Below are 60,948 nucleotides of genomic sequence, written 5' to 3' on the forward strand. Positions count from 1 at the left end.
GACTATTTGTGCTCTATTGGGAGGGATCTTTCTAGAAAAAAACTCTTGGCATGGATACTGCTGCTGCAATAATTCTCCCGCAGAAAATGTCCTTGGATTTGTGGATGTGCCCTGTATCCCAGCCATCTGGGTGGAAAGGGTGAGACAAGTGCAGCCCACAGCCTTGGATTCAAGGCTTTATGGCACATCCCATGGCTCCCCCATTCAGAGCGGGGAATGGACTCTGTTTTGTCTGCAGAAATCTTGTCTTCAACCGGTTCTATAAAATGAAGACTTTAAGTGCTCCTCGTTGGTTAGCTCATGGCAATTCTTTAAGTTTTTGAATAATTTCTCAGGTGGAAGTTGTTTCTTTGAAATCCTTATAAAACTGTGAATAAAATTCAATTCAATTCTTGTCCTTGGACTTGGTAATTCTCCAAGCTCTGGTGGAAATATTACACTAGGTCTGAGTGACTTTATGCATTCGTGTATTAGCTGAGAGTTTCCAATGTCTTCATCCTCAGAGTAGGGCTAGTGATTCTGACAAGCAGAGTGCATTTACCTGAGAGATTATATAGAGAGTGTGGCCAGATCTCCCATTACGTACGTTAATATGCAGAACTCCTCGGCCAGCTGGCAGAGCGGGGTAGAGATGAAGAACCAGGACTGATAGTCAGGACATACTTTTGCTCATATCCTGACTCCACCACTTTTTTGCTCTATAACAGTTAAAAAGTTTGTTTAACCCATCTGAGATCATGACTTACACAGTGAGGGAGCTAATGCCTACCAATAGTTAGGCATTATTATGGTTTATTAACGACAAAGGATAAAAACTACAGATATGGTACAGAGAACAGGGAATATTGTCATGTGTATAGAATAGAGAGTGGCTGAAGAGCAGAATCTCACAGTAAAGAGTAATTTCATGCAACTTTCATAAACCTCAGAGCATTAAACGTATAAAATGGTCTGACAGGACCATAGGAGCACAGAAATTTCACTAGTTCACCAGAGGGAAGACTATTAACACCACCAAGGAATAAATTTTAATTTTTTTTCAGAAACTTGTAAGGGAGTATTACTGACGTTCACAACTATCTGTGATTCTAAAGTGAAGAAGGCATTCCTGCTAACCCTCTTTTCCTAAAAACAGATTAAAAATCGTTGTAAGTCCCCTCATTTCTCTGACCCCATCCCTCTCTGAATCTGAACAGATTCTTTTGAGAACTTCACTGATTCATCTCAGGCTTGCAAGAAGGTTTGTTCCCCCTCATGTGGGCAATGTTCACCTCACCATTTTCTGCTGTGATAAATATTTTAGCAAGCCTCAGTGTCCAAGCACAGGGCCATTTTTTCATAGTTGTCATCAAAGCCAGGTCAGCTCTGAGTTAGGAGGTCTTCTTTGTTTACCCCTGATAGGCAGCAGAGGCCACGTCAGGAGCCACCTTGCCATACATGTGTCCATAGAATCATTGATTCTGTAGCTAGTGACTTCTCAATTCCAATCTCATGACAGAAATCAGAGATCCAGGGAGCCACTCACAGATACTATTTTATTCTGCCTCAGGGTTGAGCAACTGTATATTCATTAACATGCGGAGGGTCCTTCTTCCCTGTGAAGAGGGTGTTTCCACACAAGTCACATCTCAAGGAGAGTGGATTCTCCATCCTTCAGGCCTGTGAAAGGAATTTTCAGTGGAGATTGTCCAACACGTCCGAGTTGCTAAGTAACTATTTTAATGTCTTTCATTTTTCTTCAGGTCCACAATCTGTAAATGACTTATGGAGCAAACAGGATTTCCAAGCAGTGTTTTCTTCCTTCCCAGGTAAGGGTGTTTTTAAAAACGAGAGTTCTTTGAATTCCTTCTTCCTGGATATTATTGCCATCGACTGAGCCCAGGGTGAGGAAACAATGGGTAGTTCTCATGAATTGATTGCAAACTTTTTTCTCTTCTTCAGCAATTCTGCTTCAGCAGAATCTGCTCCCCCAGCTTCATTATCCATTTTATACTAACAAATTCTGAATATGTGTATCAAATCTTATTTATTCACCTAAGTGCCAAATTGGACTATAAAAGTGCCTACTGAATATTAACTCATATCTCTGAGACAATTTTATCTAAACATTCCCAGAGCTGAAATTGCCCTTTTTCCCCACCCTGATTCTCTTCCAGTTCCCACTGTCTTTGGTTAATGGTGCCAATATCACCAGTTAGTTGTTTGAGCTGAACACCTGAAACTCATTTTGCCCCTTTTTCCTCCCTCCCCTCCAACACTCAGGTGGTGGCTCAGTTGTATGGACTCCTGGTGAAATCCAGATCTGTCTCTCCATTGCTACTTCTGCTACTATATTTCAGAGCCCCTGTTCTTAAAGTGCCCTGCAGTTCTCTAGTCATAATCCTCAGTACATTTTTCTTATAATTTTAAGGAATAAATTGATGCTTTCCTTTTCTTAAGCTTTATGACAGGCCGTGCCTGGTGATTCACACCTGTAATCCGAGCACTCGGGAGGCCGAGGCAGGTGGATTGCCTGAGCTCACAGGTTGGAGGTCAGCCTGAGCCAGCCTGAGACCTTGTCTCTAAAAGTAGCCGGGTGTTGTGGCAGGTGTTTGTAGTCCCAGCTACTCCGGAGGCTGACAGAAGAGAATTGCTTGAGCCCAGAAGTTTGAGGTTGCTGTGAGCTGTGATGCCACAGCTCTCTACACAGGGCAACAGAGTGAGACTCTGTCTCAAAAAAAAAAAAAAAAAAAAAGGAAACAAAGAAAAGAAAAAGAAAAAAGCTTTATGACAACAACAAACGTGTCTAACTTATTCATAGGCACTCTCAAATCTCAGGGTGGTGAATCATAGTTTGCATACAGCAAATATTTATTAAAAGAACATTTCACTGAATAATTTCATCACAAATACTTTTTTGTACTAAGCCATTAAGAAAATATCAATCATATGGCAACTGTGTTGCATTCCCTGTTTTATGGACTTAGGGAATACCCAGCCAGACTGGCAATGCTCCTGCCTTCCTCGAGCTCACAAAATGCTGGAGTCAGGAAGGATTAGGCATTTAAGAATCTCTGCCGTCAAACTAAACCAATTCTGAAATTTACAGATAGAAAAGACCCAGTGCCCACCTGTACGGGTAAAGGTGACATGGGAGCTTCAACAAAGTCAGACGCTTCTGATGGCTCTGCTGTGAGAGAAACTTACTCATCGTCCGTGAAAATCCTACAGTAGCCGCACATCATCCATGGACAGCGCAGGTCCAGGGGCTGACCCAGACCCCTGGACCTCCTCTATTCTGACTCTGACGCTGCAGTAGCCATTACCACAACTGCCAGTCAATGGCGTTGGCAAGATCCGCGTCTGGGTCCTCCGTGTCGGGCCTTTCTGGGCTCGGCCGGGCTATGCCGGCTCCTGCTGCGCTTCCACCTGGGTTAGCTGCACCAGCCCGGGTGCTGCTGGACCGCGGGGGCGGCGTGGGGAGGGCAGGTCGGTGTAAACACTGAGGGTGTCACGCTGGTCTCTGCCGCAAAAATTTAAACACATTTTTTTTTTCATTTCATACAATATTAGAGGGAGTGCTCTTAAAAATATTCCAATGCTCTATCTTGAAAATTGTGATCTCTGCTTTACTGAATCCAGACAGAGTCAACATGCACCGGGACTTTTGTTAGCAAATTGTGTGAGTTCTGACTGTTGCTTATGAAATAATCGGTGTTTTATTTGTCCCAGAACAGTATTTCAGCCATAATTTAGAATAATTTTATCCAAAGTTACCCTTACCTCTTAAAATAAAAGGAATGTATATTTCAAAGAAATATAGAGGCCATGATAGCCAATATTTGGGCAGTCAGAATACTGTGCTCAATCTACGATGTGGCTATCCATGAAGGTTTTCCGAGCTATTTCATGGGATGGGATGCTCATTATATAACCAGATATTCTATTCTTTATGGAGAAAAATTAGCTCATATACAATGCCAATACTTTGCTATTTTCATTGTTCTCGAGAATCCTTTAAAAACAAACCCAGCATTTCTTCCATCTAATGATTATTTCCACAATTTTCTTCAAACTATTCATTCCAATTAACTGTCATCTTCTCTGTGGTCTACACACTTCATGCTGCCTTATTTTACTTAAGTAACGATACAACAATTTCTAAAATTATTTTTAAAAATAAAATATTATTACTTTTTAAAATTTTCACAATTTAATTTCTAAAATATACACTCATCCAAGCACTAATCAGGTCCAATGCTGCTTTGCTTTTGAGATCAGATGTGATTGGATCCATTCAGGGTGTTTTGGCAGATATCTAGAAAACTTATGTCTGTTTTGAAAGAGACAAAGGTTACATTAATTTCTTTAGCAAGTACATCACACTGTAGGATAGTGTCAACCTTGAGATCAAAAGAAAGCCTCAGGGATCTTCTCACATACAGTGCTATGAAAACTCCTCCTCAGATATGTCTGCCGACTTGCTTAGTGCTGTAAATCCATCTAGGATGCACCTTAATTCTGACGTGTATCATTCTAGTTCATACTCACTGTAGCTCGTATATTCAAAATTCTTCCTCCTCCTCCCCATTTATGTATATACTAGAAAGAGACCTAGAAGGAAGGCCAAAGGCATACTGAAAAAAAAGTATTCCTAATGCTGTTGTGATTCTGCAAACAAATATATACACATGCCCGTATCTTTAAAAAACATGCAATTATCGAGGGAGGGTGAATGGTGGGATCACACCTATGGTGCATAATGCAAGGGTACATGTCGGATCTATTAGTATAGAGTATAAATGTCTTAACACAATAATTAAGTAAATGAGATGAGGTATATTAACCAGTGTGATGTAAGCGTTCCTAATTCTATATGAAATCAGCACACTGTACCCTATAAATGCATTAATGTACACATGATCTATGCGTTTATGATCTAATAAAAAAAACCATTTAATTAGAGTTAATAGAGAATTCATCCCATTAAACTTCTTCCTACCTAGGCTTTGAATCATTTGAAATAAACTTATGACTTACCCATTTCATCTTACACATTCATTGTTTTCTGACTTGTTGTCATTCATGGCCTTGAAAAGCTCCCCTATCATACTTTTACCAGAATACTCATAAAAGTGTTGATTCTAATATATGACTGTGGATCCCTGTGTTTCACCACTGGAAATTTCCTCTGGCTTGGAGTGTGTTCAGTTAGGAGCGAACTCCCTGAACAGACGACTAGATCAGGATGGTCCTCCTGGGAAAGCATTTCCTCCCTTGGGACCTCACACGTAGACAGTGCGCGAGGAGCACAGAGCGGGACCGCACACGGGCCATTGTGCACGGTGCTGGCCTCTTGCAGCTCCTCAGGACAACCCAGCTGTGTTCCCATCCTCAGGCCCAGGAGGGAGGCTCAAGCTTTGCCTATTCTTGTAGCAAGACTAAATCCCCTTATTTGTCTTCAATGTATAGTTGTGGGATTTTATTGATGGCTGAGACTAAGGAAAGAAGAGCAGTCGTAAACCCACAAGTTGTGAGCATTTCATAAGGTAGAACAAGGCTGTTGGTTTCATCTGCATTTCCTGCAGATTTATCCAATAATGGACCTGCACATGTTTTGCTCTTATTATCTGATGTTGATATCAGAGATATGGAGAAGTTGCTAGAGATGGGGAGTACAGTGTGGGTGTGAGAGAAAATCTCCCTGCCTCCGTAAGGACTGTTGTACTGAGGCAATGCTCAGGCCCTTCATATTCCTCAGTCATCCTACACAGCTTGTTTGTAGCACTATGAAACATGATCTCTTGATAGCCTAAAATATAAACTTGGGAGGATGCATATTCCATTTGAACGTGAGAGTCTTTTAGCAAGAACATGGGGTAACTTTTAATTGGAAAGTGTTCTAGTAACTCAATAATCCCTTCATCCCTCTACTACAATGTGGAACTCCATGGATGATTCCCTATAACACTTTCACCTTTCTCCAACTTAAGTTTTTATTTTCATGAAATACCTTAAGAAATTATATAAATATTTTGTTATTGGATTTCCAAGGTGTCATGACAGTGAATCATATAGTCCAAAATTAGTGGTCTTATATTTTTCAAGACCTGACTGCAGAGCTAAAGCATCTGCAGACTGGAGCTCTGACAGCACTTTCCTGGGGATTGTGTCTCATGGTATTCAAGAGCTGTGTCGTGATAATACTCAGATGTGTCAGGAGTCAATAACACCTTGAATGGACAGTTTGGAGGACAAACCTGAGCGGGTCATCCTGCAGGCCTGCTGATGTGGCCAGTGCAAGACACTCAGGTCCTGACCTCATCATCTCTGGGCATCCAGCATTTTCCAGCTTTTTACTTGTTTGTTCCCTGTCACTAGTCAAGACTGTGGCTTCTCTGAATTATATGGATAGTTGGTAGATATTTGTTCCATGTTCAAGCTTGAGACTTTGATGGTTCATAAGATGTTAGAATTTATTTGAGGGTTAAGAGAGATAAAAATTGTTGAAAAGAAAGTTTCTTAGATGTAAGTGTGTAAGTGCATAGAAATTAAAGAAAAAGACAAATAAATTAATAAACATGATTGAACACAGCTTTAGTGGAGAAAGTAGATATCTTAGAAGCTGGTATAATAAGACACCAAATCTTGTCATTCTGGAGAACCATGGAGTGGTGTGGTTAAAAGATTCAGTAGAAGCCTCTGTAAACTTAACCTTATTGACTCCAGATGATTCTGAGGATGATACTGTTAGGAAAGCCCACAAGGAGAAGGATTTATTACTTTTTGCTCTTTAACACCTGTCTCTGCACAGGATATCTTTGTGGGGTTTATCAATACAGGAACCCACACCCACCCTTTAGAGCTGCAGTCCCCAACCCTTGGGCCGAGGAACGCAGCAGTTTCTGACCTGGTAGAAACCAGGCCCCACAGCAGGAGGTGAGGAGCAGGTGAGCCAGTGGATGCCCATCTGCAATCACAGCATCCCCATCATTCGCATCACCCCTGAGACCCACATCCAGTCAGATCAGCTATAGCGTTAGATTGTCATAGGAGCTGAGCTCTTCGGTAAGCTGTGCACTTGAGGCTTCTAGGCTGGGTCCTCTTCATGATAATCTAATGCCTGACTACATAGTAGAGCTGAGGACATAAGCCACACACTGAAGGTGCCACTGTCTCCATCACCCCCAGAAGGAGGAAAACAGGCTCAGGGCTGCCACTGATTCTCCACTACAATGAGTTATATAATTATTTCCATTATATACATAGTATGCTACAACATAATAATAACGAAGAGCACAGCAAATGCAATGAGCTTGAGTAATTCCCAAACCACTCCCCACTGCTGGGTTCTTGGAAAAATTGTCTTTAATTAAACTGGTCCCTGGTGACAAAAAGGTTGGGGACTTCTGCTTTAGAACATAGATACTTGTGTTTAACTTCCAGTAAGATTTTTGAAGACCAAGTCAAGCTTTCCTTCCAGCTTTATGTTCAATTCCCTTCATGTTAGAGACCAAATTTAGATATGTTTTCACTGAATTAGGAGTGAGTGAACTCTACAAGTATGCTACAAAATATTCCCCTGGTCCTGTGAGGGTGAAGAGCATTAAAAGGAAGACCATGAACCAAAGTGCAATAGAATCTGACTCTGCATGGAAAGCAGGCCAATTTGCAAAGGCATCGAGGATTTATAGGCCAATACTGGGGCAGGGCACAGAAGCGTAAGAGCAAGCCAGGCATGGTGGGCCCAGTTACAGTGGGTGTTAACTAGAGATGTGGCGTGTGTGGGACAGAATACACCTGAACGGTTCTGAATGTTAGCCCTGGAGTAGGAATCTTGCTGTTATAGCCTCACCCCACCATTGCTATTTAGGACTTTGTAAACTGGTTCCAGTTATTTAGCGTCTCCGGGCTTTTCTGAATTCTTCACAAATGCAGTGAATATAAATATCATTGTTCTAAATATTAAATGTGATGCTGCGTGTGAAACATTTAACGCGACTGAGTAAAGCACACACGGAATGAATTCTATTACTAAAAATGTTTCCATTTTGTAACCTAACTCAATTACATTCTTTACTGAAGTTTAAGTGAAAATCATCAGCATCTTTTCATTCAGTAGGTTTTGCAAATTCCCGGGGACTCACATTCTATCGGTCACCTCTGGCCTAAGAGCCCTGCCTCTGCTCCAACAATTTTCCTTACTGATTTCCTACAGTGAGATGCCCTCCTGGAGTCATAGCCTGGTTCTACATTGTTTTGACTATGTCCTGACTTTTCCCAATAATCTAAAACAATATTTTCCTACACACACAAAAAAACTATGCTTTTTTACATTTAGCAGACCTTAATATTGTATATCACTGTTCTTTAAAACCCTTTGGTCCCAGCCTTCCACTTGACATCCACCTCTGTGGGTGTAGTCCTTGTAGGTCCTCCAGCTCCTCAACATTAGTCCTGCTGGTTTCTATCCCTTTCCTCACCCCTCCTTTCCAGATGACTCTCAGAAACTCCAGTTTAGTTATCTTCAACTCCCACGGCCAGCCCTGACTCCACGTTCTCTGTGTGAATCCCAGTGACATTACAGTGTCCTCCTGAAGACAAATGACCATCTACTCCCTTCGTTTCACAAAGCATTTGAGAAACACCTGCCGTCCCCCACCCTCACCTTTTACCCACATCCTTTAACTGGAGCCAGTGTCACAAGACAGCTGTGGCTGCAATTGATTACCAATATACATTTTATTATCTTATGATGGGATGACAGGTCTGGTTAGAGATGTGCCCATGGTTACATACATAGCTATCACTTTCGCTTTCCTCTTACACATTTTTGTATAATTTCCCATGTCTTCTTTACTTCTGTCAACTATGTAATAAATTAATCTCATTCTTCTTCAATATATGTCTTCTCCATAAGACAGTTTTGTCCTCTTATAGGATGTGATGGTTCCTTCCTCAACTCTTCCTAGATTTGTGCTTTTATTAGGTTGGTACCATTTTTACATTTAGTTAATATTTTCCTTGTGTAATATCTTATGGTCAATATTATTTAACTTAAAATGATTCTTGAAGTTGATAAATTGAAAAGTTATTACATAATGTTTATATATTTGCCCTGTATATACTGAATGTTACATACCCTATATTATCTTAGCACTTACTGGTGGTAACTTCCGTCTATCTCTTATGGCAAAAATTATTGCTCTCTCCTTTATGGTTGAAGCCATTGCATTTCACAATGCATAATTAACTTGAATCACAGTTGATAAGTAGCACCCTTGGGATGCAATCGTAGATAGTTCTTCCTTAAGACACAATCACTCACTTTTGCCCCATTTTGACTTTCTCTTTACTCTCTACTAAATTTAGAGCTTTCTAAAATTAGGAAATATGCCACCCTAATATCTGCAACCATGCAAGACCCTTGTTGAGTACTGGTAAAAAAAATACCTTCATAAACTATGAAAATACTTAGAAACAACACACAGTGTATAGAAAATGGGGTTAAGTCAATAACTTGCTTTAGCTGGTGTGGAAACACTAGGGCTTCTTTCTCTGTGTCCAAGCAAGAATTTATCTTGAGATTTGAAATGTGCTTTATGTACATATATTTCTTGGCAGCATCCCACATAGGGTCTTATTTCTGTTATGAAAGTCATCAAAAATTTGCAAGAATGTGTCTGGTCCTGTGACCTAGAGAAAATTTTCTCCAAGGCAGGGCTCTAGCTGCTTCTTTTCTCCTCCCTGGGTATTCCAGTTGGATATTTAGAAAGCATATTTGGACCATTTATCTTCCAACAATACCCTTCCCTGTGAAGGGGTTTTGAGGTTCTTTGGAGAGTCCACAAAGCTGAAGCCAAACCTAGTCTGTAATGACCGCACGGCCTAGAAAACGATCGTTTACTCTCACACTTCCCCAAAGAACAGACAGATGAGTGGGGTCTGATCTGCCACACACAGCCATCTCGGCTGTCAGAGGCAGCAGCATACTTGAAAAGGAAGGTCATTCAATGTTAAGATTTTTAATTGCTGCACCTTTCACAGATGCAAGTACTTTTTGTTTTTATTATTTATTGTACAATATTTGTTTCGGTATTTCTAGCTTACGTCAACGTCCTCCACTCAGATAAAATGTCTACGGTTCTTTTGAACTGCCAGATGGCAAGGCACAGATGCCCACCACTGACAGGCTTACTTAGACAAGACATTTCTACCTCTTACCAGGATATTAAGTAAGTAAGTAAGTTGTATGAATGTATTGGGCAGGTTTGGGGGAGGTGGGGGAGAGGGTGGGGAGAGAGCCTGACACTCCATCCCAGCCAAGGTCTCCAGGCGTGGTGCACGTTGAACATCCCTAATCTAAAATTTCAAAATCAGAAATGTCCCCAAATCCAAAACTTTTTGAGCACCAACACAATGCTCAAAAGAAATATTAGCTGAAAGGAGGGGAGAGACAAGATGGCGGACTGAAGCCAGCTCTACACAGAGGCTACCGTCCAGAAGGAGAGTTAAGGGACAGGAATTTAGTAAGTATCCTGGTGGATTTGAGCCGCACCAAGAGAGAAGGTTGAAGAACGCACATCAACACCGCTGAGCAAGCTGTGATCACAAGGACACAAACGAAAGCAAACCGGCTCACTTCTGGATATTCTGAAGCCACACCCCCTGTCTCCCTGGGCAACCAGAGGAGGCCACCAGTGAGCAAAGGATTTGCCTGATGCTGCTCACAAACCCGGGAAGCTTCCAGGGCAGGGACGACTCAGAGAGGTAATCAGACACAAACCTCCAGCAGCAAAGACGTTTGAACTCAGAACAGCCCGTCTTCTGTAGGCGATTTTAGCAGAAACAGAGACAGAATCCCACAAAGTTGTCTGTTCTGTTCTGTTAGCAACATCAATCAGGGACGGGGCTAAGCCCGAGTGAACACCTCCCCCCCACCACCTGCATCAAGCACTCAAAGATGTCAGGCCCCACCTCCTCCTACTAGATAGCAGCAGACTACAGGGGCCTGGCAGATTTCCTTGCAATTCAGGCAGGTGCAAACCCCTGGAGTATCTGTTCACTACAGGCAACTGGGTTAGCCATCTGCAGAGATACCAGTGACTGGGTCCGACGGAAGAACAAAGTGGGGAAGGAGACATCAACCTTCCCAGACTGATCTATTTGCTAGGTGGCTCCTCCAGACTCCACGCAGCACTGGAGTAAGCCATATCAGAGTAGTCACCAGACCCCTGTGATCCAGTTCCCAGAGACCTCTTGAACTCTCCCACTCGAGACAGGTGCCGATTGAGACAATCGATTTGGACCTTTTGAACTGAACTAATAGACTGAGAACTTTTCAGGTGGTGCCCTGGGTATGCGGTTGTAGGAAGGTTTGATTTTCCTTTTCAAATTGGTGCCAGAGATGGGCGGGCAGGGTGACTTAACTGCTGGTTTTTTCACACAGCTGAGACTTCAAGCCAGAGTAAATGTTACAGTAGGATTGAACAGAAACCAGCTGAAAACAAGACAAACCCACTTCGCCCCACCACACAAGACAGGGCCCCAGTTTCTCAGGCCACAACACTGTATGGGCCTTCGATAAAGCCGCAGGGGAAAAATCAAAGGGAGTAAAATAACCATGGGGCAGAATCAGTGGAAAAACTCTGGTAACATGAATAACCAGAATAGATCAACCGCCCCAAGAAAAGATACGGCAGATGTAATTAAAGAGCCCATTCATAAACAACTGGCTGAGATGTCAGAAATCGAATTCAGAATTTGGATTGCAGACAAGATTAATAAAATGGAATTAGGAATTCGAGGAGAAATTCAAAAGTTGTCTCAAGAATTTAAGGAATTTAAAGACAAAACCACAAAAGACTTAAACACACTGAAGCAAGAATTTACAGACCTCAAAGATATGAAAAATACAGTAGAATCCCTCAGCAACAGAATGGAGCAAGTAGAAGAAAGGATTTCTAACATTGAAGATAAAGTCTTTGAACGCTCCCAATCTCTCAAAGAGGAAGAGAAATGGAGAGCAAAAACAGATCATTCACTCAGAGAACTCTGGAATAATTTGAAGAAAAGCAATATACGAATAATTGGAATTTCTGAGAATGATGAAGTGGCCTCGAGGGGAACAGAGGCCCTTCTGCATGAAATTATGAAAGAAAATTTTCCAGACATGCCTAGAGAATCTGAAATTCAGATAGCAGACAGCTTCAGAACCCCAGCACGAGTCAACCCCAATAAGTCATACCCCAGGCATATCATAATTAACTTCACTAAAGTTAATATGAAAAAGAAGATTCTCAAAGCAGCCCGGTGAAAGAAAACCATTACATACAAAGGAAAGAATATTAGAATAACTGCAGATCTCTCTGCTGAAACTTTTCAAGCCAGAAGAGGGTGGTCATCGACTTTTAATCTCCTAAAGCAAAATAACTTTCAACCTAGGATCTTGTATCCAGCTAAACTGAGTTTCATCTATGATGGAGAAATTAAATACTTCAATGACATTCATATGTTGAAAAAATTTGCCAGAAGTAAACCAGCTCCTCAGGATATTCTCAGACCTATCCTCCACAATGACCAGCCCAATCCTATACCACAAAAGTAAACTCACTCAGAAACTTCGGATCAAACTCCAACTTCCACAATGGCGAAAGGATTAAAAATGTCCACTGGACCTTTGAAAAACTCGATACCCAAAATTCCACCACACTTATCAATACTCTCCATTAATGTGAATGGCTAAACCAGTCCTCCAAAGAGGTATAGGTTAGCTGACTGGATACAAAAACTCAAGCCAGATATTTGCTGCATACAAGAGTCACATCTTAACTTAAAAGACAAATACAGACTCAGGATGAAAGGATGGTCTTCCATATTTCAGGCAAATGGTAATCAGAAAAAAGCAGGTGTTGCAATTTTATTTGCAGATACAGTAGTCTTTAAACCAACAAAAGTAAGGAAGGACAAGAATGGTCACTTCATATTTGTTAAGGGTAATACTCAATATAATGAGATCTCAATTATTAATATCTATGCACCCAACCAGAATGCACCTCAATATATAAGAGAAATCTAACAGACATGAGTAACTTGATTTTCTTCAGCTCCATAATCGTTAGAGATTTCACACTCCTTTGGCAGTGTTGGATCGATCCTCCAGCAAGAAGCTGAGCAAAGAAATCTTAGATTTAAACCTAACCATCCAATATTTAGATTGAGCAGACATCTACAGAACATTTCATCCCAACAAAACTGAATACGCATACTTTTCATCAGCCCACGGAACTTGCTCCAAAATTGACCACATTTTAGGTCACAAGTCTAAATTCAGTAAATTTAAAGGAATAGAAATTATTCCTTGCATCTTCTTGGACCATTATGGAATAAAACTTGAACTGAGTAACAACAGGAATCTGCATACTCATACAAAAACATGGAAGTTAAATAACCTTATGCTGAATGATAGCTGGGTCAGAGATGAGATTAAGAAGGAAACTGCTAATTTTTTGGAACAAAACTACAATGAAGACACAAACTATCAGAACCTCTGGGACACCGCAACGGCAGTTCTAAGAGGGAAATTGATAGCACTGCAAGCCTTCCTCAAGAGAACGGAAAGAGAGGAAGTTAACAACTTAATGGGACATCTCAAGAGACTGGAAAAGGAAGAACATTCCAACCCCAAACCCAGTAGAAGAAAAGAAATAACCAAAATTAGAGCAGAATTAAATGAAATTGAAAACAAAAGAATAATACAACAGATCAATAAATCAAAAAGCTGGTTTTTTGAAAAGGTCAATGAAATAGACAAACCTTTGGCCAACCTAATCAGAAAAAAAGAGTAAAATCTCTAATATCATCAATCAGAAACAACAAAGACGAAATAACAACAGACTCCTAAGAAATCCAAAAAATCCTTAATGAATATTATAAGAAACTTTATTCTCAGAAATATGAAAATCTGAAGGAAATTGACTGATACCTGGAAGCAGGTCACCTTCCAATTCTCAGCCAGAATCAAGTGGAAATACTGAACAGGCCCATATCAAGCTCAGAAATAGCATCAACTATACAAAACCTCCCTAAAAAGAAAAGCCCGGGACCAGATGGTTTCACGTCAGAATTCCACCAAACCTTTAAAGAGGAATTAGTACCTATATTACTCAACCTGTTCCAAAAGGTAGAAAAAGAAGGAAGACTACCCAACACATTCTATGAAGCAAACATCACCCTGATCCCCAAACCAGGAAAAGACCCAACCAGAAAAGAAAATTATAGACCAATATCACTAATGAATATAGATGCAAAAATATTCAACAAGATCCTAACAAACAGAATCCAGCAACACATCAAACAAATTATACATCATGACCAAGTTGTTTTTTTTTTTTTTTTTTTTGTAGAGACAGAGTCTCACTTTATCACCCTCTGTAGAGTGCCATGGCATCACACAGGTCACAACAACCTCCAACTCCTAGGCTGAAGCGATTCTCTTGCCTCAGCCTCCGGAGCAGCTGGGACTACAGGCGCCCGCCACAACGCCCAGCTATTTTTTGGTTTGCAGTTCAGCCAGGGCCGGGTTTGAACCCACCACCCTTGGTATATGGGGCCGGCGCCTTACCGACTGAGCCACAGGTGCCGCCCGAACCAGTTGGTTTTATCCCAGGGTCTCAAGGATGGTTCAATATATGTAAATCTATAAATGTAATTAAGCATATAAACAAATTAAAAAACAAAGACCATATGATTCTCTCAATACATGCAGAAAAAGCTTTTGGTAATATACAGCATCCCTTCATGATCAGAACACTCAAGAAAATTGGTCTAGAAGGGACTTTTCTTAAACTGATAGAGGTCATCTACAGCAAACCCACAGCCAATATCATATTGAATGGAGTTAAATTGGAATCATTTCCACTGAGATCAGGAACCAGACAAGGCTGCCCATTGTCTCCATTGCTTTTTAACATTGTAATGGAAGTCTTAGCCACCACAATTAGGGAAGAAAAGATGATCAGGGGTATCCATATAGGGTCAGAAGAGATCAAAGTTTCGCTCTTCGCAGATGATATGATTGTGTATCTGGAAAACACTAGGGACTCTACTACAAAACTCCTAGAAGTGATCAAGGAATACAGCAGCATCTCAGGTTACAAAATCAACATCCATAAATCAGTAGCCTTTATTACACCAACAACAGTCAAGTTGAAAAAGCAGTTAAGGACTCTATCCCATTCACAGTAGTGCCAAAGAAGACGAAATATTTGGTAATTTACCTAACAAAAGACGTGAAAGATCTCTATAAAGAGAACTATGAAACTCTAAGAAAAGAAATAGCTGAAAATGTTAACAAATGCAAAAACATACCATGCTCATGGCTGGGAAGAATCAACATTATTAAAATGTCTATACTACCCAAAGCAATATATAATTTCAACGCACTCCCTATTAAAGCTCCGCTGTCATACTTTAAAGATCTTGAAAAAACAATACTTCGTTTTATATGGAATCAGAAAAAACCTTGAATAGCCAAGACATTACTCAGAAATAAAAACAAAACAGGAGGAATCACACTACCAGACCTCAGACTTTACTACAAATCGATAGTGATCAAAACAGCATGGTATTGGCACAAAAACAGAGAAGTAGATATCTGGAACAGAATAGAGAACCAAGAGATGAATCCAGCTACTTACCATTATTTGATCTTTGACAAGCCAATTAAAAACATTCAGTGCGGAAAAGATTCCCTATTTAACAAATGGTGCTGGGTAAACTGGCTGGCAATCTGTAGAAGACTGAAACTGCACCCACACCTTTCACCATTAACTAAGATAGGCTCTCACTGGATCAAAGATTTAAACTTAAGACATGAAACTATAAAAATACTAGAGGAGAGTGCACGGAAAACCCTTGAAGAAATTGGTCTAGGCAAGTATTTTATGAGGAGGACCCCCAGGCAATTGAAGCAGCTTCAATTATACACTACCGGGACTTGATCAAACTAAAAAGCTTCTGCACAGCCAAGAACACAGTAAGTAAAGCAAGCAAACAGCCCTCAAAATGGGAGAAGATATTTGCAGGTTATATCTCTGACAAAGGTTTAATAACCAGAACCCACAGAGAACTTAAACACATCAGCAAGAAAAAAACAAGGGATCCCATCGCAGGCTGGGCAAGGGATTTGAAGAGAAACTTCTCTGAAGAAGACAGGCGCACGGCCTTCAGACATATGAAAAAATGCTCATCATCTTTAATTATCAGAGAAATGCAAATCAAATCTACATTGAGATTTCATCTAACTCCAGTGAGACTAGCCTATATCACAAAATCTCAAGACCAGAGATGTTGGCGTGGATGTCGAGTAAAGGGAACACTTCTGCACTGCTGGTGGGATTGCAAATTAATACATTCCTTTCGGAAAGATATATGGAGAACCCTCAGAGATCTAAAAATAGATCTGCCATTCAATCCTGTAATCCCTCTGCTGGGCATATACCCAGAAGACCAAAAATCACACCATAACAAAGATATTTGTACCAGAATGTTTATTGCAGCCCAATTCATAATTGCTAAGTCATGGAAAAAGCCCAAGTGCCCATCGATCCATGAATGGATCAATAAATTGTGGTATATGTACACCATGGAATATTATGCAGTCTTAAAGAAAGATGGAGACTTTACCTCTTTCATGTTTACATGGATGGAGCTGGAACATATTCTTCTTAGTAAAGTATCTCAAGAATGGAAGAAAAAGTATCCAATGTACTCAGCCCTACTATGAAACTAATTTGGGGCTTTGGCATGAAAGCTATAACCCACTTACAACCTAACAATAGGGGGAAGTGGGAAAGGGAGGGGAGGGAGGGGGGTGGGGCGGTAGAGGGAGGGGGATTGGTGGGATTATATTGTGGTGCATCTTACAGGGGTATTTGCAAAACTTGGTAAATGTAGAATGTAAATGTCTTGGCATAGTAACTGAGATAATGCCAGGAAGGCTATGTTAACCATTGTGATGAAAATGTGTCAAATGGTCTATGAAGCGAGTGTATGATGCCCCATGATCATATCAATGTACACAGTTATGATTTAATAAAAAAAAAGAAAAAAAAGAAATATTAGCTGAAACATTTTGGAATTTAGAATTTTAAATTAGCAATGCTTAACCAGTTTCCAAAAACTGAAAAATTCTGAAGTGCAAAACACTCCTGGTCCCAAGCGTTTCAGACAAGGGAGAGTCCCCTGCAGTGTGACCTTTCTTCTGGCCACAGACACAGCGCTCTTCTCTCAAAGCTCTGCGGTTAGATGGCCCTCTTGGAGGGTCAGCTGGGACTGATGGCGAGGTGGCCACTGGATTATGAAAGCTCACTTCGGGGTATATCTCCCCTTCGCTTTAGGAGGGCGATATTCACACGTAGCAGGGGCCCTTTCCTCTCATGAGTGTGTGTGTGTGTGTGTGTGTTCACGGGGAATGTGACTTTGTAACGTGCACATGTTTTAGCAGAACTTTTTTAAATGTTTTTCATTTCTTTTTCCCATAGTGTGGAGTACTGTCCTTCTGTTCCTGTTTTGAGGATCAGACATGTTGGAAACAGACTTTTAAGAAAACATTTTAGGGCGGCGCCTGTGGCTCAAAGGGATAGGGTGCCAGTCCCTTATGCTGGAGGTGGTGGGTTCAAACCCAGCCTGGGCTAAAAACCACACACAAAAAAAATGAAAACATTTTAATAAATCTGACAAAAAGGAAAAGGTTGTCCTGGATTTTTTCGTTTTTTATTTTTTCTTTTAAAGAGGCAGTCTCACTTTATCGCACTCAGTAGGGTGCTGTGACATCACAGCTCACAGAAACCTCCAGCTCCTGGATTAGGTGATTCTTTTGCCTCAGCCTCCTGAGTACCTGGGACTACAGGCGCCCCCCACAACGCCAGGCTGTTTTTTTTTTTGTTGTTGTTTTTTTTAAATTGTTGTTGTTGCAGTCTTGGCCTCCCTGCCCTCTTACTGTTGTTCTGGGCATAATTCTTTTATACAGTAATGCATTTAATCTAATACAAAATTACACTGCTTCCATAATCATCTTGTTCAGAGGATATCAAAAAGCAGAGACAGTTACTCTCAGTAAATATCAGATGTTAAGAATGCTAAGGGAATCTTCAGAGAGGAGCATTTGTCAGAACTATGTCTAAACAAAATTAAAATGACAGGGGCTGGGTGGGGGGAGACACTGTTATGGTCGATCACAGGAAAAGCAAAATATTTACCGAATTGTCATCTAGAATGAGAGTATATTAGTCAGATTTAACTCTTTCAAGACTGGAGTTTTTAGATGAGCAGAGGTGGAAATACTGAGAGGTCAGAAGCCGAGAAGGGTGGTTAGAAGAAGGTCTGGGGGAGGAGGAGAGAGAACAGGAAAGGGAGGAACCCAGCCTGAGGCGCTAATGCACAAAACAACCTTTGTTTTTTCCGCTTTTCCTCTGAGCAGGGAGGGAAACTGGAGCTCAGGCGGGTAAAGAGGAAGTCCTGATCACAGGGGATCACAGGGGACTTACCTACAGTGAGCAAGAAGTTCCCAGCAGCAGTTTCACAAGCAGTGGTTACGTGTCCCGCCCAGGCAATAGCAATAGGAATCCTCTGTTACTTTCAGTTTTGAGTCTGAGCTTTTTTTTTTCCCCTTTGTTAGTTTCAGTTTTGAGTCTGAGCTTTTTTTCCTGCAGTTTCTTTCAGTTTTGAGTGTGAGGCTTTTTTGGCGCTATAGGAAGGGACTGAGGCTGTTACCCATGGCTGGTGAGTATGCGTCCTTTTCTCACTAAATGCAAGGGATTTGGGTCTTAGAAAACACTTTATTATTTATTGTTGTGGGACAGGCAGAAAATTTCAGTATGCCAGCTGAATCCTTTCTCTTGTTGGTTGGAGACACTGAAGGGGGGTGCGGTCACCAGATGTCTTCAAGTGAAATGGGAGGTAATTAATTCCTTTTTTCAGCTGCTGGTAATCAAAGGGGAGGGTAAGGACAAACAGTGAGTTATTTGTGTGAAGAACACACTCTGAAATCTTACCTGCTTCCTCTTGATTCCAAAGTAAGTAATCGTTCAGGTCCAAAGCTTTCTCCCAGAATCAGATCTGAGAGCCTTTGAGTTCTGGCTGTTTATCCATTTTCTTTATTTAATTGCAGTCTTCATCTGCTCAAAGTGATTACATTTTTTCCCTTCCTTTTTTTTTTAAGAGGAAGAAGGCTTTTACTCAGTTGGTACAGTGAAGGGCAAAGAAGAATTCAAAATGGCCACACTCCCCGACTGGCTGGGTCTTTCCCTTTTAATCTCCAGCCATAAAGTTCCAATCCATGGGTTCCTTTATCGCTGGTCAATTTGAACCAAGCTGGAGAAGAACTCCTCAGAACTATAAGATTTTACAGAAGCGGAAATTTCCAGGTCCCAGGGAAGTTAAGTCCACAAATTCCCAAGAGCTGAGTCACCATGGGGAGGACCACGCAGGTGCATCCCAGGGCCTCCTCAGAAGACCCCTGCTCTCCCAGACCCCACCCATCCATGGCATCCCCTGTCATTTCCCCCACCCACTCCATATACATTCCAACTTGGAATCTCAATATCAGGCCTCATCTGCAGGAGGTGGTATTGTTTCATATGACTTCACTTGGTTATTAATTTGCAAACTAGCTTCATGCATGGAGTAATTACTCCAAGACTACCTCATGGAGTAATCTGTCTTCACTATTTTTTGTAGAGACAGAGTCTCACTTTACTGGCCTCAATAGAGTGCCATGGCGTCACAGTTCACAGCAACCTCCAATGCCTGGGCTCAGGCGATTCTCTTGCCTCAGCCTCCCAAGTAGCTGGGACTACAGGCACCTGCCACAGCGCCCAACTGTTTTTTTGTTGCAGTTTGGCCGGGCCAGGTTTGAACCCGCCACCCTTGGTATATGGGGCTGGCGCCCTACCCACTGAGCCACAGGCACAGCCCGTTCACTACTTCTTTCAAACCCATTCCTTTTGCTGCAGTTCTCACAGTCCCGGGTGGTCTCTATCATACATTTCCACCTTTCACATTAGACCCCACACCACCCCTCTACAAAATCTAAGGCACGGAGGTATCTCCAATCGCCCTATAGTCTCCTCCCCAGCTCCCTCCGCTGCAGCACCCTTGCAGCGCTCTGCAGGCACCAAAGCAGAGTCACTCAGCTGGCCCTCCCATCCCCTGGCCAGTACCCAGATCCCAGGGACCGCGACTCCCCTCGGTTTCCCCACCCAGGCCTCATTTTCCCCCTTTCACTGTATTCCCAGAACTGACTTCTCTAACACAGGATGTGTTGGGTTGCTATTACACAATTCTAACTGGCCTCCCGCTTTCTAACTCTCCAATACACCTGCACACTGCTTTGACCTTTGAGGTCACCCCTTATCAACACAGTAGCTTAACAAGCATGAGGAGCTGGGTTAGCTCCTCAGGCAGCTAGTATTCCAACATATCACATTCCTTCATTGGATTCATTTTCATTGAAAAAGAAGTGGGACTAGATCAGAGCTTTCTAAACCTTATTACATATCTGAATAATCTGTAGTCGCATTTAAAAAATCAGATTTCTGTCCTCTCCTGACCCTGAATAGCTCAATCCTACATAAACTACAGGCATGTATAATCACTTAATGATCTGGAAATTATTTTTATGTAGCTGCTCTGGATGAGTCTGTCTGCAGATTAGAATTAATAGGAAAGATCAATTAGTTCACTCTTCTCACATTTTAGGTATTTTTACTGAAAATTTTTCACACAGGATACTTTTCTTCTTTCTTTGGATTCTTCCTGTAGGATGATTCTTTCTAGGGTTTATGTCTCACCTCACAACACTGAACTTAAACTCCTAAAATGTGGGGATTGATTTTTTTTTTTCTTTGTCTTCTTCATGATAATGGTAAGACTTTTGGCTGGGGACCAGTAAGTCAAAGGTATACACATGATTTCTCTTCGGCCAGGCAGGCCAATTTTACTGGTCATTGGATTAGTATCAGGGAATTACTAGATAACAGAAGGGAGAAATAGAAAGGCACTAGATAAAAACTAGTAAACTGGTACAATAATTATGAATAATCAAATGTAGCCAGTCGTTGTTACTAATGCTCCTAAGATATAGTATCCAATTAGAATAGTAGATCAATTTGCCTGGGATCAAAACTATGGTCTTAAGGAATTTTGTCCTCTAAATTATTTCCTCCATTGTATTATTACTACATCTTCAATTCAGCAATTATTACAATAACAGCAAATAACTTCTAAAACTTTTGTTCTATATATGTACCATATGACAGCTATTTCATATGCTCTCTCTGATTCGATCTTTAAGTGTGTTATTATTGCTATTTTATTGTTGAAGAAGATAGCCAGAGAAGGATTACATAATTTTCCTTGGGTCAAATGTCAACTGGGAGGAGTGATCCCGGGTTGGCCTGACTCTTAAACTCAAGACCATGCTGCTATTCCAGTTTTCAAATATCTGCCCTATCTCTGATCACTCCCACCTCAGTTCAGACAGTAGTATTCTGCGTACAGTAGTCTTTACAAACCCCAAAGCTCCTTGCTTCCTGTTTACATCAGACACCCCCAAGGCTTTGTGCTCCTGCCCACCCTGCTCCCTGGCAGGAAACTGAGCCCCACTTCTCCCAGAAGGCCCAGACCCGTCCTTCAGGCTTCCAAGCCCTGCCTGCCCTGGGCGGGGTCCTCCTCCTGAGGCTTCCTCATGCTTCCCTTGTGCATACGCCCAATGTTTAAATTACTGCAGTTCATGTATTTTAAATATTTACATACATCTCTTTCCATTTGACTGGGAGCTTTAACTTCCAGGAATATCTTTCCAAAGTGATACATCCTCCAACACTAGCAGAGTATCTTTCACAAACACATGTTCATTTAATATTACTGAATCAATTGAGAACAAACATACCTACCTTCTGCTTGAGAACTCCCAATGTGCATTTATGGTATGTTAATTAAAATAAAATAAAATAAAAGCTCTTAAGTATTGTTTAAGAGTTGGGCCACACCAAAATTTTATTTATTTGTTCTTATGATCAATTAACTAATGATTTGTTAGATTATTATTGAATACTCCCTGAATGCCAGAAGTAGTGGTGACCTAGTTCATGGCCCTTGGCTTCACAGAGCATAGAATCTAATGGTGGATACTGGTAAGTAGGCGGAGAATCATAATTGCATTGGAAAAGAAATGCTAGCAACTTCAATTCAGTGCGGGGAGAAACAGGGTCCCCAAGGAGCACATAGAGAGCTTCAGGGGGAATTCTCTTATGAAAGTGCCATCTAACATGACACTTGGAGATAAATAGAGAACAGTGGGAAGACGGGAGGGAATGAGGGTAGGCAGACTGAAAACACAGAGATCCTTAAGTAGAGGTTTCCTGAAACTCTGAACAAAGACTGTCATAACTAAAACAAAATGTAATGAGCAAGGTGGGGATAGCATGTGACAGTGAGGCTGAATGAGGAGGCCTAGGTCAGATGAAGCTGGGGATGAATCTTGACCACTCTGAGTTTTGTTGCAATGAAAATGGACATGCAGGTATCTCTTTGACATACTGACTTAATTTGCTTTGGATAGACACTCTGTGGTGGGATCGATGATTATTGATGTGTGACATTTGCAAATATTTATACCCTCTGTTCCAACATCAGTTCCTGTTTGTTTGTTTGTTTTTAATTTCAGTGTTATTGAAGGCATATACAATTATATTATTTGTGTTTGTAAGATTAAGTCCAAAGTCTAAGTTCTATTTGAAGATGGTTAAATCTGGATATTGGGACTCTGCAGAAGAGGTTAGAAAGGAAAGTCGATTTAGAACGTTCTTCATGAAATTAGAAAAGGAAAGATGTTGGCCCGAATAGTAGTAAGAAACAACCTGAATTGAGAGAAGTGGTCAGATTTTGTAAATAAAATCAGTACTATTTGGTTTTTTTTTTTTTGTTTTCTTTTTTCGTTTTTTTTTTGTTTGTTTGTTTATTAAATCATAGCTGTGTACATTAATGCAATCATGGGGCACCATACACTGGTTTTATAGACCGTTTGACACATTTTCATCACACTGGTTAACATAGCCTTCCTGGCATTTTCTTAATTATTGTGTTAAGATATTTACATTCTACATTTACTAAGTTTCATATATACCCTTGTAAGATACATGGCAGGTGTAATCCCACCAATCACCCTCCCTCCGCCCATCCTCCCCCCTCCCTCTCCTCCCTCTCCTCCTTCCCCATATAACTGGGTTATAGCTTTCATATGAAAGCCATAAATTAGTTTCATAGTAGGGCTGAGTACATTGGATACTTTTTCTTCCATTCTTGAGATACTTTACTAAGAAGAATATGTTCCAGCTCCATCCATATAAATATGAAAGAGGTAAAGTCTCCATCTTTCTTTAAGGCTGCATAATATTCCATGGTGTACATATACCACAATTTATTAATCTATTTGTGGATCGATGGGCACTTGTTCTTTTTTTTTACTATTATTAGTGTTAGATCATAGCTGTGTACATTAATGCGATCATGGGGCACCATGCACTAGTTTTATAAATAGTTCGACACATTTTCATCACACTGGTTAACATAGCATTCCTGGCATTTTCTTAGTTATTGTGTTAAGACAGTCATATTCTGCATTCACTAAGTTTCACATGTACCCTTGTAAGCTGCACCGCAGGTGTAATCCCACCAGTCACCCTCCCTCTGCCCAACCTCTCCCCTCCATCCACTCCCTCTCCCCCTTCCCCATATTCTTAGGTTATTACTGGGTTATAGCTTTTCTATGAAAGCCATAAATTAGTTTCATAGTAGGGCTGAGTACATTGGATACCTTTTCTTCCGTTCTTGAGATACTTTACTAGGAAGAATATGTTCCAGCTCCATCCATGTAAACATGAAAGCGGTGAAGTTTCCATCTTTCTTTAAAGCTGCATAATATTCCATGGTGTACATATACCACAATTTATTAATCCATTCGCAGTTCAATGGGCACCTGGGCTTTTTCCATGATTTAGTAATTGTGAATTGGGCTGCAATAAACATTCTGGTACAAATATCTTTGTTATGATGTGATTTTTGGTCATCTGGGTATATACCTAGTAGAGGAATTATGGGATTGAATGGCAGATCTATTTTTAGATCTCTAAGTGTTCTCCAAACATCTTTCCAAAAGGAAGGTATTAATTTGCATTCCCACCAGCAGTGTAGAAGTGTTCCCTTTTCTCCAAATCCACGCCAACATTTGGTCTTGGGATTTTGTGATATGGGTCAATCTTACTGGAGTTAGATGGTATCTCAAGGTAGTTTTGAGTTGCATTTCCCTGATGATTAAAGATGATGAGCATTTTCTCATATGTCTGTAGGCCATGCACCTGTCTTCTTCAGAGAAGTTTCTCTTCAAGTCCCATGCCCAGCCTACAATGGGATCACTTGTTTTTTTCTTGCTTGTACGTTTGAGTTCTCTGTGGATTCTGGTTATTAAACCTTTGTCTGATACATAACCTGCAAATATCTTCTCCAATTCTGAGGGCTGTTTACTTGCTTTACTTACTGTGTTCTTGGCTGTGCAGAAACTTTTTTTGTTTAATCAGGTCCCAGTAGTGTTACTTTTGAAGCTGCTCCAATTGCCCGAGGGGTCCTCCTCATAAAATACTCGCCCAGACCGATTTCTTCAAGGGTTTTCCTTGTACTCTCTTCTAGTATTTCTGTAGTTTCATGTCTTAAGTTTAAATCTTTAATCCAGTGAGAGTCTATCTTAATTAATGGTGAAAGGTGTGAGTCCAGTTTCAGTTTTCTACAGGTTGCCAGCCAGTTCACCCAGCACCATTCGTTAAATAGGGAATCTTTTCCCCACTGAATGTTTTCAATTGGCTTGTCCAAGATCAAATAATGGTAAGTAGCTGGATTCATCTCTTGGTTCTCTATTCTGTTCCAGACATCTACTTCTCTGTTTTTGTACCAGTACCATGCTGTTTTGATCACTATCAATTTGTAGTGTAGTCTGAGGTCTGGTAGCGTGATTCCTCCTGCTTTGTTTTTATTTCTGAGTAATGTCTTGGCTATTGTAGGTTTTTTCTGATTCCATATAAAACAAAGTATTGTTTTTTCAAAATCTTTAAAGTATGACAGTGGAGCTTTAATAGGGATTGCGTTAAAATTATATTTTGCTTTGGGTAGTATGGACATTTTAACAATGTTGATTCTTCCCAGCCATGAGCATGTTATGTTTTTGCATTTGTTAACATTTTCAGCTATTTCTTTTCTTAGAGTTTCATAGTTCTCTTTATAGAGATCTTTCATGTCCTTTGTTAGATAAACTCTCAAATATTTTATCTTCTTTGGCACTACTGTGAATGAAATAGAGTCCTTAACTGTTTTTTCAGCTTGGCTATTATTGGTATATATAAAGGCTACCAATTTATGAATGTTGATTTTGTAACCTGAGATGCTGCTGAATTCTTTGATCACTTCTAAGAGTTTTGTAGTAGAATCCTGGTGTTTTCCAGATATACACTCATATCATCTGCAAAGAGTGAAAGTTTGATCTCTTCTGACCCTATATGGGTACCCTTGATTGCCTTTCCTTCCCTAATTGTAGTGGCTAAGACTTCCATTACAATGTTAAAGAGCAATGGAGACAACGGGCAGCCTTGTCTGGTTCCTAATCTGAGTGGAAATGATTTCAATTTAACCCATTCAATACGATATTGGCTGTGGGTTTGCTGTAGATGGCCTCTATCAGTTTAAGAAATGTCCCTTCTATACCAATTTTCGTAAGTGTTCTGATCATGAAGGGGTGCTGTATATTATAAAAAGCTTTTTCTGCATCAATTGAGAGAATCATATGGTCTTTGTTTTTTAATTTGTTTACATGCTGAATTATACTTATAGATTTACAGATATTGAACCAGACTTAAGACCCTGGGATAAAACCGCCTTGGTCATTATGTAAAATTTGTTTGATGTGTTGCTGGATTCTGTTTGTTAGGATATTGTTGAATATTTTTGCATCTATATTCATTAGTGATATTGGTCTATAATTTTCTTTTCTTGTTGGGTTTTTTCCTGGTTTGGGGATCAGAGTGATGTTTGCGTCATAAAACGTGTTGGGTAGTCATCCTTCTTTTTCTACATTTTCGAACTGGTTGAGTAATATAGGTACTAATTCCTCTTTAAGGGTTTTGTAGAACTCTGATATGAAGCCATCTGGTCCTGGGCTTTTCTTTTTAGGGAGGTTTTGTATGGTTGATGCTATTTCAGAACTTGGTATGGGCCTGCTCAAAATTTACACTTGATTCTGGCTAAGTCATGGAAGATGATGTGCTTCCAAGTATTGGTCAATTTCCTTCAGATTTTCATAATTCTGAGAATTAAGTTTCTTGTAATATTCATTAAGGATTTTTTTAATTTCTGAGGAGTCTATTGTTATTTCATCTTTGTCGTTTCTGATTGATGAGATTAGAGATTTTACTCTGTTTTTTTTTTCCTGGTTAGGTTAGCCAAAGGTTTATCTATTTTATTGACATTTTCAAAATACCAACCTTTTGATTTATTGATCTGTTGAATAATTCTTTTGTTTTGTTTTGTTTTTTTAATTTTTTTATTAAATCATAAGTGTATACAATGATATGATTATGGGGCATCATACACTCACTTCATAAACCATTTGACACATTTTTATCCCAGTGGTTAACATAGCCTTTCCGGCGTTATCTCAGTTACTGTGCCAAAACATTTATATTCTACATTTACCAAGTTTCGCAAATACCCCTGTAATATGCACCACAGGTGTGATCCCACCGATTCCCCTCCCTCTACCCACCCCCCCCTTTCCCACTTCCCCCTATTGTTAAGTTGTAGCTGGGTTATAGCTTTCATGTGAGAGTCCCAAATTAGTTTCATAGTAGGGCTGTGTACATTGGGTATTTTTTCTTCCATTCTTGGGATACTTTACTAAGAAGAATATGTTCCAGCTCCATCCATGTAAACATGAAAGAGGTAAAGTCTCCATCTTTCTTTAAGGCTGCATAGTATTCCATGGTATACATATACCACAATTTATTAATCCATTCGTGGATCGATGGGCACTTCGGCTTTTTCCATGACTTAGCAATTATGAATTGGGCTGCAATAAACATTCTGGTACAAATATCTTTGTTATGTTGTGATTTTTGGTCTTCTGGGTATATGCCCAGCAGAGGAATTACAGGATTGAATGGCAGATCTATTTTTAGATCTCTGAGTGTTCTCCATATATCCCTCCAAAAGGAATGTATTAATTTGCATTCCCACCAGCAGTGCAGAAGTGTTCCCTTTTCTCCGCATCCACGCCAACATCTCTGGTCTTGAGATTTTGTGATATAGGCTAGTCTCATTGGAGTTAGATGATATCTCAAAGTAGTTTTGATTTGCATTTCTCTGATGATTAAAGATGATGAGCATTTTTTCATATGTCTGAAGGCTGTGCGCCTGTCTTCTTCAGAGAAGTTTCTCTTCAAATCCCTTGCCCAGCCTGCGATGGGATCCCTTGTTTTTTTCTTGCTGATGCGTTTGAGTTCTCTGTGGATTCTGGTTATTAAACCTTTGTCAGAGTTATACCCTGCAAATATCTTCTCCCATTCTGAGGGCTGTCTGCTTGCTCTGCTTACTGTGTTCTTAGCTGTGCAGAAGCTTTTTAGTTTGATCAAGTCCCAGTAGTGTATTTTTGAAGCTGCTTCAATTGCCCGGGGGGTTCTCCTCATGAAATACTCACCCAGACCAATTTCTTCAAGGGTTTTCCCTGCATTCTCCTCTAGTATTTTTATAGTTTCATGTCTTAAGTTTAAATCTTTAATCCAATGAGAGTCTATCTTAGTTAATGGTGAAAGGTGTGGGTCCAATTTCAGTCTTCTGCAGGTTGCCAGCCAGTTCACCCAGCACCATTTGCTAAATAGGGAATCTTTTCCCCACTGAATGTTTTTAATTGGCTTGTCAAAAATCAAATAGCGGTAAGTAGCTGGATTCATCTCTTGGTTCTCTATTCTATTCCAGATATCTACTTCTCTGTTTTTGTGCCAATACCATGCTGTTTTGATCACTATCGATTTGTAGTAAAGTCTGAGGTCTGGTAGTGTGATTCCTCCTGTTTTGTTTTTATTTCTGAGTAATGTCTTGGCTATTCGAGGTTTTTTCTGATTCCATATAAAACGAAGTAATGTTTTTTCAAGATCTTTAAAATATGACAGTGGAGCTTTAATAGGGAGTGCGTTGAAATTATATATTGCTTTGGGTAGTATGGACATTTTGATAATGTTGATTCTTCCTAGCCATGAGCATGGTATGTTTTTCCATTTGTTAACATTTTCGGCTATTTCTTTTCTTAGAGTTTCATAGTTCTCTTTATAGAGATCTTTCACGTCTTTTGTTAGGTAAATTCCCAAATATTTCATCTTCTTTGGCACTACTGTGAATGGGATAGAGTCCTTAACTGCTTTTTCAATTTGACTGTTGTTGGTGTATATAAAGGCTACCGATTTATGAATGTTGATTTTGTAACCTGAGACGCTGCTGTATTCCTTGATCACTTCTAGGAGTTTTGTAGTAGAGTCCCTAGTGTTTTCCAGATACACAATCATATCATCTGCGAAGAGCGAGAGTTTGATCTCTTCTGACTCTATATGGATACCCTTGATCGCCTTTTCTTCCCTAATTGCGGTGGCTAAAACTTCCATTACAATGTTGAAAAGCAATGGAGACAATGGGCAGCCTTGTCTGGTTCCTGATCTGAGTGGAAATGATTCCAATTTAACTCCGTTCAATATGATATTGGCTGTGGGTTTGCTGTAGATAGCCTCTATCAGTTTAAGAAAAGTCCCTTCGAGACCAATTTTCTTGAGTGTTCTGATCATGAAGGGATGCTGGATATTATCAAAAGCTTTTTCTGCATCAATTCAGAGAATCATATGGTCTTTGTTTTTTAATTTGTTTATGTGCTGAATTACATTTATAGATTTACGTATATTGAACCAGCCTTGAGACCCTGGGATAAAACCAACTTGGTCATGATGTATAATTTGTTTGATGTGTTGCTGGATTCTGTTTGTTAGGATCTTGTTGAATATTTTTGCATCTATATTCATTAGTGATATTGGTCTATAATTTTCTTTTCTTGTTGGGTCTTTTCCTGGTTTGGGGATCAGGGTGATATTTGCTTCATAGAACGTGTTGGGTAGTCTTCCTTCTTTTTCTACATTTTGGAACAGGTTGAGTAATATAGGTACTAATTCCTCTTTAAAGGTTTGGTAGAATTCTGACGTGAAACCATCTGGTCCCGGGCTTTTCTTTTTAGGGAGGTTTTGTATAGTTGATGCTATTTCTGAACTTGATATGGGTCTGTTCAACATTTCCACTTGATTCTGGTTAAGTCTTGGAAGGTGGCGTGCTTCCAAGTATCGGTCTATTTCCTTCAGATTTTCATATTTCTGAGAATAAAGTTTCTTGTAATATTCATTAAGGATTTTTTGGATTTCTGATGAGTCTGTGGTTATTTTGTCTTTGTTGTTTCTGATTGATGATATTAGAGATTTTACTCTTTTTTTCCTGATTAGGTTGGCCAGAGGTTTATCTATTTTATTGACCTTTTCGATTTATTGATCTGTTGTATTATTCTTTTGTTTTCAATTTCATTTAATTCTGCTCTAATTTTGGTTATTTCTTTTCTTCTACTGGGTTTGGGGTTGGAATGTTCTTCCTTTTCCAGTTGCGTGAGATGTCCCATTAAGTTGTTAACTTCCTCTCTTTCCGTTCTCTTGAGGAAGGCTTGCAGTGCTATAAATTTCCCTCTTAGAACTGCCTTTGCAGTGTCCCAGAGGTTCTGATAGCTTGTGTCTTCATTGTCATTTTGTTCCAAAAAATTGGTGATTTCTTTCTTAATCTCATCTCTGACCCAGCTATCATTCAGCATAAGGTTATTTAACTTCCATGTTTTTGTATGGGTATGCAGATTCCTGTTGTTACTCAATTCAAGTTTTATTCCATGATGGTCCGAGAAGATGCATGGAATAATTTCTATTCCTTTAAATTTACTGAGGTTAGACTTGTGACCTAAAATGTGATCAATTTTGGAGTAAGTTCCGTGGGCTGATGAGAAGTATGTGTATTCAGTTTTGTTGGGATGAAATGTTCTGTAGATGTCTGCTAAATCTAAATATTGGATGGTTAGGTTTAAATCTAAGATTTCTTTGCTCAGCTTCTTTCTGGAGGATCGATCCAACACTGCCAAGGGAGTGTTGAAATCTCCAACGATTATGGAGCTGGAGGAAATCAAGTTACTCATGTCTGTTAGAGTTTCTCTTATAAATTGAGGTGCATTCTGGTTGGGTGCATAGATATTAATAATTGAAATCTCGTCATATTGAGTATTACCCTTAACAAATATGAAGTGATCATTCTTGTCCTTCCTTACTTTTGATGGTTTAAAGCCTACTATATCTGCAAATAAAATTGCAACACCTGCTTTTTTCTGATTACCATTTGCCTGAAATATGGATGACCATCCTTTCACCCTGAGTCTGTATTTGTCTTTTAAGTTGAGATGTGACTCTTGTATGCAACAAATATCTGGCTTAAGTTTTTGTATCCAGTCAGCTAACCTATGCCTCTTTAGAGGACAGTTTAAGCCATTCACATTGATGGAGAGTAAGGATAAGTCTGGTGGAATTTTGGGTATCGAGTTTTTCAAAGGTCCAGTGGACATTTTTAATCCTTTCGCCAGTGTGGAAGTTGGAGTTTGATCCGAAGTTTCTGAGTGAGTTTACTTTTGTGGTATAGGATTGGGTTGGTCATTGTGGAGGATAGGTCTGAGAACATCCTGAAGAGCTGGTTTACTTATGGCAAATTTTTTCAACATATGAATGTCATTGAAGTATTTAATTTCTCCATCATAGATGAAACTCAGTTTAGCTGGATACAAGATCCTGGGTTGAAAGTTTTTTTGCTTTAGGAGATTAAAAGTTGATGACCAGCCTCTTCTTGCTTGAAAAGTTTCAGCAGAGAGATCTGCAGTTATTCTAATATTCTTACCTTTGTACGTTATAGTTTTCTTTCGCCGGGCTGCTTTGAGAATCTTCTCTTTCATGTTAACTTTAGTGAAGCTAATTATGATATGTCTGGGAGATGGCTTTTTGGGGTTGAATCGTGCTGGGGTTCTGAAGCTGTCTGCTATCTGAATTTCAGATTCTCTAGGCATGTCTGGAAAATTTTCTTTCATAATTTCATGTAGAAGGGCCTCTGTGCCCTTGGCTGCCACGTCATCAGTCTCCGAAATTCCTATAACCCTTATGTTATTTTTTTTCGAATTATCTGAGAGCTCTCTGAGTGAGTGATCCGTTTTTGCTCTCCATTTCTCTTCCTCTTTGAGAGATTGGGAGCGTTCGAAGACTTTATCTTCAATGTCAGAAATCCTTTCTTCTGCTTGCTCCATTCTGTTACTGAGGGATTCTACTGTATTTTTCATATCTTTGAGGGCTGTAAGTTCTTGTTTCAGTGTGTCTAAGTCTTTGGTGGTTTTGTCTTTAAATTCGTTAAATTCTTGAGACAGTTTTTGAATTTCTCCTCGAATTCCTAATTCCATTTTATTAATCTTGTCTGCAAACCAAATTCTGAATTCGACTTCTGACATCTCAGCCAGTTGTTTATGAATGGGATCTTCAATCACATCTGCCGTATCTTTTCTTGGGGGGGTTGATCTATTCTGGTTATTCATGTTACCAGAGTTTTTCCGCTGATTCCGCCCCATGGTTTACTCCCTTTGGTTTTTCCCCTGGGGTTTTATCGAGGGCCCGTACAGTGTTGTGGCCTGAGAAACTGGGGCCCTGTCTGGTGTGGTGGAGCAAAGTGGTTCTGTCTTGTTTTCAGCTGGTTTCTGTTCGATCCTATTGCTACTTCTACTCTGGCTTGAAGTCTCAGCTGTGTGGAAAAATCAGCAATTAAGTCACCCCGCCTGCCCACCTCTGGCCCCAGTTGGAAAAGGAGAATCAAACCTTCCTACAATCGCACACCCAGGGCACCACCTGAAAAGTCCTCAGTCTATTAGCCCAGTTCAAAAGGTCCGAATCAACTGTCTCAATCGGCACTTGTCTCAGGTGGAAGGGTTCAAGAGGTCTCTGGGAACTGGCTCACAGGGGCCTGGTGACTCCTCTGAGACAGCTCACCCCAGTGCAGCGTGGAGTCAGGAGGAGCCACCCCGCAAACAGAGCAGTCTGGGAAGGTTGACGTCTCCTTCCCCACTTTGCCCCTCTGTCGGACCCAGTCACTGGTATCTCTGCAGATGGCTAACCCAGTTGCCTGCAGTGAACAGACACTCCAGGGATTTGCACCTGCCTGAATCGCGAGGAAGTCTGCCAGGCCCCCGCAGACTGCCGCTATCTAGCAGGAGGAGTATTCTTTTGTTTTTTAATTTTGGTTATTTCTTTTCTTCTACTGGGTTTGGGGTTGGAGTGTTCTTCCATTTCCAGTTGCTTGAGATGTCCCATAAAATTGTTAACTTCCTCTCTTTCCGTTCTCTTGAGGAAGGCTTGCAGTGCTATCAATTTCCCTCTTAGGATTGCCTTTGCGGTATCCCAGAGGTTCTGATAATTCGTGTCTTCATTGTAGTTTTGTTATAAAAATTTGGCAATTTCCTTCTTAATCTCATCTCTGACCTAGCTATCATTCAGCATAAGGTTAATAACTTCCATGTTTTTGTATGAGTATGCAGATTCTGGTTGTTACTGAGCTCAAATTTATTCCATGGTGGTCTGAGAAGATGCAAGGAATCATTTCTATTCCTTTAAATTTACTGAGGTTAGACTTGTGACCTAAGATGTGATCGATTTTGGAGTATGTTCCATGGGCTGATGAGAAGCATGTGTATTCAGTTTTGTTGGGATGAAATGTTCTGTAGATGTCTGCTAAATTCAAATGTTGGATGGTTAGGTTTAAATCTAAAATTTCTTTGCTGAGCTTCTTATTGGAGGATCGATCCAATACTGCCAAAGGAGTGTTGATATCTCCAACTATTATGGAGCTGGAGGAAATCAAGTTGCTCATGTCTGTTAGAGTTTCTCTTATAAATTGACGTGCATTCTGGTTGGGTGCATAGATATTAATTATTGATATCTCATCATATTGGGTATTACCCTAAATAAATATGAAGTGACCATTCTTATCCTTCCTTACTTTTGTTGGTTTAAAGCCTATTGTATCTGCGAATAAAATTGCAACATCTGCTTTTTTCTGATTAGTATTTGCCTGAAATATGGATGACTATCCTTTCATCCTGAGTCTATATTTGTCTTTTAAGGTAAGATGTGACACTTGTATGCAGCTAATATCTGGCCTGAGTTTTTGTATCCAGTCTGCTAACCTGTACCTCTTTAGAGGACAGTTTAAGCTGTTCACATTAATGGGGAATATTGATAAGTCTGGTAAAATTTTGGGTTTCGTGTTCTTCGAAAGTACAGTGGACATTTTTAATCCTTTCACTAGTGTGGAAGTTGGAGTTTGATCAAAAGTTTCTGAAAGAGTTTACTTTTGTGGTAGAGGATTGGGCTGGTCATTACGGAGGATAGGTGTGAGAATATCCTGAAGAGCTGGTTTGGTTATGGCAAATTTCTTCAATATATGAATGTCATCAAAGTATTTAATTTCTCCATTATAAATGAAACTCAGTTTAGCTGGATACAGGATCTGGGGTTGAAAGTTATTTTGCTTTAGGAGATTAAAAGTTGATAACCACCCTCTTCTGGCTTGAAAATTTTCAGCAGAGAGAACTGCAGTCATTCTAATATTCTTCCCTTTCTAGGTAATGGATTTCTTATGTCTGACTGCTTTCAGAATTTTCTCCTTCATATTAACTTTAGTGAAGTTAATTATGGTATGCCTGGGGGATGTCTTACTGGGATTGAGTCATGCTGGGGTTCTTAAAGTGTCTGCTATCTGAATTTCAGAATCTCTTGGCATGTCTGGAAAATTCTCTTTCGCAATTTCATGGAGAAGGGCCTCTGTGCCTATTGAGGCCACTTCATCATTTTCAAGGATTCCAATTTGGCAGATATTAGCCTTCTTTGAATTATCCCAAAGCTCTCTGAGAGAATGATCTGTTTTTGCTCTCCATTTCTCTTCCTCTTGAGAGTTTGGGAACGTTCAAAGGCTTTGTCTTCAATGTCAGAAATCCTTTCTTCTGCTTGTTCCACTCTGTTACTGAGGGATTCTACTATATTTTTCAGATCTTTGAGGGCTGCAAATTCTTGCTTCAGTGTGTCAAAATCGTTGGTGGTTTTGTCTTTAAATTCGTTAAATTCTTGAGACTTTTGAATTTCTCCTCCAATTTCTAATTCCAACTTTTGAATTGCTGCTCAGATTTCTAATTCCAAATTTACCTACATTTTATTAATCTTGTTTGCCATCCAAATTCTGTTTTCGATTTCTGACATCTCAGCCAGCTGTTTATGAATGGGATCTTCAGTTACATCTGCCATATCTTTCCTTGGGGGGGGGGGGGGTTGATCTATTCTGGTTATTCATGTTGCCAGAGCTTTTCCACTGATTATGCCCCATGATTGTTTTACACCATTTTATTATTCCCCTGGAGCTTTGTCAAGGACCCATACACTGCTATGGCCTGAGAAACTGGGGACCTGTTTGGTGTGGTGGGGCTGAGTGGTTCTGTCTTGTTTTCAGCTGGTTTCTGTTTGACCCTAGTGAAATAGTTACTCTGGGTTGAAGTCTCAGCTGTGGAGAAATACCAGCAATTAAGTCACCCCGCCCCGCACAGGCAACAATTAGAAAAGGAAAATCAAACCTTCCTACAACTACAGACCCGGGGCACCACCTGAATAGTCCTCCGGCTATTGGCTCAGTTCAAAAGGTCCAAATCAATTGTCGCAGTCAGCACCTGTCTCAGGTGGGAGAATTTAAAAGGTCTCTGGCAACTGGATCACAGGGGTCTGGTGACTACTTTGATATGGCTTGCTCCAGTGCTCCATGGAGTCATGAGTAGCCACCCAGAAAATGGATCAGTCTGGGAAGGTTGATGCCTCCTTCCCCACCTTTCACCTCTGTCACACCCAGTCACTGATAGTCCTGCAGTTGGCTGACCCAGTTGCCTGCAGTGAACAGATACTCCAGGGGTTTGCACCTGCCTGAGTCACAATGAAATCTATTTCTGCTCAGCCAGGCCGCTGCACTCGGCCTCTATCTAGCAGGGGGAGGTAAGGCCTGACAACCTCAGGCACTTGATGGAGGCTGGGGGGTGTTCACTCAGTTATAGCCCCGCCCCTATTGATGTTACTGACAGAACAGAACAATTTTGTGCAAATGTGTTTCTGTCCCTGCTAAATTCCCTTGCATAAGAGAGGCTGTTTTGAGTTCCCAGAGCCTGCGCCTCAGGCCCTGTCTTTGCAGGTTTGTATTCGGTTACCTGCAGGTTTGTATTCGGTTAACTGTCAGTTCTAGCCTCCTGTCTTCTTTGTCTATTGGCTGACAATCCCCTGAGGGCTGGTTGCATCTTAGACTCAGTAAAGTGGTCCTCTGGGTCAGCCCCACCCTGGGAAGTTCCCGGGTCTGCAAGTGTGTTTCTCATCCCTGCGCTGCACCCAGGTCGGTACCGCCGCAGGCAAACCCTTTACTCATGGGGCCTTCGTTTCCATCCCAGATCTGTTCCAGGTTGGTTGCCACCTGAGTAGATGCCCGGCCTCCTCTGGTTGCCCAGGGAGACAGGGGGTGTGGCTTCAGAATATCTGGGAGTTATCCCTATTGTTGCTAAAAGACGGCTGCTGCTCTGAGCCTCAAGGCACTGCTGCTCCCATGTGATTCCCTCTCAGCTGACTGTCTTCTCCTCACTCCCATGCCCCATTGTTAGCACTGACCAGCTGCAGTTTAGGCAATGTCCACACCCCTTGAGAAATCACCCAAGAATCTGGACTCCGGGGACAGGCCTCCAGACCTCAGAGTGAGAGTGGAGGGGAGTGCTGGGAGCTCAGAGTTGCAGGTAGAGAATATGTACCATTTTATACAGTTTTATGCCTTTCAGGAGAACGCCGTGGCACCCTAGTAGGGGAGGTAGGTACAGTTTTTAGAGGGTCTCTTCAGTGGAGTGGAGTGCAAGGACCTTTGACCTCTGCTTGTTGTTTGTGGGGCACTCCGAGCCATTCTCATGGGGGAGGGGACTCCCGTCCACTTGGTGATGGATTTTGTACCTTTTGTTTGTATCCTTGGGGTTGTAGCTCACCTCAGCGGGGTTGATATGCGTTCTTCAACCTTCTCTCTTGGTGCAGCTCAAATCCACCAGGTTACTTGCTAAATTTCTGTCCTTTAACTCTCCTTCTGGATGGGAGCCTCTGTGGAAAGCTGGCTTCAGTCAGCCATCTTGTCTCTGCCTTTCCCTGGGCTTTGCAACCCCTTCTCTCAAATGAAGTATGGACTTATGCTTGGAAATCTTTCCTTGGAATCAGTTCTGTCTTGAGTAAGGTTACAGAAAGATTGAAAGCAGCTCTCTCTTTTGAGCTACATGCCCACTCCTCTGAGATTTGAGATTGTCTCACTGCCATAGTTGGGGTCCCCAGATCCTTGAAATCAGATAAAACTTTGCTCCTGTACCTTTGACTATGGCACAAAGTCAAGAGAGACATTTCTCCCATCAGAGACGGACATGAATCATGACTACTTTAGAAGAAGCAAAATTAGTACTATTTGAACTGAGATGGAAAATGAGATATAACACAGAAGAGTTTTAATGTCATCTGGTTTTGCTGCTTGCTTACGCTTGGAGTTTAGATATTTATGAGGATGTGGAGGAGTGAATGAAAAAGGGGTACTGACAGATGATCAGTTCTGCTTCAAAGTTAATTTTAATGTGTTTGTGGGATACGGACTGTCTCATTGTCTGGGTATAGGGGTCTCAATGCTGTGAGATATATATATAGGCAAAATCTATAAATTTAAGAGTCATTAATTTATTATTTAAACTTAGATTGATGCCATGAGAACGTATAGACTATGAAAAGAGACCCTAGACCAAACTTCTTTAGTTGATTTTTATTATAATTCATTCATTTTTAATTGACAAAAAAAAGTTGTACATATTCATCTTTTTCAATATTCAGTAAATATGTATCCATTGTAGAATGCCTCAGTTGAGCTAAATAACATGTGCATTACCTCATATTCTTATGTTTACTTTTTCAAATAATTTAAGAATATAATTAATACATAGTTATTAATTATAATCACCATGTGCAACAGTAGATCTCTTGAACTTACCCTCCTATCTAATTGTAATTTTGGTGCCTTTGACCACCCCACCCCCAGACTTCCATCTGACTCCCTTCCTTGTCCCTGGTGACCACTATCCTTCTCTCCTATGAGTTTAACATTCTCAGATTCCACGGACATAGAATTGAGATCATGTGGTATTGGTCTTTTGGTGCCTTTTCTGGCTTATTTCACTTGACCTAATGTACACCAGGTTTATCCATGTTCTCACAAATGACAGGATTTGTTTCTTTTTTAAAAGTCAATATTTAATTATATGTATAAATCACATTTTATTTATCTATTCATCCATCCACATACACTTAAGTTAATTCCGTTATCTTGGCCAGTATTCATGTTGTTGCGATAAAGATGGAAATACAGGTATCCCTTTGACACACTGACTTAATTTTCTTTGGATATATGCTCTATAGCGGGATTGATGGATTCTTGATGGGTGACATTTGCAATTATTTAAACCCTCTGTTCCACATCAGTACATGGCTTTTTTTTTTTAATTTCATTTTTATTGAGGGTACATATGGTTGGGTTACATTAGTTGTGTTTATAAAATTAAGTCCAAAGTCTAGGTCCTATTTTAAGACCAATGTTTTTGTCACTTCTTCTGAAACACATTTGTGATCTCACCTGTTGGAATTTACTCATCTTTTTGAAGCCCCTTAATCTTATTGTTTTTATTTTTCTTAATTAACTGTTCTCCAAGTATTGTATAATACAATTTGATAATTTAAGAGTGGGGTCTCAAGATTCCGAACCCCTGGATTTTAATCCCTGAGAAGCCAAATTTCCTACTCTATATCATGACATGTATTCTTTAGAAAGCATTACTTTTTTTCAAAGTTATCTTACATCTAGATTGACTGATAACTATCTTTATAGAGTCAATTGAGAAGTGAAGAGCTATCCGGCCTTTCCCTACATAGCATGCCCAAATCCAATTTTTTATATTGAAATAAAAGATTAATTATAGTTCCATCTGAATTTCCCTATAAAAATTTCAATTATCCCAAGGAACAACACATTAACCCAATGTCAAATTAATATGCCATACTAGAAGACCAGTCATCAATTCTAAGTTTTGCTAGAAAACTAGATCTTAACAATTTTGGGCTGTAGATATAGTCGTCCATTGACTCATCAATTCGTGTATTTGGCAAGCATACTAAATACCTTTAAGCATTTTGAGCATAAATATATGGCCAGAGGATATGCATAAAAATTGCAAATTTACAGACATACTGCTTTTGAAGGAAACTAAATACAGAGACAAGAAAAGAAGGTACAGTGGGAGGAATTTACTGTCTGCCCAGGAACATGAACATTCAAGGGAGCTCACATTTCAGGTAGTTCCTCATCATCATGGAGTCTGAACAGTAGAAAGAGAAGTATGAACACAATTAATGGCTGGGAAATTAGTGTCAGGTCCACTGCCACCGGAGAAATATGAGAGCTATCATAAACCTTATGTGGGAATTGTTACACACAGCCTGATATGAATTTTACAGGTACAATAGAAAAAGTGTGTCAGGATGGGTGTGGTGGTTCATGCCCGTAATCCTAGCACTCTGGGAGGCTAAGGGAGGTGGATTGCCTGAGCTCACAGCTTCAAGACCAGCCCGAACCAGAGCAAGACCTCATCTCTAAAAATAGCCGGGCACTGTGGTGGGCCCCTGTAGTCCCAGCTACTTGGGTGGCTGAGGCAAGCAGATCACTTGAACCCAAGAGTTTGAGGTTACTGTGAGTTGTGACACCACGGCACTCTTCCGAGGGCAGCATAGTGAGACTCTGTCTCAATAATAACAACAACAAATAGGTAGGTCATTTTCTGGGGACACAGTAAAACAGAATGTATTGTTGGGGGTCTCTCACATTTCAGAGAGCTGTGTCTAAAGTGATAGCGAATCTCTATAAGTTGTTCCTAGTATTGAAGGAATCTTTCATTTCTGACAGAGAACAACCAAGAAAACAAGAAACCACTTAAGATGTTGGAAGCCTTCAGCAAAGATGTCATCAACGAATTTTTTAATACCTTGTTGGATAAAAATGTGGTGAAAATAAAGGAAGAAGAAAAGGAAAAATATCATAGTGCAGGAACAAAAGACAAGGCCCGGATCTTCGGAGCCTCTTTAAAAGAGAAACAGGAGGAGGCAGCTCGATTGCTTATTGAAAGCTGCCTTTACCTGGAGGAAAAGCCCACCAACAAAGAAGGTAAAAATGGATCTTTACAGCAACCTTCTGAAATTCTCCAGATGCTATTCAAGTCCTATTCAGGCAGCATCTTCTGTAATCCCCCATTCTTCCTTTACTAAAGTATCATTTTCACTGAACCTGTCATTGTCCTTTTAGAGGCCTATTGTCTTTTATGGAGTAGGATCCAGCTCCCAAGTAGCTAAAAAGCTGAGTCCTGAAATTGCTGTGAACTGTTACGAAAATGTTAATAGTTAACAGTAGAGATTTTGTAATAAGGGACACCTAAATATAAACCTAGATTCTGTCACCTGTGAATGATGATGTGACGTTGTGCAAGTTTCTTAATCTTCCAGGTCCCTAGTCATCAGTTTTACCATCTGTGAAAGGGGAACAATTAAAGTGCCACCTCATTAATCTATGTAAGAGTAGCACCACAGTAATGCCAGGCCTGTGCTCATCTTCCCAAGATACCTACTTTAATCCAGAAAGCTTCCTTCAAGCTTAAGACTCACTCAGTTCTAGCTGAATATTCAATATTTCTGCCTGAATGTTCCTCTTCATAAAACTGACATGTAAAATTAAACACTTGTTTCCCTGACAAACTGTTTCATTTTTATCTCCTTTCTATCTCAGTAAACAGAACTAACGTCTACCAAGTCCTGACACCAGAATATAGCTAGTTTATCCACCAGTAAATAAGAGTAATTAGCAGAGTGCCTGGCACATAGCAGATAATTAATACAGGATGAATAAACAAATGAAGGCTATGTACTCAATAAATACTAATTATCACACTTAGTACATGGGTGCTAAGATTTAGAATTTTCCAGTGCTTACTTATTTCTATGACTTACAAAACTATGATTAGGAGAATGCCTATAAAATGTATGAAATTTTATAACTTCTCCAAACTTTTGACATAGATTGAATTATGAGTAGTATGAGGTCTGACAATTCACAAACTCATCCTAGAAACAAACGCTGCATTCCTCCTTGCTGAGTATCACTGCACTCATGTGGGAAGTTCTCCCCTTGGGAAACTGTGCCTTGATTCCAGCACCTGGTCTACACTTCAAAGCAATTTCAGAAGTGTTTTTTTTTTTTTTTTTTGGCAGTTTTTGGCCAGGGGGCTGGGTTTGAACCCACCACCTCCAGTTTATGGGGCCGGCGTCCTATTCCTTTGAGCCATGACCCACAGGTGTCCCAATAAGGTTTCCTAACAGTGGCAGTCAGTGTCTCACAGCTGTGTCCGTGTTGACATGGGGCAGTGTCTTGCTGTGTGATATTTTTGTGCCTTTTGATAACAGCTCTAATGGTTATTCCGGAGAGAGTTCTAAAATTGCTTTTAAGGATGGAGTAGGCACTGGTATTGGGGCATAGCTTCCCAAGGGGAATAATTCAAAGGTGACTAAAGTGGTACTCAGAAGTGAGGTGTGTAGCACTTTTTCTAGAATGAGTTTGCCATCTTAATTGTCCGACCTCATATTAGAACCTAAATGTTCTCAAAGTCAAATGCACCAGTCACAGACTGAATTTGTCACAGAGTATAAACTGAACTTTTCAGCCCTCAAATATTAGTGTTTACCCAGAATGACAAAAGATAATGATCAGAAGACAACATAAATTGTTGCAACCTCCCTATATCAAATGATCTTTTTCAATAAGCCTTCTCTAGCAAGAAGAAAAGTTTCCACCACCAGGAAGCATACGCTGGTCTGAGAGTTGTCCAGGGTTGTGGCTGAGGCTCACATTCTCATTAATATTCAGCTTGGACCTGTTGTAGGTTTTTTGCTTCTTCTCCAACCTGAGATGACATAGGAACTATCTCACTTTTAAAAAATCAGTAGCAAATGGGAATTAGAATTGAGCTAATAAGGGCTTCAGGGCTTATTTTAGCAGCCCCAGGAATCACAGTGAGCATTAAATTCTAACTAAAATAAGCTATTTGGGCAGCAGAGGTGGTGGCAGGAAGGAGGCAGCCGTACACACTCTCAGGAGGGGTCCAATGGCTCCTGGGGCTCTATCTGCACTTGAGTCTTCAGAGTGATCCCAGGACCTTTAGGTGCACTGGCCCCGCAGGCTTATAAGCCCAGGTGGGCTGGGCTATCAGAATAGGCAAAAGTCCTGGCCATGCCTTTGGCCATGGGTATAATTCTGAAGTTTTCCAGTATTGTGTGGATGACATGGACTAGAGGATAGGCTGGGTATAAATATTTGTGTGTTTGTTTCCTTTAACAAACCCATATGTATACATGCACACTGTGTGGAGAGCACTATTCTACAGACAGAGATAATCACTTGAATCTCAGCTTGCCAAGGGAGATGCTTTGTCGTACCTTGTACAAGTCTTTTCCCCTTTGTATCAACTTGAAGGGATTCCTGAACAGTTCATTAGGTAAGACATACAACTCAAAAATTAAACATTGTATCTGAAATTCTAAGTTTTTAATTCCTTCTATTGCATTGCCAAGCTAATTAAGAACTCTATATGGGTAGTGGACTGGACTATAATAGCTAATATTCTGTAATGAGATAATCTATTTTCATGTTACTGTTGCTATCAAATGTAAGATAGAAATTCTGTCTAATTCCTCATTTTGCTTGAAAATATTATATGTAAATACATATGGTCATTAGGAAATGACTGTTAATGTTAGAAATCTCCAAACCTATACATAAACAGGAAACTGGAAACTTTGGATGAGAAAACACACCTCTGACCAGGGACTATTCAAGGATACTGGATGCTTTCATGTTGACAGAATTTACTGGAATGGGGAAAAAAATCATGTGTCATTGTTTAACCTATGAAAAATAAAAAGCTTAAAAGGTCTGGTATCCTTACAAACTCTTACAAGTGGTTTCACCTTTAGAATTAACTTGGTATCATATTCTTTAGAAAGATATTTACTAAAAGCACGATTAAAAAACGAATTAAAACAAATAACTGAAATTTAAAAAGACATTATAAAATATGAAAACAAAAAATTTAACACATTATGCTATTACTTCTCTCATTTTAATGAAATTAACCAGAGGATGCCTTGGTTGACTCATACAACTGAACAGAAGTAACAGGACTGTCCATTTCTTTCATGGCAGGAAGCCTTACTGTCTAGACCAGGCGTCCTCAAACTGGGGCCCGCGGGCCACATGAAGCGGTGTGAATTGTATTTGTTCCCATTTTGTTTTTTACTTCAAAATAAGATATGTGCAGTGTGAATAGGAATTTGTTCATAGTTTTTTTTTTAAACTATAGTCCGGCCCTCCAGCCGTCTGAGGGACAGTGAATTGGCCCCCTGTTTAAAAAGCTTGAGGACGCCTGGTCTAGACCTTGACAAACTTCTAAGTTTTGTTTCTGAATTTCTCCTTTCTTCTCCTTCAAGGGAGGGCTCTGGAATTTCCCAGTGTCTTGCACAATTTCAGATAACTGAAGTTAAGCAATGTCAGATGATACTACATTTCTCAAGGGAATAGATCAGAATGACTCAGAAACAGACTTCTCCAAAACACATGGATTGGTTCCTTGTGTTATAAATATTTGGTTGCTCACTGAGCCCTTTGGATGGGAGACAACCAGAGTTACATGAGAGTTTCTGACAAAAAAAAATTGTCCCATTGATCCTACATACAACACTTTATTACTAGACAGTACTTATCCTTCAAATAGCTGACTTTATAATTTGGTGAGACATAATTAAAGCCCATTTCTAGAAAGGTGAAGAATTCATGCAATGGTTTTAATAACACCTGAATATTATAGGATTCAAGATTCTATTAAGTTTATGTATCTGTTTGTGTTGTGTGGCATAGAAAAGAGCAGCCACTCCAAATCGAGGTGGTGCACTGATCCAGTACTGTGGACACTGCCACACGTGGCTGGTAAGACCTCGATTTGTGGCTAATAACATATCGAAGTGAGAGTATTTTGGATGTGTTGTGGTAAATAAAATATGTTGGTAAAATTAATGTCACCTGTTTATTCTTACTTTTTAATGTAAATATTATAAAATTTAATATTGCATTTCTAATAGACAGCACCTTGATATTTGCTCAAAAACACGGATGAGTGAGTAACCTGGAGCAGCACCACTGAAAAAAATCAGATTGTTTTCTCTGAATATGAGGAGGCCAAATTTGGCTTCAAATCACTGAGGTGTTTCCCAGATTATCAGAATCTGTTGCAGAGTGGATCTGTTTACCCTGTCAGTGCCTGCTCTTTCCTTTCCCAGTAACGATGCTTCCCCTAATACTAGAGGTTAGACACAAACATAATCTCCTATGCAAAGAAGTCTTCTTCCTAGGATGTCCCTCTTGCTAATCTTCATAGGTGATAACCTGGGTCATTGAGGGAGTAATCAAAACTTATATAATGTGGTATATCCTGCAGCTCCTCCGAATACCAAGGCTGGACCAGCTGAGGCAGCAGAACCCACAGATACCCTCAAGCTCTGCCCTCATGAAGATTTCCTGAGACTGAGCAAAGAGCGGGCTGCAGAGGTGCTGTGCTCCATGCATGCAGCAGGGCAGCAGAGAAAAACAATTGCTTTTGCTAAATGCAAGATTTCTTAAAACACTAAGATATTAGGGTGAAGATTGGGTAATTTTTTACAAACGTGCTTCCAGCAAGGAGGAGAACATGGGATTTATGCAGATTCTGATCCTGTGTAAACATAATGATAAAGTGCAGCCAACTCTTTTTCTTCATTTATGTATTCAGATTATCAATTTAGGACTCATGACAATTTCAACTGTAATTCTAGAATCTACATGTTTATAAAGTAACATGTCTGAATAGTAATTTTGTGCATCTAAGCTGAAAGGCCTAGACATGAAGCATATTTTTAAAATTTAATTAAACCTTGCAAAACATTATGAGTTCCTATGTTAAAAATAGTACCAAAATAACAATAACAAGAGTCTGTAGTGTATTTATTTTTACTGGAGCCAATGACAAATATCTCTTGGTTTTTATGAAATTTGATCTGAAGCTTGAATATTAAGAAAAATTGCGGTGGAGGAGAAAAGGAAAAGCGAGATGTAGGAATTATTCTAGTTTTTTAAAAATTCTTGTGTAAACTTTTCAAATATGTCCTGGTTCTTGTTCTGGGCTCTTGAGAGACAGGAGGCAGGGTCCTCTAGTAGAGGTTAGGGGAGAGGGCAGCTGTCTGAGGCCTTAATAAAGCAACATTGTGGGGTGAATGTGTTCTCAAAACAGACCCAGGTAAGTAAAATCTACACCTCCATCTCCTGCAGATCTACCCCATAAAGGAGAAGGCAGACGGGCGCTCTCGCCTGGCTCTCATCATATGCAATACAGAGTTTGACCATCTCGCCCCCAGGGATGGGGCTGACCTGGACGTCCAAGGGATGAAGGGGCTGCTCGAGAGCCTGGGCTACAGCGTGGATGTAGAAGAGAAGCTCACAGCCGAGGTAAGGGCCTCCCACACAGTCAACCCACGTCCTTCACCAACCACTTAGCTTTAGGAAGGCTCAGCTGCTTCACCGTCCTCAGCCTGTGTTTCTGTGTGTGTTTGTGCTTAAGGATGTTGGCAAAACGAGGATATTCTACAGGTGAGATGTGTGTCTCTTTAGAGCTCTGAATATTTCAGTTCTATGAAACTGGACATACTATGATTGGTATTCAGGGGTGAGTCAGCCCGGACACTATGAGCGGTGAGTGTAAGCAGAAGGGCTCTCCTAAAACAGACGCCGCGTCCTCAATCCGGGGCAAGAGCTGTCCCTGCCCCCCAGGTGGGCCTGTGAGGGACACAGGAAGTTACCCGCTGGTACTGACCAGGTTAGAGCGCAGGGGACGAGGAATATAAAAGCAAAACAGACGATTTGCACAGGCGGGTGTGTGCATGTGCCTTCCTAAATCAATGTAAGTGAACAAAAAACAGGAAAAAGAATTTTAAAAAAAAGTGAGAGGGAATTGGTGTCGGGGGCCGTTGGATGGGGTGGCCCAGAACAACCCCCGGTGAGGAGGTGACACCAGAGCTGATGAAACTCCCAGTGGGGCCGGTACCCGTGACAGGGTGATGCTGGAGGGGACACTGGCGCTTGAAAGGCACGAAAAGACCAGAGTGACTGAGCTGCGGAGGGAGCAGGTGGGGCCGGAGGTCTGGTGTTACGCTGAGCTCAGAGGGACGATGGTTTCAGAAGGAAAGTGTGTAGTGCTTTGATCACACATGGTCCTTAGTAAGTGATGAGAGAGGAGATAGGGCCAGAAAGGAGACAGCCAGCTTTGTGAGCCACGTGCACAGGCTACACACAGAAGGCGGTTCACGAGGGATCAGCAGAGGGTGAGGTGGCCACTGCCGCGTTAGAAAAAGGCCACGTCCATCCCGCCCCCCACCGTGGGATCCCCTGCCCAGAATGTTCCCAGCATCTCTCGCGCTGCCCCTGGTGACCCGGCGGCCGGACAGGCGGCGCTTTCCGGGCAGGTGACACCTGCTCTTCCCTGGTGACCGGGTGGCGGGCAGGTGGCCCATCCTGCAGGTGACACCCGCTCGTCCCCAGGGCATGGAGTCTGCGCTGCGCACCTTCGCCGCCCGCCCCGAGCACGTGTCCTCGGACAGCACGTTCCTGGTCCTCATGTCCCACGGTGTCCTGGACGGAGTCTGTGGGACCGCGCACCGCCGGGAGGCCCGGGACGTGCTGCCTTATGACACCATCTTCCAGATATTCAACAACCGCAACTGCCTCGGTCTACGAGACAAACCCAAGGTCATCATCGTTCAGGCCTGTAGAGGAGGTGAGTCGTGGGAGGGAAGGTCCCAGGATCCCGGAGGCGCTTGCCGAGGACCGCGATGCGTGGTCCCTACGGGGACAATCCTGCCTCCCTGGGTAAAGACACCGCGCACTGAGCCCGAGGACCCTCCACCCAGCGGTTCTCAACCTGTGGGTCGAGACCCACAGGAACCGTGTTAAGGGGTTGAGGCGTTAGGAAGGTTGAGAACCACTGCCTAGTGTCTCAGTGTCGCAGGGTCGCCTGCTCAGCTGGGAAATTTCCACACAATTTAATCAAGGGAAGTGGGGGAGGAGATCGGTAGAATCCCTGAGTCAAGGTTAAACAGAAATACTCCTCAGAGTGGAGGGCGTTTGATGCCAGCTACTCTTGAACATGTTTTAGGACATTTTGAAATTATCTGGTCTGGTGAGAATTAGATTTGAAATTTGGGCCATCGCGTAATAGCAGACTTCCCCCTACACACACGCCATAGTTACTGAAGGGGAGCGAGTGTGGGGATCGTGGAACTTGTGGGCTTTGCTATCAAACTTTTCTATTTCTTTTTTCCTGACATCCATATTGTCATGGCTACTGGAAGGTCCCTTTAAATAAAAACCAAAAATAATTTAGCTAAAAGCTGGCAACTGCATGATGGGGTTACTATTAATTGTCACATCTCTCAGTGGCATTAGAGAGAAGGCAGCATGGTTGAGTGCGTGTGTGAAATGAGTTACTGTGAACACACAAAGGACAGGTGGAAAATTGTGATCGTCACCTTGAGCGAGGCACAGTGGTGTGTGGAAATTCCATGTCTTTACAGAAAACCGGGGAGAAGTGTGGGTCAGAGACTCTCCGGAAGCCTTGGTGGTCAACGCTTCACAGTCACCTGACACCCTGGAGGATGATGCTGTTCACAAGACCCACCTGGAGAAGGACTTCATTGCTTTCTGCTCCTCCACCCCACGTATGTGACATTCAGGGATTCAGGGATTTGTGGCAGCTGGAAGCTGCCTTTGAAGGACTCTTGAGATTAAAGACAGGTCTTGTCCCTCAAGGATCTGACAGATATTTCGAGTTTTGTCTATATATTATACATTTTCTTATCTGTGTTGTAAGGACAGATTCTCCTCTCCACACACACTTTAAAAACTTTACTTGTATTGTAAGTGTTAAACTTTGCAATCAAAGGCATACTGGATATCAGAGCAACCCCATAAGAGAAACCCCATTCACCAAACACTATGTAAACATAAGAGATTGGTTCAGTTTTTTATTAAATGCATTTAAGATTTTCAGTGGAGATTTTGTGGATCCCTGGACGGGCTGTCCTTTCTCAATTCATCAACTACAAGCACTTTCCCTCATGCTCCCGGTCTGATTCCACATAGAGTGTGGTATGTAGAATAATAACACCACAGCACGCCCCAAGAGGAGTGTGGAGGCCCTCCAACAGAAGTAGAAAGTCACAGGGCGCCACTGGTTAGGCCTAATGATGGAACAGGGAACAGTGGTTCCATTTCACCTCTAGGCAATGATCCAAGGAGCACTACATTCAACTGTTTTAATTTTCAAAATTTTAAGCCATTTATTTAAACTTCCTCATTGATATATAACTGACATACATAAAATTGTACAAACATAAGGATAAGTGAATACTCTTCAAATCATCACATCTCTACAATAAACATAGTCCTTCCCTCTGAAGATTTCTGTAGCTCTCCATTCATTATTATTTATGAATGAGAGAGTGACAAGACAACCTAAGATCTACCCTCCCAGCAAATATTAAGTACATAATACTTTATTTTTAACTGTTGCCACTTTTCTGCACAGTACATGTTCATGCTTTATTCATCTTCTACAGGTAAAACTTTAGTTCTTTTCATCCATTTTGCTGTCTGTATTGTTAAGGACAGCATGCTGTGATTTGTAAATGATGTTGGCTCCAGGTGGCCATTTTTGTCGCTATGTGAATGCAGGGAAGTTCCCGTTTTTCTTAGTTTCTATTTCTTCTGTAATGTGGGATAATGACAGTAAGGTCAAAGCCAAGTGAATAAACAGAAGGCACCTAGTATGCCTATGTCAGCTCCACGTATCTATTGCCTATGCCAATGTCAGCTCCACGTATCTAAATGCATTCACTATGAAATCCTTTGCAATTCTGACAAGCTGCCCTTTTAGTTCAATCTCTGCCAGATTGATTTGTCTTTGTAGAAACTGCGTAACATCAGATTATAAATTCTTACCCTAAATGTGTTACAATAATTCTGAGCTATGCTTTCCTTTTTATGAAAATAAAAAATAAAACAAACAGAAACAAAAGCAAAACACAAAAGATAGTGCAGACCACAGTCCAAATCATTCCACTCTCTATTTTTGTAGATAATGTGTCCTGGAGAGACACGACTAAGGGCTCCCTCTTCATCACACAGCTTGTTGCATGCTTCCAGAAATATTCCTGGCGCTATCACCTGGAGGAGATATTTCGGAAGGTAAGCTCCTCTTTCTACTTATAGTTGTTCACATATTTGTTCAGGAAGAATCTATCATTATTCAGATTTTAGGTGACATTAACAGACTTTGTCAGGCAAGCAAAAGTAGTATGGTAGCTGGTCTGTCATTTAGATGTTTAAAATCTGGTTGAGAAAAAGAGGTTAATATATCCCAGCAGGAGACCACAGTAGAACAAACTGACATAAAGTATAATACTTGTAAGTCATGGGCTAAGTTCCTAAAATTCAAACACGAGAAGTATTTTGAATTAATTTTCATTGCTTAATGTATTAAATAAATATGTATTATGTTGGTCTATTACGTAATGGGCCCTGTTCTTAGGACAGAGGGTAAATGAGGCACAGGTATGTCAGTCTGCCTGGGACTCATGCTATCGTGAGAGATGTGGATGCTTCAAAATAGACCAAATGTATGACCATAGCTTGTCGTAGGATCCATAAAGGTGTGTAAAAGACAATTAAAATAACACATTATTTGAATGGAATGGTCTAGAAAGGAAGACTTAATACTCCTTCCAAAGCTTGAGACATTCCTTATTCCTCCTCCTCCTTGTATTTTTTTTTTTTTTCACTCATAGCTCTTAGCGGCATCCTGTCGGTATGTATTTTATTTACGTGCCTGAATTTTTACATGAACTTACTCACTGAAATGCAAGCTCTCGGAAGGCTGGGATTTTCTCAACACCTTAACATGCCTGGCACATAGCAGACATTCAATTAATATTCACTGAATAAATAGATACATAAATGGATGGATGCATTCCCTCCCCCCACTTTTTTTTAAAGAAATAGGATTGCTATTAAGAACATAGGAAAGTATAATTGTTTCAAAATTCAAAATTGTAGAGAACAGGAAGACTATGTGGAAAGAGACGCGCCTTTGATAGATTAGAGAACGTCTCTCAGTAACGTGAGTGAGGGTTTCTGTGAATAGGTGTTAATGATGTTAAGTCCTTTTGGAGTGATATAAATCAGACATTATAGTTTCAAAAGTGTCTCTAAAAATAGACTAGAGGCTGGGTGTATTGGCTCATGCCTATAATTCTAGCACTCTGGGAAGCCAAGGCAGGTGAATCACTCGAGCTGAGGAGTTTAAGACCAACCTGAGCAAGAGTGAGACCCCAACTCTACTTAAAAAAAAGGCGGGCATTGTGGTGGATACCTTTAGTCCTAGCTACTTGGGAGGCTGAGGCAAGAGGATTTCTTGAGCCCAAGAGTTCAAAGTTGCTGTGATATGAGCTATTTTCACCATGGCACTCTACCCCTGGCACCAGAGTGAAACTCTGTTTTAAAATTAAAAAAGACTAGAAACATAAATGCTGGATTTAAGGTCCATGGTATCTCAGTGATCATGATCAGTCTGTGCAAAAGGTTTCAGAGATGAGGTTGGTGTTGGCGATGATGAATGTTTCAGTGTTCAGGCCTTAAAAACAAGGCCCTGGGATTTAAGGTCCTTTAGGAGTAGGCTGTGATAAGGGTTCCTTATGTAGCTGTCATGAGCAGACCTGAAGGATATTGACTGTCAGATTTATAGGTCAGAAATGGAAAATAGAGGAAATGGAAGTTGAAAGGCCTTAGATTAGGCACGGAGCATTTGAGGTAACAAAGTACAGTGTGGCACGGAGTGTCCATTCTACGAGGCAGGGTTGCCCTGGAAGGGAGTTAGAATATCCCTGGGCTTATCCAATCATCCAAGGAGCACCCCTCATTCCTAGCAATTCCTGGTTTATGGAACAAGATATTGCTGAGTCTTTTCTCAAAAGATTCATATGCCATCTAGGTCCTCTTTTTCTTTTCAGGTACAGCAATCATTTGAAACACCAAGTGTTCGGGCCCAGATGCCCACTGTTGAACGACTATCCATGACAAGATATTTCTACCTCTTTCCTGGAAACTGAACATAGTAAGATCAAGAGTTGTTGGGCATGGGAAAAATAAATGGCAGAGTAATGCTGGTGATGAAGTCCAATGACTAGTGATAGCTGACTGCTCGGATGGTCAAATTAGCGTCACTGTTGATGTAGTTAATTGGTATTTTTTATTCTACATACATGAATTTCATTTCCCCAACTGTATAATAAATTAATTAGGCAATCAATTAATCAAGGAGGTAAGGAAATCTAAGGCAGGCTATGTATAAACAATGAAAAAACCATGAGAGCAGATATTAAAATAGAAATGTCCTCCTGCTTCCATTACCTCTTATATTGATTCATCTCATTCTGTGTGTGTCTCTACCTTGCCCTCCCTCTCTCGCGGGGTTTCTGTGAATAGGGGTTGAAACCTAAAAGAAGACACTCTCTCACTCTCTTTTTCACACACACAAACACACACACACACTGAGTTACCAAATATTGCATCAGACACGGGGTGGTGGTGGTGGAAACAACCAACAAAGGAGCTTATTATGGAAAAAGCAGGACTTTAGAAGTCTGAGTGCAGGTATCACGTGACCAGGCAAGATAAAGATGTCTTGGGCAGTGAGGTTTATGTTGGTGTAGGCTCTGCCCCTCAGATCGTCCCCACAGTGCAGAGCACGGATCACTCAGAGTCTGCTTTTAGACATCCGTTGCCACTCAGGAAGGCCTTCAGGGTCCTCTGTTAGTACTTAACCATCATAGGGTTTTGGCCAAAATATTTTAGAATGGGTACATTGAGATTAGAGCCATAAAGTCCTTTTTCCATTATACCAACTTTATATCAAACTACATTATAAGTATATTATTAATGTCCCTTCTTAGAAACACACTTACATTATATTTTACACTAAAATTCATCTTAATACTTCAAATATTTACTCATACAGTCTCTTGGTTTCTGACACTTCAGTTACAAAATTGCATAAATATTTCACTGAACAGTTTCCAGTGCCTCATCCACCCAATATGACCACATTTGGACTTATTTCTACCTCTTTGTATTTGTTTGACTGATATTTGTACACATTTACCCTGCTCCAGCTTCTGTTCTAGGTGCTTAAGACATACTAGCGAACAAAATAAAAGGATTCCTTACTCTCAGAAAGCTTATTTTCAGGCGAGTAGAGACAGACTCCCAATACGTGAACAGGTCAGAGATGGATGAGTTACAGTGAAACAGAGGAGGGTAAGGGAAGCACACAGTGACGGGTGTTGCACAGCTCCATATAGATTGTTCCAGAAAGGTTTCTTGAAAATGATGGAATCAGAACAAAGAATAGGGACAGTAGGCAGTGAACCGAACCATGTGATGTGTGGTTCTTACCCAGGAAAAATGTCCCAGCACAGAATAAAGCAGAGGCCCAGGAACAGAAATGTGCTAACCGTGTGTAAGAAGCTGCAATGAGACAGTGAGGCCTTATGAGAACTGCGGGGGGGGGGCGGACAGAGACAGAGTTCAATGAAGTGGTGAGGAAGGTGATCCCATGGGCCCTGCTGGTCACCTGGTACATCTTCTAAATTTTAGAAATAAGTTAGGAAACCTTTTAAGTGCTTTTGAATAGAGAAGTCATGTACTCTCAGCTCACCCTGAGTTCTCTTTGGCGAGTATCCTATGTAGGTCACAGATGGAAGTCAAGGGAAGCTCTTGGAGGGGAAGTGAGATGGGAAACGAGCTGCTGGGTAGCTGACCTGACCCTCTATTTGTTCTCTATTCTGCAGGAAGCGACAGGCAGCCTCGCCCTGAGTTTTCAACTTCATGAAGCACTTTTACCAGTATATTGTACAACACATGCATTTAACCTTTTTATTTTCCAATCCAAGTTTTCTGATACAAAGTGTGATGTCAGTCTTATATTTTTTCCTCTGCCTTTTGCTCTGGCTATTTAAAAAGTTACTTATTGGCCTGGTGTGGGGGACTTGGGGCTGTAAGCTTAGCACCCTAGGAGGCCGAGGTGGGTGGATTTTTTGAGCTCAGGAATTCCAGACCAGCCTGAGCAAGAGTGAGACTCGGTCTCTACCAAAAATAGAAAAACTGAGGCAAGAGGATGGCTTAAGCCCAAGAGTTTGAGGTTGCTGTGAGCTATCATGATGCCACAGTACTCTACCCAGGCCACAGAGTGAGATTCTTTCTCAAAAATAAATAAATAAATAAATATAAAAAGTTACTCATCACTGGATTTAAACAAGTAAATTATGATGCGTTGTGAATAGTTCTCTCGATTTGCTTGTGCTTAGGGCTCGTTATGGATTCTTGGGTCTCTTCATTTACAGTTTCATCAAATTTTTAAAAATAAACATGTTCTTTGAAAATGGATTTTCTGTTTTTCTCTCTGTCTCCTATTCTTCCGAAACTCAAATTTCACATGCTCTATCCGCCTTCTTCAAATGGGCCCACAGCTTTCTTACGCCCTGCTGATATTTTCTGCAGTCCTTTTTTCCTTCTATCTGCATTCATTTTTGGATGGTTTCTATTGTTATATCTTTAATCTCCCCTTACCTAATGTTTATTGTTAATTTTATCCAGTACATTTTTAACGCAGACATTGCTCTCAATGCTAGAAGTTTGAATTAGATCTTTCCAATATTTTCTATTTCTCTGCTTAACATGTTCAATTTACCTTTATCGACGTAGGGGATGACTATTGCCATGTCTTTCATCCAGCATCTTCATTTTTTTCAGGGTCAGTTTCAATTGATTAGTTTTTCTCCTCATATGTATTGTATTTTCTTATTTATTTTTATCTCTGGCAGTTTTGTATTGGATGCCAGCTACTTCCAATTTTACCTTCTTTGGGGATGGATATTTTGATATTTTACATATATTCTTAAGCAGTTAATTTATGTGCAAATAATTTGATTCTTTTGGTTTTGTTTCAAAGACTGTTTTTGGTGGAACCAGAGGAAGGTTTTTACAGTCAATTTCACCTTGTGAAGCAATTTCCTTCTTGCCACCTTATCCATATGCCCAATGCTTCATGGGTTGTGAGTTTCCACTCCGCATGATGGAAACAGGCACTGTTGCTGGCTCAATGTGAACTCTCCTTACCGTTCCCTCTAATTCGTCAGTCTGTTTATTCCCTGGTCTCTGTGGTTACCTCCTATATATGTACCGATGAGAACTTAGCTGAAGAGCTGACAGAACTTCCTTCGTATTTCCAAATATTTTCTCTCTGTCTCTGTCACTTCCCTCGCACATTCTACCCAGCTTTTCCTTTCCATTTTAACAGCATATTACCAGCTTCTTTCTCTCTCTCTCTCTCTTTTTTTTTATTATTGGGGATTCATTGAGGGTACACAGAGCCAGGTTACACTGATTGCTTTTATTAGATAAGGACCCTCTTATATTTGTATCCTGCCCCCAAAAGGCATACCAGCTTCTCTTTTAACCTCAGAGAAACACTAGACTGTGTCTCACATTCTTCGTCATCACACTGCAGCCTGAATTATTTCCCCAAGTAATAAACTGAAATGATTCTAGGGCTTATATGGTCTTTCTCACCCTCAGAGAGGATATCCTTCATTGTCTGAAGTGTAATATCATGAAAGTCATAGTTTTGTATTTTTTCTATGCCTTTTTTTGTTTGCTTTGAATGGTAAGTAATGTTCCTGTTTCTCCATATTAGTTAGAAGTAGAAGTCTTTTACTCTTTTAAATATTTAGTTGTGTAGTATGCTGAAAATTCTTCTGTACCATGTCAATGGATATGAACTTAAAACCTTTAAAATATGTTCAGATGTGTCTGTTAAGTTGTAAAAGCCTTTTGTCATTCTCTACTGAGGACTGAGAATGAGAAATGGAGCTTATAGGGCAAATTAGGGATTTGCTGTTTGTTCATGATGAACATAATTGCATACTATTTTACATTCTATATATGCATACACTTGAGGCAGTTTAATAAAAGCGGGAATAGAGAAACTGGAAATGATAAAAGTTGAAGTTGATTTTAAAATGTTACACAAAATTCACATAGTCACTGTATTAATTTGAGTTTTGCTGAATGCAGGGGCTTAGTTGAAACTGGGAAGAGATTTTAGAAGGTGATTTTTCCTTCTTCCCTTATTCCCTATGTTCCTCAATAATTGCCTTATTTCTCTTCTACATTTTGAAATACAGGACATCTTAAGCATTCTAACAGAGTCTACCTATGCACATATGTTACATATTTGAATCTTATATTCAAAGTTAGAATCACATGTGTAGCATAAGACAGGTGGTGCAGATCCTCACCTGGGAGATGGAGTCTGTCAAATTGATTCGATGATCTGGTTCAATAAAGAACATGATGTTTTTTCTTTCTCAGAGTTAGGATAGTAAGTGGTTAAGAGTGTGAATCTTGGAATCATTCAGCCTAAATTCAAACTGACCTCTTTCATCCTAGCTATTTACCAGCTGTTTACTCACACCTGCTACCTAATCCTGTTCATTTCATTTTCCTCATTTGTTAATTGGTGATGACATGACTACTATCTCATGGAATTGTAGTGAAGTTTAAATGAGTTACATGTATAACACTTAGAAAAATACTTACATAGGAAGCATGTAAAAATATCTGGCCAATCTTATTTTGTTAGCTACATAGTAGTTAATTTTTTCTAGATAAACATGCTAATGCTTTAATGCTACCATGATTATTTCATTGCCATCTGCTATATACCTAATTAACTTAGATTTATGTAGATACAGATCATTACTATAATAACTGTCCAACAGTAATCCTGGGAAGAGTTTATGATTAACAGAGACAGATGATGATGATGATGATGATAATGATGATCTCATCTGAACTTTATAACTTTGGGCAGTATTATTCAGAAAATAGTATTCACACAGAATGCTACTTAATAATCACTATCATTTTATTAAACACATAATAAAAGAGAAACATTCTTATTTTCTTTTTAAATTTTTTTTGTAACTATTAAAATTAAAACCGGTACTGGTTTCTATGCAGCATTTTGAGGCCAAACTAAAATGCAAAGATTTGAAGGTCAAGATAGGATCATGGTTCTGAAATAACTATGGTCAAGACTCAGCAGCCTCTTGAGTTCTGTTGTAGTATTTTCTGAAATGCAACTCTGGAGTTGAATCAAAAACTAGTAACTTGAAAGAAAATATTTCCTAGTGATCAATATACATGAAGAAAAAAATTAAAATGCACCATGGAACATTTATTGTTTTAAAATCTTCTCTGCAAAATTAAAATTAGTCATACAAAAACAAATCAAAATTTAACTATTTTAATGCATGTTCTTAGAGAAAGAAACTAGAGCACCAATTTCCAAAACACAGAAATTTAGAATTTTTTTGTGTGTTCTAAGGCTTTACAGACATGCTGATAGGAATCATGGAATCATTTTAAATTATACAGACTAAAGGTAAACTTGTCTTCTTAAACAGTTTAACACAGAAATGTTAGATAGTTTTATTTTAATGTACATTTTAACTCACTATGAGTCTTTCACAGAATATCCTTTGATATTTAGCATCATCACATTCTTGAATTTTACTACTCAATAGACGTTGATGTATATTTTGTTGCTATTTTGATTGTTTTCATGTACAATAATATTATAGAATTGAATGTATTTTGAAGTTTCCTAAAGAAATTTTAATGGTAACTATAAAGAATCTAAGTGATGGGATCTTGCTATCTCCTAATATTCTTAACACACACAATCCTTTAATCTTTATCTTAGTATGGCAAAAACCTTTGTAAGTGTACAAGCAACTCATACTCAACAGAGGGAAATGCACTCAATTTCACTGAAGAAAACTGGAAAATGCTAAAGTTCAGAAAATATCATGACATTAAAAACATAAAAACAGACAACACATATTTGTACCAAATATTACACTGAGAAAGGTTAATACAACTTAAAAGTAAAGAACTTTAACAAAGGGATGAAAAATAAAATTCCCATAATTGTGAAACGTCTTAAAAATAAACATGTAATTCCAGACAAATAAACATATTCAGTTACTACAAAGAGACACTCATGTCAATTTTAGGGGAGCAGCGACTTGAGTAGCAACACCAAGATTGTTTCATTGTTTTCAGTTTAGATCGTGCTGTGCCCTGTGCTAAATTAAATCATTTAAACATTACAGCAGTTGTAAGGGGTGACTATTATTATAAAACCTGCTCGATCAATGAGGGAATAGGATATAAAGATCAATTAAATTGTCCAAATTTACTTAGAACAGATCACAATTTTAGGGTTGAACAACTATAATAAACAGGTTCTTAAACTACTCTGCTAGAAAAATATAATTTAGCCCAATGATGAGATGTCTTTTAAAATTTTTCTTAAATTAGCAAAGGATAAATAACCGATAGTGCTTAAAATTGGCAAAAATATTTTGAAATAGACCTATTTACATTGTCAGCAGATGGAACAGTAAAATGGTAAAAACTTTTGGAGATCAAATTAAAGAAAATAAAAGTCTTAAAGGATGGTTTAATGATCAAATAATTGATCATTTATAATCAGAAATTTTCAAAGATTAATATATAATTGTATTTATGGCAACATTTTTGACTATATAAAAACATTAATAACGAAATAAACTTTAAAAATTAAAAATTCATTTGGTATAGTATGGCGGGATAACCACACAATGAATCCATTAAAATTTGTGCTTTAGATAAAAATATTTAACATAATGGAAATTGTTTTAATATGTTATTAATGGAACAATAATCACAAAATGTAAGCTGAATTATTCATCTATACATACACGACATATATATGGATGACAAATGAACTAAAAGATGCCTTCACATTTCATTGTGGTTATCTAGGAAAGGCGCTATTATGGACAAGTTTCACTTTTATTCTGCCTTTTCTGTGTCTGCCAGGCTTTTAAATAAAAATATTCTATAAGGAAAAAACATTATTTTAAAAATTCTAAAGAAGCTTTGTAAACTAAGATTCATTTAAATCATTATACTAGTATACAAATTTTTAAATTACATATATTCACTTATGTCTAGTTAATTATTAGAATATAGAAACTTTTTTCTCTTCATCATAACCTATTTAATCCGGTTGTTTTAAAATTCTGCTTCCTCAAAACATTTACAGAAATTATAATGACCTCAGTATTAAAGACCTTGGTCTCACAGGTCTCTCAAAGAGAAGTGATGTCTGCCTGTGGGTGTATCTCCAACTTAGTACGGGGGGATAAACGTCCAGATGTGGAGATACCAGAATTTCCAAGATTCATTGTGTTATCAATGAAGAACATTTGGACTAAGTAAATCAGTTTCCTCAAATTCCTGGCTATTCAGCCCTTAGCCCCAATCCGTCTGTGTCCTTTTTTCCATGAAGTACTCCTGGGATGTATCCAGTAGTTAATAACAAGTATGAGCTCATTTTAAATAACACATTGTTCTTTTTGACACTTTTATCAAGAACACTTACATGGAGTAGAGGTTTTTAATTATCTGGAAGCGTCTGATGTTATTTATTTGCAATCTGACAATGCTTGCAAATCACTGCTTCTGGCTGAGCGCTGTACTGTTGACAAGGAGATGGTGCCAGCAGAAGCTCAAATTATTTGTTCCCAAGTTCTCCAGTCTAACATGATGTGCAAAGAGAGAAGACTTCTCTTGGCTCCAGAATAATCTTCATAATCCTGCTGTAAATGGTGTAACTATAGTAGCAGCTATTCAGTTACAGGAAAGTTTCAAAACTCTAGGTGAGAGTACAGGGTCTGGCAAAGGAGGCAGTGAGAGGCTGCTTCTAGGGTAGCTCAGGCCGGCGCTGTCTTGCGGTGCCATTTGAAGAACATTATCTTGAGGTTTTGCTGCAATGTCTCTTTCTCTCTCATCAAGTTGCTCTTCTAGTTCTCCCTATAAAAATTGTGTTGCACACCTATAGTGGGTGAGTATTATGATATACACACTTTTTCTCAATATACCTGCTTTTAAAAAGACTGGTCATTATGTCCTTGCAGTTTTGTTCGTTTGTTTGTTTTAGGTGAATATATGTTTGAGAAAGAATACAATAGTTTAGAGAACATTCATCGACAACTTCTTTATGCCCTGATTCCAGAAAAAAGAAAGAAATACTTAGGGCTAGAGGTGGTTGTAGATGCACTGTGTGGCTTCCTGCTTTTTACCCAGGGCAAAGCTTTCTCTGCAAAGACGTACTGCCTTTCAGGGAAAATTAGGTTCTCACACTGCTATGTGTCACTGAGAGTAAAAATTGTTGATTTATCCCTATTTTGATCTGCTGTAGCAGCTATTTTATTCAATATCAAACCCCACAGTGAATCATACATTCTAAAATTGAAGTCTATAGAACTCACTGAGATGAGCCAGCTCCTTGTAAGCTGCTGGAGCTTACAAACAACTAAATGGCTGTCATTTTTGAATGGCCTTCTATCATAAATGTATCACTTGCATATAGAGGCAATCTAGGTACTTTGTAATTAAAAAAAATTATAAGAGTGGAGAATGAAGGAACTTTATGAAGTCTCCTGTTTAAAGGTGTAAGCATACAGATTTTTGGGAGCGGGGGAGAAGAGCATATTTAAGAAAACACTGGGCAAGGAAGAGTGGCTCATGCCTGAAAACCTAGCACTCTGGGAGGATGGGGTGGGAGGATCATTTGAGCTCAGTAGTTCAGACCAGCCTGAGCAAAGCAAGATCCTGTTTGCATTAAAAATAGAAAAATTAGGGAAGCGCCTGTGGCTCAAAGGAGTAGGGCGCCACCCCCATATACTAGAGGTGGCGGGTTCAAACCCAGCCCCGGCCAAAAACTGCAAAAAAAAAAAAAAAATAGAAAAATCAGCCAGGAGTAGCAATGCTCACCTATAGTTCCAGCTCCCTGGGAGGCAGGAAAATTGCTTGAGCAATCATTGTGAGCTGAGTTGAGGCCATGGCACTTCAGCCCTGTATGACAGAAAGAGATTTGTCTTGCAGGGAAAAATATGAAGGAGGGGAGGGGAGGGGAAAGGATAAGAGGGGAGGGAAGGGGGAAAGATGAGAGGGGAGGAGACATTGGCAGAAATTCCGTAATAGAAGAGGAAAAAGAATGAGGAGGAGGAGGTCATTTTATGAGTAGCCAGTTGAATTGAAATTCTGCTTAATTCAATAACTATCCTAAATTTTTCAATGTCAAACATATAAAATCATTAAAAAGGTTTTGCGCAATTATGAAGATATTGGAGCCTATCAGAGGATCTGACTCGACCTTCTAACCTTGCTGAACACTCCCTGTGTGTCACTATCCATACTGAAGACACACCAGAAATCTAACTCAGGTCCCTGCCATTCTGTAAAATCAAAGTGGGAGCTCAGGCAGTTAAATCCTGCTGAAAAGGTTGGACAATCCAAGGTTTTCTAAATGGGTAAGGATATGAGTCCCAAAGGAATATAAAACTCAGTGTAGAAAATCACTACAGACTGAAGCAGTAAATACAAGCTTCACAAATATGTACTTTAAACCTATTCTTAAAGGATAAGCTATGTTTGTGTAGGAAGACAGAAGCTAGAAAGATTGATTAGCTAGATCTTTAATGTAAGAAAGGTCAATCTGTGCTGGAGGTACTGTAATCATTCACTGAAATTTTGCCTGAACCTCATTTCATATAGCATTTATCAATAATTTGCTATTTCGATAAGTAGCAGTACTTGTAGTTTTTCTTATAATCTTTATTATCTCAGTAAGAACATCCTTTGACCATTGAAAATATATGATGTCATATAAAAATTAAATACAGTAGAACCTCCATAGTTGACCACCTCCCTACCCTGACCACCTCCTGAAGATGACCTAATTTTCATAGACCAGACGTGCATCCCAAGTAGAGATTGGTATCGTAGGTTTTTCCTTATGTTGCCCAGATCCATAGGCTAACAGGTTCATCACAGTCTTTTGGATGGCCAACATACAGAGGTTCTACTGTAACAATAAAATCCATAATGCCACTCACTACTTTAACAGCACAGTTATACATTTAAAAAATATATGTATATTATAGTTTCCTTAGCTTTCTCTGTATTTTTCAGGAAATTTATATTATTTCACAATCTTAGATGTCAAGAAAAATATTAGTTGAGAAATAGGAAAGTGATGGTTCTGTGAGAATTAAACCCTAAAAAACAACGTGGAGGCCTTACTGGTTTAGAGGAAGCAAGGCTGACCCACAGAGATGCAGGTGAGGGCGCCGTTTCCAGACGGGGAAGAGTCAATCATCATCTTATTGCTTAGTCTCACCTATAGCTGTTGTCATGTGATAAGAGTATTTTATGGTCCTATCTTCAGGT

General features: G+C 40.0%; 1 protein-coding gene across 1 annotated transcript; it reads left to right on the forward strand.

The window, feature by feature from the left end:
- The first annotated feature begins 18,584 nt into the window (after positions 1–18,584).
- On the forward strand, positions 18,585–52,986 carry LOC128588555 (caspase-4-like). Its single transcript, XM_053595456.1, has 9 exons — positions 18,585–18,762; positions 39,268–39,525; positions 43,898–44,007; positions 44,764–44,940; positions 46,030–46,264; positions 47,061–47,204; positions 48,623–48,732; positions 50,553–50,656; positions 52,392–52,986. The coding sequence occupies exons 1-8, from the start codon at positions 18,756–18,758 to the stop codon at positions 50,649–50,651; spliced, it is 1,140 nt and encodes a 379-aa protein (XP_053451431.1). The 5' UTR covers positions 18,585–18,755; the 3' UTR covers positions 50,652–50,656; positions 52,392–52,986.
- Positions 52,987–60,948: the final 7,962 nt, after the last annotated feature.

Source organism: Nycticebus coucang, chromosome 6, assembly GCF_027406575.1.
Source record: "Nycticebus coucang isolate mNycCou1 chromosome 6, mNycCou1.pri, whole genome shotgun sequence".
In the NCBI taxonomy this organism is placed as follows: domain Eukaryota; kingdom Metazoa; phylum Chordata; class Mammalia; order Primates; family Lorisidae; genus Nycticebus; species Nycticebus coucang.

Excerpts from the sequence above, each read along its gene's own strand:
- LOC128588555 (XM_053595456.1), top strand. Across the intron at positions 44,008-44,763 it reads GCAAAGAGCGGGCTGCAGAG|ATCTACCCCATAAAGGAGAA; the intron begins GTGCTGTGCTCC and ends CATCTCCTGCAG. Across the intron at positions 47,205-48,622 it reads TTTCTGCTCCTCCACCCCAC|ATAATGTGTCCTGGAGAGAC; the intron begins GTATGTGACATT and ends CTATTTTTGTAG.